General features: G+C 41.5%; 5 protein-coding genes across 7 annotated transcripts; 2 read left to right on the top strand and 3 right to left on the bottom strand.

Moving 5' to 3' along the window:
- Positions 1 to 10,988: 10,988 nt before the first annotated feature.
- ccdc92 (coiled-coil domain containing 92) lies at positions 10,989 to 13,775 on the top strand. Its single transcript, XM_061072402.1, has 3 exons — positions 10,989 to 11,124; positions 11,719 to 11,760; positions 12,967 to 13,775. Exons 1-3 carry the CDS (start codon positions 10,989 to 10,991, stop codon positions 13,773 to 13,775), a joined length of 987 nt encoding a protein of 328 aa, XP_060928385.1.
- Positions 13,776 to 17,905: 4,130 nt separating this feature from the next.
- Positions 17,906 to 22,711, bottom strand: chmp7 (charged multivesicular body protein 7). The gene is made up of 10 exons (XM_061071023.1): positions 22,157 to 22,711; positions 21,899 to 22,076; positions 20,201 to 20,386; positions 19,966 to 20,099; positions 19,579 to 19,627; positions 19,368 to 19,487; positions 19,182 to 19,280; positions 19,026 to 19,083; positions 18,701 to 18,931; positions 17,906 to 18,627 (listed from the first exon to the last, which is right to left on the bottom strand). Exons 1-10 carry the CDS (start codon positions 22,417 to 22,419, stop codon positions 18,587 to 18,589), a joined length of 1,359 nt encoding a protein of 452 aa, XP_060927006.1. The 5' UTR covers positions 22,420 to 22,711; the 3' UTR covers positions 17,906 to 18,586.
- Positions 22,712 to 26,351: 3,640 nt separating this feature from the next.
- LOC133002334 (bone morphogenetic protein 6-like) lies at positions 26,352 to 28,115 on the top strand. The gene is made up of 5 exons (XM_061072125.1): positions 26,352 to 26,455; positions 26,837 to 26,985; positions 27,080 to 27,157; positions 27,243 to 27,373; positions 27,978 to 28,115. Exons 1-5 carry the CDS (start codon positions 26,352 to 26,354, stop codon positions 28,113 to 28,115), a joined length of 600 nt encoding a protein of 199 aa, XP_060928108.1.
- A 5,152-nt stretch (positions 28,116 to 33,267) lies between these two features.
- lgi3 (leucine-rich repeat LGI family, member 3) lies at positions 33,268 to 38,732 on the bottom strand. The gene is made up of 9 exons (XM_061072082.1): positions 38,530 to 38,732; positions 37,674 to 37,745; positions 37,014 to 37,085; positions 35,818 to 35,889; positions 35,656 to 35,727; positions 34,823 to 34,992; positions 34,560 to 34,724; positions 34,377 to 34,467; positions 33,268 to 33,997 (listed from the first exon to the last, which is right to left on the bottom strand). The coding sequence occupies exons 1-9, from the start codon at positions 38,730 to 38,732 to the stop codon at positions 33,268 to 33,270; spliced, it is 1,647 nt and encodes a 548-aa protein (XP_060928065.1).
- A 9,683-nt stretch (positions 38,733 to 48,415) lies between these two features.
- On the bottom strand, positions 48,416 to 68,950 carry fgfr1a (fibroblast growth factor receptor 1a). Of its 3 annotated transcripts, none has more exons than XM_061072103.1 (17): positions 68,863 to 68,950; positions 63,633 to 63,875; positions 63,008 to 63,094; positions 61,942 to 62,114; positions 59,830 to 59,953; positions 58,806 to 58,996; positions 57,956 to 58,106; positions 53,931 to 54,121; positions 53,423 to 53,568; positions 53,040 to 53,161; positions 52,473 to 52,583; positions 51,185 to 51,375; positions 50,885 to 51,007; positions 50,728 to 50,798; positions 50,505 to 50,642; positions 49,821 to 49,926; positions 48,416 to 49,726 (listed from the first exon to the last, which is right to left on the bottom strand). In XM_061072103.1, the coding sequence occupies exons 1-17, from the start codon at positions 68,948 to 68,950 to the stop codon at positions 49,550 to 49,552; spliced, it is 2,433 nt and encodes an 810-aa protein (XP_060928086.1). In that variant the 3' UTR covers positions 48,416 to 49,549. The 3 variants fall into 3 exon arrangements, with proteins under 3 accessions (XP_060928086.1, XP_060928085.1, XP_060928087.1); XM_061072102.1 differs by lacking the exon at positions 57,956 to 58,106 and adding an exon at positions 57,010 to 57,160; XM_061072104.1 differs by lacking the exon at positions 57,956 to 58,106 and adding an exon at positions 57,016 to 57,160.
- Between the last annotated feature and the right edge of the window lie 1,347 nt (positions 68,951 to 70,297).

The raw sequence follows: 70,297 nt of genomic DNA, 5'->3' as shown, positions 1-70,297 counted from the left end.
TTTGTTTAATTATTAAACATGCACAAAGAAGTCAGAATGAAATGGTTACATTGTGAAAGGCCCTTTTCACCCATTCAACTTGTTGATTGTTTTCTGAGTAATATAAAATGTAAGGGCTTTTGGCAAGGTGTCATTCATAGTAATGAATTTGAGTGATAGGCAGATAAAGGTTCTTTTCATTACACTCTCTGGGGCACTGGAGTAAGTCTGTCAAGTCAGAGCAGTGCCCCTGCCTGAGTGAAAATACTGCATGGAAAGAATTTCCTCAAACGAAACTCAATCGCGTTTGCCACTGAACAGCAGAGTATGCACTGGAAGAATCATCAGCAAAGTCTTGGGTTTGAATGGGTGGCTAAAGCAGTTCTTGAAAATTACAGAATCGTCCACAAACTTTTAAAGATTACCGTGGATGAGAGGTAAACATCTGAGGCTGGAACAATAACAACATTTTATCTGATTCCAAAATGCACAGAATTTGGGTTTCTTTTGAACAGTAATTCAGTTTTTTCTATTGGACTATTGAAATGTTCTGTCTTGTGCTGTGGAGGTTCCTTCCTCGGAGTAGAGGTGGACCGGTAGCCAAGGACAACAGTGTACTGAAGATGGTGTTGCACTGGAGGCCGTAATCTGTGGCTTTCCTGTGTTGACTGGTCTCACAGAGCCCAGCTGGTGTTGGGTTTCCATCCAAGCAGCTGGACGAGGGTTTTGTGTTGTCCTCTTCAGTCCTCTTTGAAAGAGGATAATCAAATTGAGTCCCTCCATGAGGCCCTGAGGACCCTGCCACTGAGGAGAGGCGTCCCTGTTGCAGACTTCTAAAAAGACAAGAAGCCTACAGAGAGCAGCTGGAAGACTCCCGGAGACTTTGGCAACAGGTGAACACAGCACCAATGTGAAGGAGAATATCTGGCAAGTGACTTGGAAGGTCTTGAACCAACGTGGGAAGTCAGGATGTTGTCAGTATGGGCGAGATGTGTCAAACGGTGGGAAGAAATAAAAGACACTTGTTAAAAAGCAAATGCTTTCAGTTCAGGGAGGTTTCTCAGACAGGGTGGGACATGTGGAGCCTGTGAAGCAGTTCTCCTGCTGGGAGAGGTACAAGGTTTGCTGAAGCTTTTCACTTAGCCCCACAGAGGAAGTGGACAACTTTAGGAAGGGCCTTGACAGTGTGTTGATTGGGCCTTTTCATCAATCTCACTGATCTAGTGTTACTCGATGTGGGAAGGCCTCGGGGTTCAGCTGGTTTCCTTGTATTTTGCCTGGCCACACAGATGGTGGAAAATAGCTCTGTAGTGGGTTTTGCTTGGCTAAGCAGCTCTGTTTTATTTGGAGCCTGGGCTAAAGGATGAGTAGCCCAGCTTGACTGGAGCAGGCCCAAAGCCTTTGGAGATCACACAGGCACTAAAATCCATATGTGAGATGTATAAACAGCAGCCCGTGTTTATTTACAGCATGTGATGCTTCAGCATGCCCCCCCCCAACCCCCTCCACTCTCTGGAAAGACGAGCTTAAAGGGATAGTTCACTGAAAAATAAAAATGCACTCATTATTTACTGACCAGTATGCCAATGGAGGGGTGGGTAAAGTGTTTTAGTCCAAAAAACCCTTTGGGAGTCTCAGAGGTAAACGGGATTGCAGCCAAAGTGACCCCATCTTCAGACGTTATAAAACAACAGGAAATAAAAACATAACATGCCTCCATAATGCTCATGACAGCACTGTCATGCAAGTGTCCTTGCAATTACCATGCATAGGGTGGAGTAAGGGCAACAAATACACAGAATGAACCACAAACTGACCCAGTCACTGCAATGTCATTTTTGTAACGCTGAATAACAACTTTTTAACAACTTATTATTATTATTATGCTGAGATTGTTGCAACTAAGTAATTTAAGAGACTTTAATCAGTGCCAATAAAATAAAATGGACAGTTTGACATTCTTGAAATAAACTATTTTCGTATTGCCATTTTTGCTTTGGGCTACATTAGATTTATTCAAGATTTATACAACTGTTATGTTATGTCTGTCAAATGAGTATGAATCTAACAGAGAATTAGGTTAGTTTTAACTTAGTTTAAGACAAAGGGAACCAGCTGGCTGCTTCTGTCCAATGGTAACAAAAGCCACAAAACCATAAAAGGACAAAATATTGTTACACTTTTAAGTTTTTTCTGTAAAGTAAACAAATGAGTTATACTACATGTTGATTAATAAGCGGGTAGGCAGATTTTTGTATCTCCAGACAGAGGGTTGTTGCTGCTTGTAGTCTCATATTTACAGAGAGAGGTGTCAATTTCTCGATGAAAACTACTGCATAAACAATGTTTTTTAGGTTTGTTTCTTTGGTACCAAGTAAACATTTTGACTTCCACTTTTTCAAACAGTATTTAGCCATTTTTTTGTTGTACAATAGGGCTGGGTTAATGGAAGGTGAGGTGAGAGGTGACTGCTCAGACCCCCTGCTGAAAAAAAACCTTGAGAATTTCCAGTACTCTCTGTACCGTTCTCAAGACGCAGCTGGGTTTCAGGCATTACTCTGCAAAGCCACAGCACTACTTCTCACAAGGGTCACCACAACAATATGACACAGACCTCATGTGTATGTATAGGTTCCTCTCTGCAAAACCACAAATGGCCACAACACTAATGTTATGACAGTTTTCTGTAACCGCTTCATGAAGTGTATACACCTGAAAGTTATGTAGCCTACATCTGCATCTTGTTACAATGTTGGTGGCTAAGGTTTTGTGCATTAAATTTCAGAAACATGATGATCCTCAAATTTTCCTTATTACATTCTCCAGCAGCAGTGGTTGGAGGAAGGATAAACGTGGGGACATGAAATGAAGATGTCAGCAGAAGTCTCATCCTTATCAAGGCCTGACACCAGGATTAAGCATTATATTGGAACCAGGGAAAAAACCTACAACTATTCTCTTGTGTTTTCGGAAAATCTTAGAAATTTGGAGCAGTGATGGTGGTGGTGCAGAGTTGATGGCTGAGGTGGTTGAAATAGGAGCCCAGAGGATTTCATTCCTGCCCTGCATCCAGGACAGGCATGTCTGCTTCTACTTCTTTCTTGGTTGTCAACCAAACTGGGATAATCAGAGACGAGTGTGTCCACCACAAACAATGGCTTGCAGATAACAATACCACACAAATTAGCCTCAGATTTATTCTGTGAGTGAGGCTGTACATATATTCTATGTACCTGAACAGACACCAAAATAGCTACTTCAAATCTTATCAAATCTAAGTTTGGGAAACATAGTTTATATAATTCATATTTTTGTGATGTGATATGAAATGTATAATTGGTGTACCACAAGGCTAAATGTTAGGCCCTCTATTATTTTGTTTGCATATTGTATTAATGACACAACAGTTCCAAGGTAAGCAATTGCGGAATAATTGTTCGATTGATCAATCATGTCTATGTTTGAGTGTCTTCATTTTAAGAAGCATAACAAACGGTCCAACAATTTTTTGGGTTTATACTCTCCTGTTTGTTTAGGGATGTTTAATTAATGCAGATACAAATAAATTAAAAGCTAACCTCGAGAGAATACTTGAAAAAGTTTAGTTTAGTATTCTGAATGCTCTGATCCAAACAACAGAAATAAATCAATTACTAAAGCACAATACTCAATGCTATTAATTGATTGTTGTATTAATTCAATTTAATTCAATTGACCGTATCTCCTCAAACACCATTTACATTAGCCTGCCAAATGAGAGACGTATCTGATGTATAGAGCAGCTTTACTTTAAATTCTCCTGATCTCTTTAAACAGTTATTTTAGTTGGCAAAAAGCAAGAGTCTAAGACAGAATACTCTTTGATTATTCCCATAGTTGCCATCCTTTGATTTGCCATGTGTATGTTATGTATTTCATTAGCTCATTGGACCTGAGTTATTATTCTAATCACAGCGGGTCGTGTACCAGTATGTGTGAAAGGATTATACCGTGGCACACATTTTTCCTGCTGAGGCTGGCTGCGCTGGCACTTTGAGTTACAGCCACTTCAAAGTCTGGTATTAGTGGTCCATTAACCACTAGTAATTAAAGTGTCACTGCTCTCACTGGACTGTAAAAAAATGTTTTGAAAAAAAGTTACATTGAAATCATGGTTTCCTGCAGTCCACCCAATACCAGAGTTTGGCGCTGGTAGTGCAATGATTCCATAGCAGGGCTTTACATGAGGGTCCTATGTAACATGTTGGCTATAATTTCCTCTCAGTGTTCACCTTTGTTTTGTCAGCTAATAAATTTGTCATTAATTAATTGAAATGTGCAATACGGTGCCAGAGAAGTCGAGTGCAGTTGAAGTAACCTTTTCTTTGAGTGCTCTTTTCACATATTCTGGCCTCTCTATTTTCAAATGGCCTCATATAAAGTCCAGATGCTACCGGCATTCATACTGTAGATACTGTGTAAAGACTTGAAAGGACAAATACTTTCCATACCACACGAGCACAGAGCAAATCAAAATAGAGAAATATCTGGGTCCATTTAGCATTGGACAGAGAGAAGATTCAAAAGCCTGTTATAGACTAGACTCCACATCTGGAGAAAATATGATGAGCTGCCCCATGAGAAGGGCTGTGCTCTGTATGTGGGATATGAGCACACACACGCATTTACACAATGATTTCAAGGTCTCTTATGATGCCAAACTATTAAAATAAAATCAGCAGACGTTCAAATGTTGTCCAAATGAATTTTCATTATGATACTGTGTATCCAGTATTAAATGCACTGTGAAGCTGAAATGAGTTAATACCAATGCACTGTCAGTCTCTTACTTTGAAGCTCTTGTTACTTAAATGACACGTTTAGTTCAACAGTGAAGTGATTATGACTTTCTTTGGACGGACCAATATTAAAAAAAAGGTCCTGGAAAATTAAATTAGGTTTTCAGAGTTGTAGAGGCATTTCGTCTTGCCAACTTCAATATAATAACTGTAAAACTATTACAACCTGAGAAGTGTTAGTATTGGCAGCCGGTCAGAGCAGCGGCAGTAAAATGGAGCCATTTGAGAAAGGCTGCCATGTGCTTACATTTCATCTGTGATTCCATGAATTTGACAAAGCTATCTGTCTGTTGTCCAGTAACTACACCTATGAGAAACATTTGGAAATGGCATAAACTAGTTATTTTTGACACTCCTCTGTGTTTGACTGATGCCCAGGAGTTGTAACAAAAGCTCAATACTTCACTCTTATTATTTTTCCAGCAGTATAACATGTGGCATTGTGGGCCCGTGTCTAGCACCCTCGCCCCTGCCTCTATGGGATCAATTGGAAGATTTCTGTGTGAAAGAATGTATTTCCTCGCCTTCGTCATAAAAATACAGAATATCAACCTACATATACACTCCACAGTAAATCACAGACGAGTTTATGAGGCCAGACTGTGGACACCTCCGCCGGGAGAGGAGCTTTGGTCAGCTTGTATGAAGGACATTTCTCAGCTGGGTTCTACCCCGCACCGGATCACCCGTAGGCAAAGGGCAAAAAAACAAGGGCTATAAACTGGTCAGAGTCACAGAAGGAGTCCAGATTCAATCCAGCTTGTTTTATTTGGTTGGTGTCTCTCATTCAGCTACTTTACTACCTGTTATGATATATGGAGATTTCTAGTAGCGTGTAGGTAAAACAAATCAAAGGTAAGGGTCTCTGTTGGGTAATTCTTTTTCACCCCACTTGTAGGGTTGGTGTAACTTACCTTCTCCTCAAGTGGTAGCTTTCTGCAGGCAGCTGGGACGGGTGCCAGAAACCTTAAAAGTAAAGAAAGGAGAAAAATTCAATCCCCATCACAAACATGCCAAAGCATAGGGGAAGATTAAAAGCTGAATCAGAAAAACAACATTTCTAGGGCTGGACAATAATTCCATTTATTCCACGAAATGTTTTCTTTTGACACGTGAGACTCTTACTTAGGTTAGGAGTGAAAACGAATGCTTTTGTTTTTGGTTTGTATCGTTTTACGCAGTAGCCGTGTCACAGAGGAATTTCTTTTGCCAGGAATAATTTAAGGGGATATTATGGGTGAGAGTGAAAAGGCTTCTGTGTCCCAAGTTTTCATTCCTCAGGCTTGGAAACTCACAGTCAAGGGTGCTGATAATCACTTAAGATTAGACCAAGTTACATCGTTACTGTGGAAAACTGCATGAGGAGAAATAAATACAACAATTCTTTATAACAGATCACAACTAGTTTTCAACAAAACAAATAACATAACATTATTACTTACTTAAATACTAGAATAAATGAGCAAACATATACACTATGAAATGTTTTTTTGAAAATGTAGGATTAATGAGAACATTTTGACAGAAACATTTATCAATTGGACATCATCCACTTTTCTATACATGCTTCCATCACTAAGAATGTGACAAACGCAATTTGTTGCTGATGCAGCCCTGATTAAATAAACTGCCCATAAAGTTTTGTTTGACAATCTTTTTAATTCATCCCCCTTTTGTTCGTCACTGACAGACCATTCTTCTCAAATCATTTCTATAGAATAAGATAAACAACAAATGTCTCTAAAAAATTGATGATTCGTAACATTTGACGGCTGATCATTCCAACCACAAACACTTGTGATCTGCAAACATTTCTACTTTAAACGCCTCATTGAGCATTCATGAACTAACTACATAATTATCTACCAACCCACTTTTTTATAAATTTTTTCTCTCTCTGCAATTACCAAGTATGTGCTCATTTTGGGAGCAATTGGCTTTATCTTTAACATTGTAAGGTGTGATGTAAAGTACTTAAGAATAGAAAGGACAAGAACCGTGTTGCATGTAAATGTGAGAATACAGAATATGATTTTTTTTTCTTAATTAACAAATTGTACAGACTACATCAGGTACAAACCAGTACACAACACAATACAAGAAATATGATAATAACAAGGACAATTATACAAATAAAAAACGAAATACCTAATGGATGTGAATAAAGCAATGTACTGAGAAAAAAAAGATATTCAAAATATGTTCAAAAATTTAAAGAATAATAATTATACAAAAGCAGAAAATCTTACTAAGCCAAATAATACAGCATATGAAGGTGTAGCTCCAGCATGTTGTTGTCTTGTCTCTTCAGTGCCATTACAGGACAACACTGCCCCCTTCTGTCCACCAGCTGTACGGTGTCCAGCAGCTCTGCTCTGCTTTCATTCATTCTCTCCAGTTTGACCTGATTCGACCTGATTTGATCTGATTCGATCTGATTTGATCTGATTTAATCTGATTTGACCTGATTTGACCTGCTTTGGCCTGACGTGATATGATTTAACATGATCTGGCATGATTTAACATGATTTGATCTGGTTTAACATAATTTATCCTGATCTAAACTGGCCTTACCTGGTTTAACATGAGTGTACATGAATTGACCTGATTTACATGGTTTAGCATCTGACATCGGACATCCACAATAACGGCTCCTGACTACAGTGAAGTTAACGTGAAGAAATTATCAGATTCTTCATTTATTTCCTGGACCCCCTATTTCTCAAGGTTTCACTAGATGGCGTAAATGTGTCGCTGCGGGTTCTGACATATTCTGTTGCTATGGTGATGACGCTGGTCAGTGAAAAGTGAACCGGACGTTTCCTTCAACACTTCACGTCACACACGGTTTGAAAAAGAAAGTCCATCTACATTTGACTATTTAAATTTGAAATGTATTCCTGGGCGTGTATTAAACAGGCGACGTTAAAATAATAATAATAGTCCTTAATGGATGAGGCCAGAAATAATTCACCCGGGTTTCCCATGATGCATCGCTTTATTGTGTCTCGTAGCTCAGGGAGATGAGGCGAAAGTGACACAGGCGCCCTCCGCTGTCTTCTCCCCCGACAGGCGCGTCCTCCTCCCAGGCAGCTCCACCGCCATGGCCCGCAGGACGGAGCGCACTTAGCCGCTGCGGCTGCTCGGTTCGCCCACACTCCACAGCCGGGCATCAGACCCACGACCCGCGGCGTTCAGAGCCATTAGGTAAGTCTTCACCACCAGATGATGATACGGACTGGAGCCTCGTTAGCTGTTAGCACAAACCAAGCCTCATACAAACTGCCCCTTGGTGCAGGAACAGGCTGCTTCATCAGGAATACTCAGTCAGCAATGATCAGTAATTGAAATGACTGTAGCCTACGTGTGTTTGCTGACAAGGTGAATATCGTCTTTCAAATTCGGCATCCGTCCAAACAGGTTGACTCCAATGACATTTTAACTGTTACATTAGGTTTGCCTTAAATCATTGAATAGCCTACTAGGGGATATACGCTAATATACAACTCATGATAAACACACCACTTTTATTAGATAAAGAAATCGTCATGGTGCCTTCAATGCATGCCGAATTTGCCAGAACACCTTGACGATTAAAATAAATCATGATTTGTATTTGGCTTTGCTACGATTCATTTTCTGTCCAGCGGGCGATTATTTGTGTATCGGATTGTGAAGGGAGTTTGGCGTGGCGTGATCTCCCCGTTCGATAAAACAGCACGTACCGGGAATTTAGCTCGTTTGCGGTTTCCTGGAGCTCATTAGCTTTTCCCAGCACAACATTAGCTGCAAGGACACGCTTTGTGATGACCGTAGCAAGCAGGCGCAGTGAAGGCATCCTCCAGCACATCAGGTCATTACAATCGGAGGAAGACAAGTGAAATGCTCGTTCACATGCTCGCCAGGCCCCGGGATTTACGATCATAATCGCTTGTTTTGTGTGATGATGATGATGATGATGATGGTGATGATGATGATAAAGAAGGTCGTGTCCTGGGTGGTCGTGTCAGTGATGTCAGTGTGAGGTGTCACAGCCAGGACCAGCAGCGGAGGTCTCTCACAGGAGCCGGGGGTTCCGGGTGCTGTCCGCAATGCAGGTGCTGAAACTGAAAGAGCCGGGGGAAGCATCAAGCGTCGCTGCCGGCTAACACGTAGGGATGGTTACACTCCAGCTATGGTTGATTACATGTTTTAGAGTATGTGTTGTTATTGTTGTGGAGGTGGGGCGTAGATGTTTAAGATTATTAGAACATTAGCTTTAGGGAGGAGTAGGTTGACTATTCCAGAGTGGGCTTTAAATGCATTTTCAATACACAAATTCAACGTGGACTTTATTGTCATTCAGACTATACGCAACACAAGTGAACAGCAGAACGCTGACAAAAAGCTCAGTGAATCTTTTACTAATTAGATACTAGCAAAACAATTGAAAGAAGACATTCAAATAAAAGCCGTAGTCCATACAGCTCAATCCAAAAATGCATTTTGGATATTTGTGCCTAAAGAAACTGAAGCAGTTGGCTGCTATAAGCTCTTGTTTTAGCGGATGATGGAAACTACAAGTTCCTGTATCTTGTTGCTGCAATTCATAGATTATTTATGTTGTCTGTATGAGGAAATGTTGGTTTGTTTATTAGAGAAAGAAAGACATTGTTTGACACCAATCTCTGTCTGATAGATTTACCCTCTGCGTTGTCTCGGAACAAAGGGACATAAACGTTGTCTCTTTGATTCCCTGATGTCACTCTGACCTCCATCATGCTATGCTGGAGTCGGCTGAGGTGATGATGTCTTTGCCACTGGAAAGCTATCTAAGCTATTCTAGGAAAAGCATGGGGATGAGAGATGCGCTTGCAACGCAGGCTTTACCAGAAGGATGCCACATTACTCATCAATAATAGATTATCTCTTCATCCTCTATGACACACTAGCTCTGTTTGTGATTACAAGTCAGTTTTTTTTCTTCTTTTTTAGCACAAGCTTCTTTTCTCCCCTGTATAACCAATGGTGAAAAACACACATGTAGAAAACTTCTCAATCTGGGGAGTGTGTCCAGCCATGTGCCATGGGACGCATTGTATTATTAATGCAAGTAAGCTGATGATGTAAGAGTGAGAAGCACTGGGATGTTTTATTCAAGCACACTTTACTGTATATGCGGGGAGAGGCTTTCTCTGCACTCAGAGGGGGGGTGTTTCGCAGGGATCAATGTGCTCTTGACTCTCTCAGCCCATTATAGTCATCCGGCTGAGGGGGGGGTATGTTGGCGCTGAGTGATTGTTTCTCTCTCTCTCTCTCTCTCTCTCTCTCTCTCTCTCTCTCTCTCTCTCTCTCTCTCTCTCTCTCTCTCTCTCACTATCTGGCTCCTGAGACAAGGGCGTGCAGTGGAGGGAGGGATCCTGTGGCAAAGGAGAGTCATGCTAAAGACTGGCAGCATCCATGCCACACCCAGTGTCATTGTGATGTCTATCTATGTGTGCGGCTTTGATTCTTTTTTGTTGTATCAGTGATGGTTTGGACACAGACAGGGAATATCTTCCAGCAGATTAAGCTGCCATGTGTTGTGTTTATCTACATGCCAAGTGTAGAAAAGCTGTGATACAATATATGTACATGATACAGTATATTTCATATTTTAGACCTTATTTTCCCGCTTTAATTCCAGTGTTAAAAATAAAACTACCGTCTGTGCTGAGGAGTAATTCCATTTGATGTCTTGGTAAAATAACAGAATACAGCGTAGATTAAATTAGCATATATTAGATTAGTGTTGCTTTTTAAATGTCAGTTTTTTTTTTTAAAGCAATGGCTTAAATCGGTGATTGGTTGCTAATCACAGCAAGCAAAAAGAGAGCTTGTCTACTTACATTCACTTAGCCTCTCTCTGCTCGCAGCCTATATTGTGGATTAATTATATTTGCATTATCCAATAGCTCAGTATGGTGTCTAAAGCAAACTGTGACTGCCAGTTTGGAGTTGGAGTTGGCGCACATCCCAAACCTCTGATGTTTATGGTCGAGAGAGTGAGAATTAACAGCTTCTTTGCCAAATCTGTTTATACTTTTATTTATCGTCTTTTCCCCCTCTCTCTCCTTTCTCCGTCTCTCCTTGTTTTCTGCACATCTCTTTCTGGAGGTTGCGAGCCTGGTGTGTGTCTGAACGTTATCAGCCATGGCAACGGCAAACGTTACCCTGGAAAATCAGCTGCACAGCGCACAGAAGAACCTGCTGTTCCTCCAGCAGGACCATGCCAACACGTTGAAGGGGCTGCACGCAGAGATCCGCAGATTGCAGCAGCAGTGCACAGGTGAGCACCGTCTCATGTTCCCACAATTCTTCTCTTCATGCTGCTGCGGAAAAAAAACAGCACATTTAAGAACGTTGCATGAGATATCTGAAAACAACAGCGTAGACAATAGATGCCATTAATGGCCCTTGTGTTTGGTACCAAATTAAAACTGATGTGCCGTGGTGCCACTATTAAACCTTTTAGTGAAAGGAAAAAGGACTTATGGGAAATGCACTCAAGCCTTAGCGAGCACGCCCTGCACTGAAGTGATGCAACATGGAAAAATGTGCATCGATTGCACCTCGAGTAGTATATATATACTCTGCCCCTAATGAAGGCAGGATGGTCACTCGGTTTAAAGACAGAAAAGACTCTGTGCATTAGTCCTGCTTTTCTGTATCCTTGGCTAACCTGTCACCAAAGCTGATGTGGAACTCTCACTAATCCTGTTAAACGAACATTCCTCCATATGGAAATCCCGGACATGTTTTCCACAAACATGCATCAGCGTTAGTTAGGCTGTCTTAGGAGCATGCTGTTTGTTAGCTGTCCTGTTGCAACTTCTCACGACACAGACATGTGAGTAACCCTCTCGGTTTGTTTTTTTCACAGACCTGACATATGAGCTCACTGTGAGAAGCTCTGATCCCTCAGGTAAGCAAACATCATTCTGTATAGTACACAAACACATTCGTTTTCACCAGTGACATTTGATTCCTTGTGCCGTAAGCGACAATAATCTGATAGTTTAGTTTTACTTTTACACAAGTGGAAGTGCTTCATATTGTGGAAGTGCACAGCAGCAGCCGGCAAACTCTACAACAGACCGACTTATAAATCTGGGTGTTTCTGTAGAAACAAAGCTCTGTGTCAGTGGCCCGGCCCGGGAGCAGAGGGCTCTGTGTGTTTCCTGGTAACAAGGTCCCACCCAGGAAGCAGTGCATTGTGGGACTCCCCCCCCCACTTTCATTAATGCTCCCACTACTCATTGCCAACTGCCCCTCCCCCGTTGTTACCATGGCCATGACATAGAGTCACAACACTGATCTGATTCAGACCCGGCTCCACTGTCTCCTTGCTGGCTTAATGTACTGCACAGCACAGCAGAGTTCAGCACCCCCCCCCCCCCCCCCCCCCCTAACATGCAGTTCAGTATATGTGCAGGCTCATGTGTGTAAGTGAAGAGGAAGCATGTTGCACCTCAACGGGAGTCACAGCATTTTACGAGCTTTCTAACGTGGCCCAGATCTGAGTGATGCTGCCAGGGCCTGCAGTCCGAGGCACTATCATGTTAGTGTGGCGCATCTCAGAGATTGGAGTGCAGGAAATGAGATTATCTGTCACTGCGCTAATGCACAGCCTGCAACCTACTTAGTGCTGCAGGGCTCAGCTGCTCCAGCTGGGGTAAAAAATTGAGCAGCTTCCTTTTCAAAAATGAAGGGGAAACAATAATCAGAGTAAAGCAACCCTCCCTCTGCTTGAAATAAGTTTAGGGAATGTAAACCACCCATCATATTGAATTACATTTTTGCGTATATGCAGACATGGCTGTAGCCGGGTGGGGCAGGGTGGGGGCAGCGGTAACGAAGGTCAGAGCAGGGCAGTGCCGTTGTGTCCATAGAGCTGTAATATGAGAGTTCTCCGTCCACTGCAGATGAGTCTCCATAGGATCATAATGCGTGTCGGCTGACTTTCTCAGTGTCTGCACTTAATGCAGCTGTGGTTAGCTCAGTCTGAGGAGAATGTGTGTCTCTGGGTGTGTATTTCTGATGTGCACTCATTTATGTGTTTACTCCAAGTATTCATCTGTGCATACACATACAAGAGCTGCTCTTTGATCGCCCTTTCCTGTGTGTGCAGACAGCAGCGAAGTCCGTTGCAAGGAGCTGCAAAGGAGGTGTGAGGAGCTCGAAGTTGAGCTCAAGAAGAAGGAGGAGGAGAACACGGAGCTGCTCAGGGATCTGGAGCAGAAGAACGCCATGATCTCCGTCCTGGAAAACACCATCAAGGAGAGGGAGAAGAAGTATTTGGAGGAGCTTAAGATGAAGAGCCACAAGCTGGCCATCTTGTCCGGGGAGCTCGAGCAGAGAGCGAGCACCATCGCTTACCTCACCTCACAACTTCACGCCACTAAGAAGAAGCTGTTGGCCGGCAGCTCCTCAGAGGCCAGCCCCAATGTCAGTCCGGTCACATCATACAAGCCCACGCCGCCTCCGTCCAAGGACAGACAGCCTGAAACCCCACGTCGCCGTATGAAGAAGAGCCTCTCGCAGCCTCTTCACCCAGAGTTGACAGAGGTGTACAAGCTCGGCCAGGATGGCAGGCGGCTAATTTTGCGGGAGACGGTTGACGCCATGCCTGACCCCACTCCCTTCCTCCAGGCCGGCAGAGAGTCTCCAGAACCTCAGGTTGTGCGTGAACGGCCTGCTGTCATCCCTCCCATTGCATCTGAGCGCTCTCCCATCCCTCCCCTGGGTGCCATGGCCAGCCCTCGCCACAGCCCCGCTCGAGACCGCCAGTACAGGGCTCACGTGGGCGTGGCGCACCGCATCCCACATGGCACCCCCCCCCTGGCCCCGCCACAGGCAGAGCTGGAGACACTGGCCGTGGACCAGGTCAATGACGAGAAGGTTGTGCGGAAGCGTTCAGGAGCCGACAGGACAGTTTGAAACTGCAACGCTAAAATGCACATTAACATACACACATCTACTGTACATGCACTACACTGCAATAGCAGGAATGAGTCTGACCCACTGTGTAGCCTGCTTTTTACACTACATTGCAATGTAAAAGAAAATCACAAGATGATGATTTTGTTTATGGTACTCCATAAAGAGTTTTTCTTAATATATAGTAGAAAAGGACTACTTTAAAGCATGCCAAATGTTTCTTAATACAACCCATTGAGATCTTGTGTTACACACAGGTTGTTTTCTTTTGCTTTCACTCCCATGTGGTGCACACAACAAACTCTCGGCCAAATATCTGCATCAGTGCCTGCTTGACCGGTTCATACATGAGCTGTGTAGTGTAGTCATGGCTATAGCATATCTCTGTCCTATACATCTTCTCAGCAACTGTCTGGATGCATCAACAAACTATATAACAAGATGTCTGCAGCTGCGTAGGAATAGAATTGAAACGATGAAACGTAAATGCTTCCAACATCTTCTTGTGATATCAGTATAATAATGTTACTGTAGGTACAAGCTGCATAATGTGCAATTGAAATCTGCTGGTTGTCAAGGTGAAAGAGCTGTAATTTCACCCTGCATTTGTTGACTGGTGAAAAACAGCAGCAGCGAACATGTTTCGATGCAGTATGTCACGAGATGAACAGGGAGTCTGTTTGTGTGTGTGTGTGTGTGTGTGTGTGTGTGTGTGTGTGTGTGTGTGTGTGTGTGTGTGTGTGTGTGTGTGTGTGTGTGTGTGTGTGTGTGTGTGTGTATGACATTGAGAGAAAGTGAGTGTGTGTGTGTGTTTCAGAGAGAGACAATGAAGGCCAGTGTGAGAATTAAGTTTGGGCTTAAACAATATCCATTGATGTTATTTGTGATACAAGGGCATTTTTGAAAACACTGCTGTAGTAGGAATTTGTGATATATTATTATTATTCATAATAATCTGTACTTCATAAAGGCTGTACATTTGTATTGAATTCTTTTTTTTAATCAATTGTTTAATGGAGAACACAAAAGCACCTCAGTAGTTGCTGCACCACCAACTCGATGGTAATTATAATCACTCAATAATCTGCTTTTCACATTAACACCACTTGTCCTTGAAGTATATGAATCAATACAATAAAGCAGTGCTTTTTTGGTTTGGTTACTTGTTTTCTGTGCATAATGGTGATACGAATTTTAAGGAGAAGACAACATGAAGCTTAAAGTTTGGGGCAATTGCAACATGGCGACTGAACAACTCTTGATCCTAATGAAGAGATGAACAGAAATCTTCTGCCAGGTATTTCTCATTTAGTGTTTTGACGATGGTTGACCAAAGATCCTGACTCTGAAGAGTTTGTCCCTAAAAAGACAGTAAAAAAGTGAATTTCAGCTGTTTATACAGCTGTGTGTGTAGTTCAACCAGTTGGCCACTCGGTGTCACTCAAACAGTAAAAGCTGTGTGATAGAGTTGCATTGAAAATAGGACATATCACCAGTATCCATGCAAACACTATGCAGCTATTTTGTGTGACATGTCATTAAAAGTGTAGGTTTGTTCCCCTTAACTGAAAACAAATGGCTTAGATGCTGAGATACTGCCTGATAACAAAATGTTTGTAGAAGGTTGGTCTCCTCAATAAACTATATAAGAAACACACAAAGGGCTCTCCTGTTAACTGACCAGAAGCAGGATATATCTACTGCAGTCAAGCCAGCCGACACTCGCATCTCTGTGGTCAAATCAGCCGACACAGAAATTCTACTGCACTCATATACTGCATGTATGGTAAACGCATCCAAACCGCCCAGAAAGTTGTTGTTGAAAGCAGGACAAAGTGGCATCGATGACACAAACATTGTGGAGCAAGACTTTGTGGTAGGTGATCATTGTCTCAATTGCCACCCGTTTTATAGCAAAAATGTATTAATAGTTGACTATTCACATCCATATTTATTGCAAAATGCAAATTGATTACAATCCTTAAGCAATGACGGTTTACATTTGTTTACAAGATCCAACTCAAGAAAAAAATTGTAATTTCTTATTATTTTTTCTAGAATGATGTGGGACCAACACCGTTCCAACATAATTTTGAGGAAGTAATTCAGAGGGCAGAGCTTGAGGAGGATGGGGATCCAAATATCTATTTCAGCCCAACATTCATCCCAACAGTGCTGAGATACTTCCTTCCTCAGGCTGCTCTTTGGTCTGGCTTACTCCTGGGTTAGTCCTATTCTATGGCATGTGCTTTGATACATGTTTGTTTTAAAAGATTATTCAGTTAACAAATTAAAATGGCATTATCTTTTGGAAGATGACCTTGGACGCCACGGAACGGGTCCTGTGTATGACAGGCTTACTAAGAGGTTCAAAAGAACTGCCTGTAAACCCACACAGGTACTATAACACAAAATATCTGCTAGTAAAATTGAAAAACATTGCGTTATTCAATCCTACAAATAAGGTGAATGCAATTTTTATAACTTACTGTACATGTTGAACTCCAGAATTACACCGAAGACAATAAGACACAAGGGATAATGGAGAAAAGCCAGTGGGACCTCAAAAAGATCAGTTTTCAACAGAGACGGCTGTACGATTTTGTATACACCTACAAGATCACACTGAATGCCCTTCTAAGGGAATACAGTGACTCCATGAAGAGGAAAAAGAAGGTAAAAAATTGAAGCTATGATATGTAAACTCTACATGAAACTCCTGTGATTGTTGACTTTTTTTCTTATAAAATAAGTCAAGTGAAATGTGCTTCAGCAGTGCAGGAGCTGAACTATTAATTTTGATTTAATCTGTTTGATTAACTTTAGACACACCGTGTGGATTTGGAGCGGTGGAAACAGAGACATCACAAGAGGCGAGGAGTTTATGGGTCTGCTTTAACCAAGCCTTTTGTTTTCAAAGCAGTTTGTGTTTTTATAGAACTTTTAAATAGCCAGAAATGATATATTCCACAGTGAAAATGTTGGACCTTACTTTGAAAAATCTCTTAATCTATACAGTAAAAATATTTGATATTCAGTATGTAGGTAGTCAGAGAGGTCCTGAACACAGGCATATCAGTTGCACTCTGAACTTATTGATCAAAGTGTTTTGACAGTACTTTGAAGTATCCTGAAATGATCTATTCCACAGTGAAAATGTTGGACTTTACTTTGAAAAATCTCTTAATCTATACAGTAAAAATGTTTAATATTGAGTATGTAGGTACTCAGAGAGGTCCTGAACACAGGCATATCAGTCTATCTCTGAACTTATTGAGCAAAGTGTTTTTATAGTACTTTGAAATATCCAGGGGGAACTGATTTGATTGTACACATTTTGGACTTTACTTTGAAAAATCTCTTAATCTATACAGTAAAAAAGTTTAATATTCAGTTTGTAGGTAGTCAGAGAGGTCCTGAACACAGGTATATCAGTCTCTCTCTGAACTTATTGAGGAAAGTGTTTTATAGTTCTTTGAAATATCCAGAAATTAGCTACTTGAAGCTAAAAATGTGTGACTTATTTTGTAAAATCTATAAATTGATAGTCAAAATGCTTTTCGTAAAAATGACACGTGATACGATATACACTTCCTGTGAATATCAAAAATTGGTTGGGTGTTAAACTATCAGTAAAGTTATAAGAGTTAATTTTGTTTTAGTCAGAAATATCTGAATGATAGTGACCCCTGTTGGCAGAGGACTGTAAATACTCAGACAATATTGTTTTGACAAAAAGAAAATACTCATTGTATCCTATCTTTATAAGTATGTATACATAGTCATGTTAAAAATATTACATTCATCAACGATTGATTATTGAAAAATATGTGCATATTATGATCTGAATCCATTTAGTACAATCATCTCTGACAGTTGAATATGCACATTTCATGTATCATAAGGCTGTGAAGCTCAAAACCAAGGATTAGTTGTACATGTTACAGGTTGTCTGTTAAGAATAAAGACACGTTTGCCATTGTTCTCATTACCCTACAGTGACTGCTGCGTCTGCTGCTGGTAAATACGACTTATTTGCAGCCCTGGAACAACCAAAGTAAGGATATAAGTGGAGTGTAGCTCCTCTTCCTCAGCTCCATATCTGCTCACGACAAATACAACAACAGACAATTGTTTAAAATAAACTTTATTCTGACCAATATATTTGGTTTGACTCAATTAAAAGAGATGTCTTAGTTCACAAAAATACAGTATGTTGTGTTGCAGTGGGGTCAATTATACATATGATTGTTAAAAATTATTTGGCAGAATATTCTGTTCATATTTACAGTTCAGAAGGCCACTTAATACACTTTACAGGACTGTCAATGAGGACATTTACAACAGACACATTAAACCAGAAGCACTGTTCTCCTCCTATTGTTGTCAAAAATACCACAATGCATTCCTGGTGGTGATGTCATAGTGTATATATATTTTTATATTTTAAAATGCTTTGACATGAGAGCCTCCAGATATTGATAATGGTGCAGATCTCAGAACTGTCAAGTTACATTTTAATTAAAGTTGCTTTATGAAAGATTTATAAGTTATTTTTGGCATGTCACCAGAATAAGTGGATTTCTTTATTTTCATTAAATGAAAAGAAGTCTCTCATTTTCAATCTGAAATTTATTTTTCAACTATCATTTCAAATCAAATTATGATTTAGCAAATTGCTTATGTTGTACTTAAGTGCTTTAGTTTAAAACTTCCATGAATTGTGTCTCACAGAATATTTTAAAGAGACACTTAAATATATTTTTGAAATGTTAATGCAGAGAGATGTGATGTCATCACTGTTCAGGCTCTTATCTCTTGGCAGGCGATGTCATTTTCTGCAGCTGAAAACCTGGACAGAGAAGTGACAATGTGTTACTTAAAAACATTTATATGACATTTAGAGATTTAAAAAAAGTGCAAACCTGAATCTGTAAGTGTTAACTGATTCAACTCCTCCTCCAGCTGCTCAGTGGTAATATCCAAGAGTCCTTGAGGTACGTCGGGGAGGGAACTGAGCAGGTCACCAGAGAGAACGGACTCCCCGGAGGGTCGCAGGCGTTTTTTTGGCACGTCAGGTAAATCTGCGATTAATTCTGGCTTTGACTCGTCCAACAGAGCCTTCAGTTCTTCCTCCAACTCATCCATGTCTTCATCTACAGAAAAAGAACATGACAAATTTAGCTCTCAGTGATATTCATATAGACAATCCACAGTATAAAACATATGGCAGTAACATAAAAGGCATACCTGCGCTGGTCACACCACTGGATAGAGTTTGATTCACCTCATCTTGGGTGTCACATAACTGGTAAAATGAAAGAGAAGATCTATTAAGGTGCTTAAAACAAAAATTCAATCAAAATGGTCAAATACAATAATAATTGTCCTAAAATCTACCAATACCTCCTGGATTTGATCCACAAGGTTCTCTGCACGTTCCACAGTCACGTCCTTAAGAGAGACTCTGAGGGCTGACACTCCAGCCTGATATGCTTGAATAACCTACAGACATCAGCACACACAGCACACACTGTAAGTACTGACAATAACCTTTACAGAAAGAGTGTCGATGACGGGACGTTTTTTTACCATCTTATCAGTCTGTGATTGGGCGATTCTGTCCAGGATTCCTCGGATTGTCTCTAGTTTGGCAAATAAGTTGTCTGCCCTCTTCTCTACCCTCTTGCGGCCTCTCAAACACCTCAGGGCCTGTGGAACAGATGATGAACATAACCAACTGCACTGACTGGATCGGATACTAAGTGAAAATTGGTTTTACGCAAGTTAAATTGGTAGCGACCTGTGATTTTTTCCCTTCCGACAGCAGAAGCTTGGCCTCCTCTCTGCACCTGCACGTAGATAATGTAAAGCAATTAGAGTCTTACTGAATGCAGTGAAATCCATCTTGCCTGACTCAAACTCCAATGCCTGGAGGTGGATGACTCAGGAATCAAGTTGCACACAAGGCACAGGTTGTTTCAGAAGATGAGCCATTTTTAACTCTGAATATATAATATACCATCTTTAATGTGATTCTCTAAATAAATAACAATATAATACAATGAATCCACACTCTTACAGGTTCAATACCACTGACTTTGCTGAAACTGACAGTCTTGGTTGCAAATCCTTACAAGTTTACAACTAAACATTATATTTGAAGTTCATATCCAGGTTGACGACTTACTTGTCAGCCTCCAGGCCTAGTTTCTCCACCCGCTCCCCCAGCATCTTCTCACTGTGCTGCAGCTGGTAGATTCCGATATCCACATCACTGACTGGAGAGACGCGGTCCTGCCCTGGCAGACAAAACTTTACAATCTGTGGCGAAACACAGAAAGAAAGAGGGAGATTACTAACCAAAGACGCCTCTAAATACTACAAATGAACAGTTTGTGGACTGACGTGGTCCCACTTCATACCTTCTCGCCTTCGAGCAGTGAGACAAGCACTTGTTTGTCCCTCTGCAGCTGCAGGAGAGCCATGCACAGGGTGCTCTCGTCAGCACAGACTCCAGAGGAGAGGGTACAGAGCTCTTGAAACGACAGAACGGAGCGGCTTGCAAACTCACTGCCCCTGTAGACCCTGAGAAGCTCTGCAGCTTTCTCCTGGAAAACATTGGATCGATTAGAATATTATAGCAGCTGCCGTCTTTATGGTCTCATTGAGTTAAAAGGAAAACAGAAAAGGGAAGACATATCAATGTTGTTTTTGAAAATCAGAGACTGCACTGACACACACCTTCATAAACATCATTAAAACCCACCTCTTCAGAGATGTTTACAATTTGTGATTAATGATGTGTTATTGAAATGTGTGTCTTTAAATACTTTATGAAACATTGAATAGCTGACAAACATGAATAAGAATAAAAACGTTAGGCATCACAAGAAACATGATGTAAAGAAAACACAACAGTATGACTAAATAATAAAAACAGATTGTTATTATTACATTGTTAAAATAACAAAATACATAAGAAATTTAATTATTATAAAGGTGCATTTTAATTATTAATTCATTGAATAGGATGTTTTTGTCTGATTTTATCTGTTTTACCAATGCAAAGTCTCTTAGAGAATTGTTTAAAGCACTAAATATAAAACATATCATTATTAATAATACAGTTTTCCACAGAGGGTTTGCATATCTAATATATAACGTATAATGTGCTGCTGCAATATAAATCTAAGCAGACGATAACAAAAGGAACAATCAGATACTTTGAATGTACACTAGCTTACTGCAATAACAGAGAGCAATATGATATAGATAGATAGATAGATAGATAGATAGATAGATAGATAGATAGATAGATAGATAGATAGATAGATAGATAGATAGATAGATAGATAGATAGAGTACTTTATTCATCCCCGAAGGGAAATTAAGTCGTCATAGCAGCCGGTATATTTGAATACAATAAAATACAATACAATAGAATAAAATAAAAAATATTGAGGTAGAAAGAATAAAAAACAGAAACACAAGATAAATAGGTAGATAAGGCGCAGTGGCAAGATGATGGTAATAGTACTGATGATATGATGGTAATGTTATTGTTAGACAGTATATAAAAATAGTACAGTATATATAGTTTATAATATAACATAATATATATTTATATATGATAGTAATTATACCAATATAATAGCAGTATATAGTAATAATGGCAACAAAAGTATATATAATAATGATAGTAATATAATAATAATAACTATAATTATAACATGTACACATGTATAAATATGTGTATATAGACACAAAGAATATACAGAGAGTATGATATAATATATGATATATAGTAGAGGTATAAATATAAGTATTTGACTATACAATAGATATTATAATATACTATGAGTGTAAGAATATGAAGACAGAGTGTGCAAAAGACAATATTATTGTATAAAATGATATATAATATCAATATGGTTTTACATTAACACATATCACATATGATGTGAAGTGAGTGTATATGTAGCGGAGTGTTGTACAGGGTTCACAGTGAAAGGAGACAGGTATATTTAGTGCAAAAACAAATTATATCATGGAGGCTCAAGTTCTATGACACTGCTGCTGCATGTGAAACACATTGTTTACAGAGAGTGGGTTGGACAAACCTTCACCAGTTCCATGACGACAAAGGACTCCTCCAGGTGGACCCTGCTGCTGCTGCTGCCCAGCAGGGTGGAGAAGGTCCACTTCAGGGGCTTCACCAGCAGCAGGCCCACCCCCCAGGACACCCAGCCACAGTCCACGTTAGCTGCGAACTCCGACTCCCTCTGGATCTTCCCACACCTGCCGGGAGAAAGCACGCATACAGTGGGATAAACACATTGACTGAGCCTGAGTGGTGTGGAGCAAGGAGCTGTGTCTACCTGGACATGGACTGGAGCACCGTGGCCAAGCCCAGCGGGGACTTCTCCTTCCTCCTGAGGCGGTGGTTCAGCTCCTGCAGGCGGACACACACGGAGCCCTGGTGCCTGCAGCTGCTCAGAACCAGAGCCGTCCAGAAGTCCGTCTTACTGTCCCAGTCCGTCGGGTCCACGTCCCGGTTCTCCTTGAAGTCGGAGAACATGAAGTTCATCCGCTCGTCGTCGTCCCAGTCCGGTGGCAGCGGCATGTCGGCGGAGTCAGACATTTGTAGGAAGCTAAACTTTAGCTATAGACGTAGCAACAGCCAGCAGACAGGTGTGGTACCTAATGTTAGCTGGCTCAGAACCAGGGGAGTGTTGTGTTAGCTTAGCTTAGCTTAGCTGTCCTCACCGGGAAACAGAAACCTACCAGTGACCGTCACTGAGCTCAGGGTGTGGAGGTGGAGGTTCACTCACATGTCGCTGCCACAGGAAGCTCACCTCAGCCCGGGGAATCACAATGTGGCTAACAGCTAGCGACTCACATGTCAACAACAACACACCGCGGAGCCAGAGAGCTTCAACCATAGATATATATAAAGACTAGATGTCTCGTTCGACGGAGCCGGACGTCAACCAATAGCGGCCATCTTGCCAGAGGTTGCTCGCTCACCCATAACATTGTGTTGGTAGTGGTAAATAACCATAAAATGCTCAATTTTCAACCGATTTTGAAACGGTCTGGTTTGTTATAAACGTCAGAGATTTAGTTATGACACTGCATAAATTATTCATAATTTTTCATAAGTATGCAGTGTCATATCTACAGTGGTAAATAACCATAAAATGCTCAATTTTCAACCGATTTTGAAACGGTCTGGTTTGTTATAAACGTCAGAGATTTAGTTATGACACTGCATAAATTATTCATAATTTTTCATAAGTATGCAGTGTCATATCTACATCTCTGACGTGTATAACAAACCAGACCGTTTCAAAATCGGTTGAAAATTGAGCAAGTTATGGTTATTTACCACTAGTCTTTATATATAAATCTATGGCTTCAGCTGTCAGTCCAGGACCGTGCGGGAGGGCGGTGTGTATTCATGTACGTGCCATGTTGTTTCTTCCGCCCACGCAGAAGTAGTGAATCAAAATCAAGCGCACCCATGACTCTGCTCGAGAGCAAGAGGATCGATGAGTTTTTCTCTTCCACTTTACGTTTTAATAATTTGTTTTCTGCACGTTTTCTTTATTTATTCAACATTATATATGATAGTATAAGATATTCTATATTATAATTGTATTTGTGTTATGTATTTATAAGTGTTTTGTAAAGACATTTGGGAATAAAACTGATGTTTACCTGAAAAAGGGAACGACAGACAATTATTTCAATGTTCAGGACATTTCAAGGTAAACTTTGTTTGACTTTTCAACAACATGTTTGTGTTTAAAGGGAGCACCTCTGTCACATTTCTTCATGCCACATCCCATGACCCTTGTTTTCACTGAAGGAAACAAAGATACCCTGTGAGATATCTGACCTTGAGTTTTGCAACCTGTGAATAATGCAATAATAGAACAGTACAACCAATTTTCCCGTCATTTTATCAATTTCATTTCAGATTCTGCAGTTGTAAAGAATGTCTATTTTGAATAATTATAATAAATCTAATTGATATTACTTTTGTTTCTTATAGCATCATTGCAAAAGTACGAAAATAATATTAGTTTTGTCAAAAAATGAATGTTGCCAAATCAGAATAATCCTTACCTGCCCTCGCTACTCCATCCCTTCCTCCCACTTCCTCAGACACATTGTTTATTTTCTCCTGCAGATTTTCCAGCCACAAATCATCTGTGGGACTTTTCCACTTCCCACACACACACCCGCACCTGTCCCAGTGTCTGTAAATCTATCGCATGTCACGTCCCTGCGGCCACACACTCACAAAACTCACAAACACACACACACACACACGCTAATGAAAATGCTCATGGGCTGCTGGGAGAGGTTTCTCGGACAAAACCTGTGATCACTTAAAGTACAAGATGCAAAGTGGATTAGGATTAAAACCTTACTACGCCTGGTGCTGAATAAACAGATGAGCACTCTGATAAAGGGCAGCAGCTGCTTTGAAAGCAGGTTGTCTTGGCCTGTGCCATCAATGTGAATAATATGACAGCTGCTACTGCCACTCTACTTTCCCTATCTCCATGACCAGTAAACACTGGTTGGACTGATACTTCTTTTACCAATAAATGCATTCATATAGGTAACAGAATAAATATTATTTGAAAACATATCATGTGCAATCATTGTTTATTTCACTCGTCCATTCTGAACACAGCAGAATATCTAGCTTCAGATGCTTCAGCTGCAGATGCTGATGGCCGTATTCTGGTTCTGCTTGACCTTGATGGTTAACTGGGAGTTTTTGAGGGTTGTCGACATGTCTAAACAGATGGTGGGCATAAGTGTCTGTCCACAAAAACAGCCGGGGGAACAAGTGGATCAGGGATGATGCTCAGAAAAAAGAAGGGAAGCAGTTGACCACAAAAACTAAGAGAATTCATAGAAACGAATGCAGATAAGTTTTAGGTTCACCAAGCTTGAATAAACAAAGTATCACTGTTTACCTTTTTAACAATACATGGCTGATTCATATGGGAATAAAAAAATCCGGAACTAGAGCAAGATTTTGCAACAAAAACTTGGTGGAGGGACAGGGCCCGGGCCTGGAAAGAATCCTCTAAATTTGAATGCAGATCTGGTCCGAGGAGTGGAGCCAAGATTTGTTTTTGTTTCTTTACTACTAGTATTCTTTAGCTGTTTTTAATGACAAATAAATAATTGAGGTTATCAGAACACTTCCTTTTTTTCTTCTATCTGTCTATTATAAGAACTAGAGGATTGTTCCGTCCTGGCGGAAGCATGCACTCTGACATCAGGGTATGATAGAGAGAGAGCTTGGACAATAAAGTGAAGACACTGCCTGGATCTTCATGTGCTACAAAATACAGTTTTGCAAGTGTTGTATCAGCTCGAACCAAGCATTCCTTTGGCACTGGTAGCTATAATAGCTGAATATCCAGTGCAGCATTCAAACTGCGTTTTATGGGCTGCATGGAAAAGTTTCAGTCTAACCCATTTTTAGGCCTCTCTGAGGAGAAGAGAGGGCATCTCAGGACATGGTCCACACTGGCTTATATAACTGTCAATGCTGCCAGGCCTTTTTCTTTTTTCCTTGAATAACAACTGTAGAGGAATAATATTGTTAATATATTTATCAAGGGAGATTTCTGCCTTTAATATCAGGCCATAAAAAGGGAGTTCTGATAGCAACTGATAACTGCCCATGTGCAGATATGAATGGACAGCTTGTGTTTCATTGTTTTGAGACCTTCTCGTGGCAACATGTGTAAAAATAGGCTGTCTTTGTTGACTTAGTGGGGTTCTCTGGATTTCTCTCCCATCTTTCAGCCAAGATTTCAGATGTGTTTGTGGCCTGTGCTCTCTCTAAATGTAGATTTGGGTCCATTTGAAGGGTCGGACATTGATCAAACCCACACAGCTTTATTAAAAAATTCAAAGATAACAAATATGTCAGAATGACAAGACATCTAGAATTATCTTGAAATGCAGCAGCTTAGCATATTTAGCATGTTTTGGTTTTGAACACATACTGCTTAAATGCAGAGCATTTAACTCAAATAGAGATAATATATTTATTAAACTGATATTGATGAATTAGATGATTTTAACAACCTTAAAGCCTCAGTGCGTAAAGGAAATCAGAATTGTACAACTGTGTGTTACAAGGAATAGGGTAAACCAGTGGAACACAAGCTTTATAATATTCTCATTTGTGGATCTCTTGTCATAATATGACAAGTGTATTGTGGTTTGAAATATCCTCATGTGGCTTGTCACCCCTCATTGCTGAGTGTATTAACGTCTCTTTCTCTCCTGGGTCGTCCTCCTCTTCTCTTTCACACAGAACGGGGGACAAGAAGACAACAATGTTAAGTATCTCAAGGCCAAGCTGGGCTACAGGAAGATACAAACCCAGGTTCCCAGGCCTTGACAAACAATATGTTGCGCAGCATCCTCATCTTGTCACTCCTATCTCCAGCCTCCGACCAGACGGACAGAACCAACAGCAAGCAACCTCTTTTGCCTGACTCGAAAAACTGTTCCACCCATCTCGTCACCATGTCCTTTGCATTCACCGTCTTGATAATGCTTCTGGGCTCTTCGGCCGTGGTTGCATTTGTCTTGCAGCCATCCAATGAAGAACCAGCAACCTCTGCCATTAGGTCAGTATCACACTTGTTTACAAACATACCTGTATGCAATGATTTATTTTATATTGTACGATTTTTTATTTTATGCAGGGAACAATGAAAACATTCTTACTGAATATGATCCCCAAAAAAATTAGGAAACATTTTGTCAGGTCAGAGAAGTAATTTCAAAAAGCTGCAGTGCTCTAGACTTGCCTATCAGATGACATTGATCTGTGCTGATGCACTATGATGAGGCGTTCACATGCATTCTGTAAAATACAATATTCTTTGTTTCAAGGCCACCAAGACTGCCTGGTTGTCTGAGGACAATATTAAATGTTTGATATTATTTGTACTTCTATGTCTTTCTGTGTAATCCATTTTAATATTGTTTTTAAATGTGATGTTCAGTTGCCATGGCGAGTCATTGGAGTCCATCAGGAAGAATCTCCTGAGAGCTCTCAACCTGGAGGCCGAGCCTCGGCTTCCTGCTGGCGGGCTGCACGCTATCAGAGAGCAATGGCAGCGCACCACTTCTCACAGAGCCAAAGTTGCTGCAGGTGAGTGGAATCCTGCACCTGTGATGGTCACAAACAATATCGTACTTTTCCATCTTGAGCCTCATTCCTTGTGGCTTTTTTCAAGTTGTTGCAGCTGCAGCAGCCCCTGACTCACGTGATGGAGAAAACCGTCTGAGGTGCTGCTCCGCGGCCTCTGAGATCTTCATGAAAGGTACCAATTCAATGTGTGTGGATGTAACTGACATATAACTTAAATATGAAAAATATAATAATATCAATTCTTGTGTTTGGTATAGATCTGGGCTGGGACAACTGGGTGATCCATCCCTCCAGCCTCACCATTGTTCAGTGTGCACTCTGCAACCCTGAGATGAACACCGTGCAATGTCCATCATCCCACACCAATGGCCAGGAGGCCGACTCACAGGTATATTTCTCTCAGGTGTTAAAATAGTGAAATAAATGTATTTATTATGTGAAATAAGTAAATAACTGCAAACCCTGGTTATTTCATTTTGCAGTGCTGTGCATGTGTGTATAAGAAGTAAACATTTATTGTAAACATTGAACTATATTTATCAATTTAAATCACATCATATGTTATTACAAGGCATTTTGCAGCATTAGGTTTACCTAACAATGTTTCTACAAAGAGCAAGCACCTGACCCGTCAGGTTGGATGGGGGAAATGGGGGATGAGGAGAAAGAAAGAAACAATTGTGTGACTGTTTAAGGCTAGCTGCAGAGTTTTTCTGTTAGTGTTGCCATTAGTTATGCCTGGTTTTACTCTGCATCATTTGAACTAAGGTTTTTGAAATACCACATTTGTAATTGTACTATTTGCCTAAATATTGGTTTTATTTATTCATCTTTAAAATATTTTTTGGCATGTAATACACTTAATTATTCTCTTAAGTAACTTTAAGTAAATGTCTATTATTTCATTTATTGTCTTGGACAGTTTCTTCACTCTGAATATTAAACCGTGTCACAATGCCTGACTCCTCCACCTCTCCTTGTTTGTTCTGCAGGTCCAGGTGCCATGTTGTCAGCCCAGCTCCCAGGAATTGGTGCCCGTCGTGTACATGGACGAGTCCAGCACTGTCGTCATTTCCTCTGTGCAGCTGACCCGCAGCTGCGGGTGTGGACCTGGAGCCAACAGAGAGTAAAGTTGGTTTCCTGTGACATCTGTTAGCCACTTGGAAAGTAAACAAAAAATACAAACGTTTAGAAGTAGATTATACCTCTAGGTGCAGGCCTATATTCTCTTACAACACTTATGTTGCTTTTTCAACTCTGAGCGTGGAAACCTAAGTTTTGAATTCCTGTTTCTCTACTGCAGCCAGAAAAAAGAGATACAAGGGGGTAGCAGAGATTTGTCCAGTCACTCGACCACAAAACTGATTTACAATTATATGCTCTTTTAATAGCTGTGGTGAGAGAAGGGGATCGCTGAGCTCGATCGCACATGACTGTTCTCAATTTACAATCTATTTACAATTCCATTTCATCACAACAGGCCAAATTGCATCATATTAAAAACCGACTTAAAAGCAGTAAATTAAATACAGGCTCGTATTTATGATGCTTAGACATTTTGCAGAGAGATTAACAAGAGCATATTATCTTCAGATCAAACTCCCTGCACCTAAAAGTCTGGGTTAATTAATAACATCTGTTTTTTACTTTTCCACAAACCTCCATTTGCAATGTTCCATCTTCATGTTTCTCCAAGCAGAACTTTTAAAAAGAGGACAATGCTGCCCCCCTCTCCAAAAAAACTGTGACAATTAAACAATTATTGTTAGTTATATGAAATATAAACATTTTGCAACAAAACAAAGTAGCTTCGTATCATTTTGTGGGCAAAGAAACATCTGAATTTAATCCTGATAAATACAACAAAGTGTTAAAATTTCTACATTTCACATTGTGTTGCATTGTATTCACATGGTAGTGATCTGTAATTTTGGCAAAAACAAAGAGTCAATAATAATTCATCATAAACATTGAATTCTGTCACACAAAGTGGAATTCAAATTAAATAGGGTTTAATTGGGATTTAAATTCATTTGAAAAAATAATTATTGAGCTTTTTTTGTGTCAGTGCTATTATTGCTTCATTCATCTTGTGTATTAATCAAAAGCATATTTTCCCATGTACACAATTTTAACAGCTCACTTCTCATGATATTTTATAGTTTTCAGTTGTTTGCTTGTATTCTCCCACTCACTTCACCAAGTTACCTCACCATTCACTTTTCAAGTATTGTTTTTCTTTTTCTTTTTTATTTGTGAGCTGCTACGTCACCTGAAATGAATAGATTCTTAGATCGCATGCAAAATGTTTTATTGTGCATATACCGATGATTTAGCATCTTAATCATTTGTACAAAGTCAGTGATTTCTCTGTGGCATTTTTTGAATAAAGATAATTGAAATCAACAAACTTTCTTTGCTTGGTTTTTGCCTTTTTATTTTATCTTTTGTGAAATAATTTCCTTGTGACAGTAATTGGCAGTCCAGAGGGAGGGAAAGAGCAGAGGAGAAAATGTTGGCACAGAAAACCAGGCGTTGATCAGGGGAAGAGAACAAGCCTTCAATATATTCAGTTGCTGGGTGTGTTTGCACTCTGAGCTTTTATAAATCTCCCCCTGGCTGCAGCAGAGACCTGACTTATGATTCTCAAGTCTTGCAAGCAAAAAATTGATCCCAGATTACGGACAAACAACTGATCCGACTGTGTGATGGCCTTTATTTATTATCTCTTCCTAGGAGACCTCGGGGAATACTGCTGGTCTAAGAAGATCAAGTGTTACTTTGGGGAGAGCTTTCTGCGTGCCTATGTGGTGTTGCCTGTGGATTTATCTGCTGCTGGACACAAGCAGAAGTCAAAGCCACTGCCCCCGTTGCCACCAAACTGCACCTACATGCCAGCTCCACCACAGTCCCAGAGAGATGCGGGCTGCGTTACGATGTCACAGAGCACTTCAGCACAGGGGAGTCAGAGACGTCGTTCTGCGTCAAGCTCAGCACCCAGGAAGACGTCCTGGGCGACAGCGTTCTCAGATGTCCTCCCTATCTGGTCACCTTCTGGCAGAGAGGTCCAAACCAGTCCAACCAACAAGGTGATGGATAGACCTCAGCGATGGAATAAGTTCGCAGAGCTTTTACTTTAGAAAAAAAGCACTACTGCATTAAATTGTTACTTTAGTACACGTATGTAAGTACAATCTATAGCCCAAAAGTAACTAGTAATACTTTTATATGATGTATTTTTTAAGATTAATCTTATTAATGAATTAAGGTGTAAGCAGCTTTTTACAGTTGTAATTTGTTGAGGTTAAGTTGATTTATAATAATTGGATATAAGGTTGCAACTAATAATGATAGTCATTATCTATTAATCTCCTTGTTTTTTCCTAATTGATTAATTGTCTTTCCAAGTTAGAAAACATCACAAATACCACAATACCGTTTTCCAAATCTAAAAATTATTTTCGATTTAGAAAGCAGCAAATTCTCACATCTGCAACTATGACAAAACTGGCATTACAGAATGAAAAATTACATAAAAAATGGTTGCCATTTAATTTTCTGCCAAACATCTGAACAAATTTGACATAATGTAACTTATTTAATCTATAATAAAGCATCGTATTATAAAAAGCTATGCTTACATGCAAAACTCTACATTTGTTAAACATCTATATCAATTAGATACAATCAAAACAAATAAAGTATTATTAAGACGAAATACAGTATTTAAGCACAAATACTTTAAATTTGTACTTGAGCACAGTGCTTGAGTAAAAGAGATTATAGTTATATTCCACAGCTGTTAAGTGCAAGGTTAACTGAATACTGGCTGGTGGTGGGGTTGATTTAACATGGTTTATTTAAGCTATTAACCTTTTAATTTAATAAGAACTGCATCTAAATATGTTAAAATTCGACCTATATTATAATCACGACAAACAACACACACAGTTATTGGTAAATCGATGCAGGATCAGAATGTAATTTATTGAAATGCTACTAAGGTATTGATTATGGGCCCTTTGGAGGTTTGTTTTTGTTTGGGTTCAATTTTAACTTTTCCTCTTTAAATTGTTCTGTGTGACGAATTGTATTGACAAAGGATGTTTTTTTTATATTTACTTTATGTACATGATTCAGTAATTTACATGATTTTGCTTTTTTTTATTGTCAACATTAACTTTCTTTGGATGTGGTTCTCTGACCCAGATGTTTTGGACGCAGAGTAAATGATGTTTCCTTTATGTGATGTTTAAACAATGTTCTTGTTGTGAAAGTCCTTTTTGGAGCACAGAGAGTAGATGTGGATCACTTTGCATAAGTGACTCAATGTTACAGACAAATAGATGTTTACCAGAAAAGCTGCAAGGAATGGTCAGTGCTGTGTTAGATGGTTTCACTGGCAATAAGAGTAGTGCAAAAGGTCCCTGTTACATGAAGAATAAACAATGTAAGTCTGAGTTGTTAATTGTTGAAGGTGTGCATGGAAACTTTATTTTCCTTTTACACCAAATGTTTATTGTGTGTCAGTGTTATAATTATTAAAAGAATACATCACCACTAATTCAAACCCGATTCCTATTACAATTAATTGCAAAACAGATTAAGCAAAACAAATTAACTAATACTTTTGGACAAATTTTGTGGGAATCTTCTGAGATACAAAGTACTATCATATTTGGAATACTACCAGTACAAACTATCTGTGTGTATCCTGTATGTCTTTGTCTTATTACTGTTCAAATGTATATTAGCCTGTGTCACTGTGTGTTAGCGTGGTTGTGATATTATGTGAAGTCTCCATCATCCTGCCACTGATCATGTGGTCAAAATGGAAGCATGGAGTACCACCTACTGGCTTTTATGTAAAATAACAGAAACACAGAAATATTGTACTCGACACTCTCCAACCACTGGATGGCAAACTAGTCATAGGGCAATATTGTGTATGTGTGTGTGCAACCAGTATTGTGTATCAAACACTAGAAGGGTCCAGTTTTCTTAAGGTTTTATGCAGTGGATAATCACAACTTATGATGTCATCCTTAATGCCCAATTTGATCTCTAATATAACTTTATCTCCAGGATATGAGCAAAACGATAATAAGAATAAAAACCAGGATATGAATGTGCATATAAAAATACTCCCTTTTACATATATTTGACTCTATAACAACTATTTAACGGTCACAGAAATCATGTAACAAGTCATCGTGTTTTACTTGAGCTTTTTCTTTGTGAAGCAATATCTGTCTGTTTGTCTGTCTGTCTATCGTGTTGTGTTTGCTGGTGTTCTTTACGCTGTCTTAAAAGCAGTTAGAACCACATACGACTAATAACAAGAGCTATAAAGAGGATTTAATCATACACAGATCCCACCCTCCCTTTCATGTGCAAATGTACACAGCAACAATTAGATACAGCTTGTGACTGTGCATTGAAAAAGAAGATTACATTAGAGGGTTTAATATACATTCTCTGATCTGGTTATAGTTCCCAAAAATGTCATTTTTTTAAAGAATGCCTCTTGAATTGATTAACTGGTCTAATTGCTATAAGTTAAATAGTCTCTGTCCTAAACTGAAAGAATATTTGGGGATTTGGCACTATAACAAAATCAAGGAATGTCTCATTCAGGGAATAAATGATAAAAATAAACAGAGCAAAATTTAAGTCAGTTCACATATATGGGGGCCTTTGTTTAGTCTGCTCAGGCCATGATCCCATCTTATTACTGCAGAACAAACATTTAATCCAAAACAGATTAAAACTATCTTTTATACAAAGATGAACACAATGATTTAAATTATTGCAGTTGTAAATATTGCTTGTTTACATAGTTATATCATGTGAACAGCATCATGCAAAAGGCTACACAGTTAAACTACACCGTGTTATTTACAAAACCGCAATAGTTTTACAGTTAGATATAATTTCCAGTGTCATTCAGTGAATAATTCAGATGATGCACATGCACATCATTTTCACATTAGTAAAGTACAATATAAAACATAGTACTTTCAAAAATACATGGCTTAGACATGTGTTTGGCAGAACAGAAGCAGTGATATGATGACACTTATGTCGGCATGTTAAATGTTCACATCATTTCATTCATATTTTAAGGGACAGTGCATAAAAAGAGATTAATCATTCACCAGTTTCCTCTCTTAAAACAACAACTATAACAGCAGGTCTTTAGTTACATGGCATAAACAATTTTGCAGTCTTTAATTTATTTGGCACATTATATACTCAGCGACTGACTGTACTGTAACACGTCTACTTGGCACTGAGATCCACCAACAGGTGCTGGTAGGCCAGGGTGCTGCCTTTAAAGCTGGCGGTCAGCAGAATGTCCTTGTTGTCAACGGTGACCAAACTGAACGCCCGCGGTGCTCTCATGTTGAGCTCCTGGAAGGGCTGAAAGCGCTGTGTGAGGTCATCCCACAGGTAAACTCTGGAGAAGGAGAAATCACTTCCAAGAATGAGGTACTGGCGGAGACCCACAGTGAAAGGATACACAGACATTGAGCCCCGAGATGGCAGAGTCTGGACCTCAATGAAACGCTGGCCTTCCCAGCGGAGGACCTTGGAGTCACCAATGAAGCGTGTGAGGCAAAGGTAGAGAACTTTCCTCACCCAGAAGTGTTTGACCATCTGCACGTCGGCCAGCTCTGTGATTAGAGAGTGGAAGGCAAACTGCTTCTGGCTTCGGTTCCACTGGTAAACCACCGGGGGTTGAGAGGCGCTGGAGAGGATGAGGTGAGGCTTTCCCGCCACATCGAGGAACTCCACGTGGGTGTCCCTATGCCAGGGATGGAGGGACTGGTGGGAGTAGAAGCCGTTGCTGTTCCAGCGGTAGATGCTGGTGGAGCCTGCCTTGGAGCTGTCTGCTACAATGAAGTACCACTCTTCATCCAGCTGGAAGGTGTCCACAAAGTTGGGCTTCCTCACACGAGTGGTGTCTATGTCTTGGATCTTCACGAAGCGCAGCGGACCCTCTTCCCACCTGTGATAACATCAAAAGTTTTCAAAGTGTTTCTGAAGTTCACAACATAATGAAGTTTGGCATTTCGCTTCCTTGTTTAAAGTTAGATGAGAGGATTGATACCACTCTCACGTTAAAACTTCTTAACTGTTATCTAAGCATAAAGTGAAATGGGACAACTGCACCTGAATTAGTCTAGAACACAACGTCCTGTAAAAAAAGACAATTTTCATTTTAACACTTGTTTTGCTTTTGTTATCTTTGGACCAAACCAATCTTTCCCTCTGTCTTGTAGTAATAATAATAATAAAAAAAATTATTAAACCTTTCAAAAAAGCCATTGCACAGGGCTTCACAAATAGGACAAATAAAGACTTAAAGCCAAATGATCAAGTCTCACTTGTAGATATGAGATCCGCCAAAAAGCTGAGCCACCACCATGTAAAGTGTGTTGTTTATCACCACAGGTTTGCAGTACACAGCAGAGCGAGCTGCAACACACAACAGGAAAAAGACAAATTATAATTGTTAAAATTGTTTTTTTTTTAAACATGGCCATTGTTATTCTTTCCTAATAACTTACAGGTGATGTTGTGAAAGCTCCTGAAGACCAGCTCCACATGATCCCACACAAACAGAGTACAGAAGCCGGACTCAGGCTGAGCGAAGGCCACAAAGTGATCTCCTGCAAACCCATACGTCTCCACCGACACAGAGTGGAAAGGGAAGGTTTCATACACTGCAAAATCTATGGGGAAGGAAAACCAGCGTGAGAGAAGTTAGAAACCAGGAAGTCATGTTGTGGCTTCAGATCAATCACAATGTTCAGCAGAGACCAAGTAAAACCTGCACTGATGCAGCTGAAGTCTCGTGGTAAGAGGTCCTGGATTCTGCGTCCCTGGAATTCAAAGGGGCTGGCACAGTAGATGGCAGGAACAGAGGTGTTGGTCCTCTCCATCCAGTCAACCAGCCACTTGACTTTACAGTCACAGCGGAAAGAGTTCCCCCTCAGGTCTCTGAGGAACACACAGACAAAAGAGAGTGTATCAGATAACAACTAAATCAAAATAGATAAATATTATTCTCATTCTCTTTCTTTTTCTCACTCCTATTCTTCTTCTTCTCATTTTTCTTCTTCTTAATGTCATAAGTGTTCCAAAGTATTACTATTGTTATTTTCATTCGAGTAACAAGTCTGACGGAGCTTTCATATGACAGTTACACAAATGTTCTGTACCTGTTGTCTGCCCCACTCTCTTTCTTCTCTCTCCCCTATTTTCTCCGCTCACCCCAACTGGTCGAGGTTTCTCCCTGTTAAAGGGAGATTTTTTTCCCTCCACCATCGCCAAGCATTTTCTGGTTGTGGGAACTCCTGGGTTCCTATGTAAGGTCTCAACATTAATATGTTAAAGGCCTTGAGATTATGTTTGTTGGGTCAATACAAATAAAATTGAAATTGAAATTAACCATCAAAATCGTACAGGACCTCAAAACAAGTAAATCCGCATAGTTTAAATTAGAAGCAAGCCACACTCTTGAGCGAGACAGTTTTTCAGACGAGTGCAGCGTTCCAATAAAGCCTCTGGGAGCCCAAGTGAACCAGTGTTTTGCCGGGACACACTGTCGGGGCAAAGCTCTCGAGACGTCACTGTTTTAGATTTCAGCGTGGGCTCACTTACAAATCTGTGAGGATGTCTAGATGTTTGAAGAGATCTCTGGGCAGTTGCTGCAGGTTGTTATTTGAGAGAGATCTGAAAGGAAAAGAGGAAACAGTCATGTCTGGCTTGTAGAGTCTGTAATTGCCAAAGAATCTCAGCGTCTTCGCCCGCGAAAATACTCACAGATGAGTCAAGGATTTGAGTCCTCTGAGGGTGTACTTTGACAGAGCCTGGATGTCATTATTCTCAATGAACCTGGAAAGAGAAGGAATTGCTCATATATGACAGAGTGATAGCAGAACATTTTATAAAGTTGTTTCTGTTTGTATTGTAATGATGAGAATACATTAAGAATGGGATTGTGAGTCATTATTTCACTGAAGGCCTCTGGGGGATGTCGAACACTATATGAAGGAATACAAAGATCTGAGTTGGCAACAAATGAAGATAATGAAGATAAATATTCAACTTTTTTTCATTTGTATTTGATAACTCAGAGTCACTCATATAATTTGTGTATTGGCCAAAGAAAAGTAGGTAAAACTCTTAATGGTAAAAGCTCACGTTCTGTCTTTGAGTAATATAATAAATCGAAAAGCTCTGCATGCTGCACTATCGGATCCTGCCCTGTCTTTGTATTATTATCTATTGATAGTTGAGGACATACAGCCTGCGCAGATGTTCTGGAGGTGGCTGGATTTGAAAATATGACTTTATTAGCATTCACAGCGGGTAGCGCCGAAGTGGCTGCGTTTCAAAGACACAGTGCCAAGCCTGAAGTATGGCCATCACAGAGAGCTGCACTCTCCAGGCAATCAGCTAACTACTCTGTAAAGCTCATCAATTCCACAGGAGGGAATATGCAGCTTCATCACACTACAGCTGCAGTGTACTCACTGTTGTAGGAGGATTTATTTTCAGGTTTACTCTTGGCATTCTTTGCTCTACTGCAGAGTCTGAATCTTAAATCTTACTGACTCACATTCCTTCAATTCACCCTATGCCGAGACTTACTGTGAGTCATCATTGACAAGAGAAAACAATACAACAACAACAAAAAAGATAAAAGAGCTAAAAAAATCCACATAACCTACTTAGGTGCAACTGTAGTATACTAGAAATTGTTAAAATATAACGTAGGCACAAGAAGATGAGAGTCATAAAACTGACTCACTGTCATATTCAATAACATCTGTTCAAACTTTTCCAACATATGAGGTCATGTAAGACCAAATTAGGCCGTAGCACCAACACGCCTCAGTGTCTTGACCTCAGCAACGGTCATATTACAGCTAACAAATGTAACCTTTAATTTGTCAGTGTAAATTTGCAACCACAGTGAGGATCTTGGATTCAGTGCCACAAGGTGAGACACTCACAGGTACTGCAGGTGAGACAGACCAGCGAAGGCATCATCAGCGACTGTGGTGAATGTGTTGGAGTTCAAGAGCCTGTAGAAAAGAAGGAATAATGACACGAATCATCAAATCATACTGATGGTCTTGTATGTGTCCAACTAAAAAGTGAGATATATAAGAAACTGATTGTAATTTCAAATTACAAAAAAAAAGATTAGAATTTGTTTTAGGCAAATTTAGAGATGTTTAAGAAGAAGAATAAAAAGACAAATTGTGGTCTCGATAAACATTCACAGCATATAAAGAAAACTATACAGCTGAACTATAAGATAAATACAGTTTACAAAGACACACAAGCACACTCTCGTGATTCCATCTGAGGAGACAAACAGGCCTTTGTCTTTTGAGCACAATTGAAGGGAGTCAGTGACTCTGATACAGAGCCACTTTACACTTATTACTGCTATGTCACCAGTACGTTCAATAACCATTCATTTCCAGCAGCTCAAGTCCTGTTGTTGTTACTGCGAAACAAGAGACGTCTGAGTGTTCGACAGTATCAGCCGTGTGGAGAAATACCTGAGATATCAAGTTGTGTGACTGTATTTACAGATAAGGGCAAACTAGCTGGTTATGAGACAGATACTGAGTTAAAACTTTAGGTCGGCTGGAGGAACTCACAGGAACTGTAGCAGGTGAAGGTGGGAGAAAGCTCCCTCTGGGATTGTAGTGAAGGCCGCGTTCACCATGGTCCTGTTCAGACAACATCAGTTATGTGTGACGTCATGTGTTTCATAGTGGAACATTTCTTTTCTCAACATTAATCATGCCATTTTTACATTCCTTCTTGTCTCAGGACACTTCTAGCTTTACAGTTCACATATGAAGGAGAGAATCTTTTCAAAACTAGGACACATAACTTCCTTCTCCCCTTCTTTACTTCTTCTCTACTGTAGAATGAGGGCACCTCCATCAGCCCGTGCTCCTGTATTCCCTCGACTCTTTAAAGCCAGTGTTCAATCCAGGGGCAATGGAAGTCAATATGAGATGAAAGGGGTGGTCCTGACCTCCCCTTCCCCTCCCATCAAGTGTTAATCCATCCATTTCATTAAACACACTCCATTTATCGAGCGCACTCTCTTCAAGATGAAATCTCTCAGAGGAGAAGCACGTCTCCAGCAGAGAGATACTGAGTCTATTGTTAGTATCCCTCCCTGGAGCTCGGCAGGATTTTATTGCTGTGCTCCCTCAACTAAGTTCAGCATCAAGCAGAGGGGATGCTATTTTTTATGATCATTATGTCATTCTGGCTGCTCAGCATCTCTCTGTGAATTCAAATTCACTGCATCAAGGAACAAGAAACATAGAAACATATATATTCAGTCCTGGATAAGACAAGTAGGGTTTTTATGCATCATGACATAATGGAGGGTGACATCAGGGATGTGGCCATCTGTACCAGCCTACATGCTGCTGAGACAGGTTATCGTGCTTTCAGTGAGTGAAAAGCACACACAATATTTTTGTTTCTACTCACAGAGAGATGATCCCAGGGGGGAAGCTCTTGGGGATGGCCTTGGTGTCCACACAGAAGGCACTGTCTTTGGTGCAAGAGCAGGTCGCAGGACAGCGTGGTATCTTGGGGGCTCTCTTGGCGTTCGATTCCCTCGGCAGGCAGAGATACAGGCACAGGAGGGACAAGCAGATCATCCTCATCCATCTAGGTCCCGGCTCCATCATCCTTAGGCAGGAATGGAAAAAGGGAAGCTGTGAGAAGTGAGGTTCTTGAAGTTTCTCCTTAAGTGGCAACGACGGTCAGGCTGCCCACAACCCCAGCAGCTCTGATGAGGCTGAGCACAGAGTTGAGAGAGACAGCAAGAGAGAGAGAGGGAGGGTATGGAGTAAAGGTATGGTGTATCCTGGGTGGGTGTGGGTGCTCTGCAGCCTCCCTTGGATCTGTGCAGCCTCTGTAGTGCACACTGCAGGAATGACGAGCAGGGCAGCTCTCTCCGCACTACGACCTGTGGGCAGCGTCGCTGACAATGAATTATTTACTGTGAAAAACCTTAAAACAGCTGCAGCAGGCGGAGGATGAGATGAGGGGATGTGTGGAGATGGGAGGGTCGGTGGATGGGGGGTTGGGCCACACATAAGTGCTGATGTGAAGATTGTACCATCAGCAGTCTGTGTGTTCTGCTCTTATCGGGTGTCAAACTGCTGCAGTCATGAGAGAACACAGGGGAACGTGTGTTAATGTGTGTGTGTGTGTGTGTGTGTGTGTGTGTGTGTGTGTGTGTGTGTGTGTGTGTGTGTGTGTGTGTGTGTGTGTGTGTGTGTGTGTGTGTGTGTGTGTGTGTGTATGGTAGGGAGGCTTATTATTTTCTGGCTGTTCCCGAGTAGCAGCCAGTGCTGAGATTTTTGTAGGTACAACACACACATTAGCGCACACATGCAAGCACACACACACACACACACATACACACACGCACACGCACACCCACACACACACACACACACACACACACACACACACACAAACCCAATCAAAATACAAAGATGATCAGTTCACTGGACGATATTCACACATGATTTTTATGATTACAGTCTTGTGATTATTACGATGAATAGTAATTACAAACTACGATGGAAAAACAATCTTCTCAGGCATCAGATAAAGTTAAATTAATATTTTGTCATCATAACAGCACTAGGTCGGCATGAAACAGAAACAGGGTTCCCAATCTGAATCCCAGCAAAACTCAGGCCTTTCTGTGTGAGGTTTACATGTTTGTGTCTGCAGGAATTTTTCTTGGATACTCTGGCTTCCTGTTCGTTGGCCCCTTGTGATACGCTTGTAACCTTTCAAGAGTGTACCCCCATTTCTCGGCCAATGATTGGCTCCAGCCCCCCAGTGACCTAGTCATTTACACTAAAATGATTTATCAGACAGTGAATATTTCACTGATATGCCTCAGTGGCTGCTGAACATTCGTAAATCATAACAATTTATGTATTGATTGATATTTCAACTACTGTGCCATGTGTCAGGATACATCAGTCAGCTACAATAATTTCATAATATGAACAAGGTTGCATTTTTTAGATGATCCAATATGCATTTTTTATAATTATATCGTGAAAAGTAAAAACATCCCTAAATCAGGCAAATGTATTTAATCTGGAGAGCAGCAAAGGTTTCCTGTTTAAGATAAGACATCTGAAAAGAAGAATATGGCTGGTGGTTCTCAGTACTAGAATATGACAGGAGGTGGCGCTGTTGGCCATAGAATAAAGTGGTCGGCGAGTGGCTGAATGTCAGAGCTGTGGCCTCAGTGCCAGGCATCACCAGCCTCCTACACAACCACTGTGTTGTCACAGACTGACCCTGCTACACACTGTCTGTCACCTCTCACTGTTACAACACAGCACACAGCACAGGGACATTTGTACATATATGTAATCTCTTTCTTTTCTTCTTTTCTGTTTTCCTTCTTTCTTCTTTTCTTCTTTTCTTCTTTTCTTCTTTCCTTCCTTCTTTCTTTCCTTCTTTCTTTCTTGATGGATGAAAGGTGACAAAGTGTCTTCAAGGCCTTTGTTAGATGTTTTCTTTGCCTGGAGACAGTTTGATGTTTGTCCAAAGACTCTTGTGTTTGCAAAGTGAAAAAGCGTCTGAGCTTTAAATCTGTGAATTCAAAAGTGAATCAGTCACAAGATTCTGGGTGGTGTCTCCTTTTGGCTTATCCAGTTAAGGAATGCCGTTTCCTGTGCAGCACCTACTTAAAAAAAAAAGAAGGTTTTATCTTCTTTTATTCTTTGCCCCAGTGTGTTTGCGTGCCGCTCAGCTCCTCTGTTCTAACTGTGTTTGTGGTTTTATGTAAGTCATGCTCAGTGAGGAGCAGTTAATGCTGGAGCTTATTCCTTTGCAGAGCTCCACCCAATCCAAATCTCCGGTGGGAACCAGTGTAATTGCATGGCACAGAGAAGGGAGCATGAAACAGCAGCTGGAGACCCGGAACATGCCCTGTGTGTGAGGCCCAGGCGTCTGAAATGCTGCTGAGATTAACCCTCTCAATGCTTCATATCAGAGTCAACTTAACTTAATCACAGGTTTCATTGCTTTTTTTTGTTTTTGAAGAATGTGCTGTGTGGAATGAATCCGGGGTCGCAATAAAGCAGGATTATGTCTTCAGAAAGTTAATCTTCGTATTGAATGGCTGAACAATATTCAGCTACTGATAAGTTTCTGTGCTAAAAACTTGCAGATCCACTAGCTTGTGTAAATATTGCAGGAGGACGCTGCAGTTTGGGAAAAACCTGCGGCAGGAGATCCAGCAGGTCTCAGCTTGTTTCTCTTGGTGTGGTGAAAACACAGATAATTACAACCAGCTCTGACTTGTCAGTGCTCCTTAAATGTCTTTATTGAACCCGATTAAATTCACTTAATATAATATGGTTAATTATCTCAACCATAGACTGTAAACAAATGGAGGACATGATAGCTCCTCAAAAGTGAAGCCGAAGTATCTTGATCCCACCTGGTGGCTGGCTGCAGAACAGGTCGGAAATCCGGCCTCCTCCATGTTGATGGATGGGACATGGGGCAAACTAAGAAGTTGATGTCGAACACATGTATTTTTCTCCCTGGGCGCCATCCCCTGATTGTTATTGTGCTGACCGGGATATCAAATTTATTTGTATAGCCCACATTCACAAATAACAATTCGTCTCATAGGGCTTTAACATGGTGTGACATCCTCTGTCCTTAACCCTCAACAAGAGTAAGGAAAAACTACTAAAACCCCTTTTAACAGGTAAAAATATGTAGAAACCTCAGAGAGCCACATGTGAGGGATTCCTCTCCCAGGACGGACAGAAGTGCAATAGATGTTAAGTGTAGGAAAACATCATCGGGATTAAAGTTTTTTAGCAGCATCGATGAGGGTAAACATTTTTGAAGGATAACTTCAATACTATATGTCAAGTAGTCCTGCTGCAATCATAGTCTCTGGTCAGCAGCCAGCAAGATCACGATCCAGCATCAAGATGGGATCCACTATAGTCCACAGTCATTGTCCACTGAATATATATAAGCTTAATTTCTGGATAGTAGGAGGAAGTGGTGACGTGTTGTCCAATCTTTTTATACAGTCTATGATTTGTCCCTAGTGCAGCTGCAGATCAAACCTGGAAAGGCCACTGACCATTGCCGACATATTTCTATAAATAATATACAAATTTTCACTGTAAAAAACTGAGATGTGGTTAATTGATACCAAGTACATTGTAGCTTTCCACTTTTACTCAATAACTAATTACTTTATGTAATGATTTTAGTTTTGTCCGTGTCCCATCTTCTAACAGAGGAGTTGGGCTTTATGACATGTACCACAGCCAGCCACCAGGTGGTGATCGAGATGCGTTGGCTTCACTTTTGGGTCGCAGTGACGTTGTCCATCTTTATATACAGTAATTCATTGTGCTTCTATGAGCAGTGCGGCCTCAACACATTTCTCCTTCAGGTCCTGTATAACGTTAACAGCTGTGCCTCTGGAGCTGCACTGTTTCATATCAACTCTTCAGGTCATAACGACAAGTTCAGCCAAGTCACCACTCACTCTGAGAGCTCAACAGTACAAGGAGCTACTTGGCCACGCTGAGTCTGGCCAAAAAAAATGTCATCAAACATCACAAAGTGTTCCTGTCTCCTGTGCCAGATGCTCATTACATCCTCCGCTGTCTGGCACGTATGATTTCTAAAATCAGAGCTTTTCACCTCTGTGTGTGCTGTTTGGACAGCTTTAAGTCTACGTCACAGCCGCTTTTAACACCGACTTTGTTCGCCTCGGTTTCAAACCCACATCCCACTTCGATTATGGGCCAAGGATCCTGAAAAGGCCTCTCTGTCTGTCTGTTTCCATTTCTGTTTAGCTTTCACAGTTTGGCCTCCTGGCTGCACAGGAAGCCGGAAAAGCAAAACACGGTGAAAAGCAAAAATCTTGTTTCACCTCAGTTCTTTTCAGGGAAAATCCCAACAGCTCCAGGCAGCGTGTCTCACACAGGACCCACAAAGGTGTTGACGCTTCAGTGAGACATGTACGCACACGTTTGTGGTTTGCTATACTGTAGGTACTGTACGGCTGGAGATATGGAGGCAACACATCCGCCACACCTCCACATTCTTTACACAAAGTGATCAACAGAGGTGGACAAGGGTACAGATAAACCAGTGACTAAATCATTAACTTCTGAGTTAATTGAGGCCACTGGCAGATGGACGCTAGTGAGTCGGTGAAGTTTCAGGACAGCTTGACGTCACATGTCCTACCTAGTGAGTCAGGAGCAAATAATGCATTCACACGTGAGCCAGAAATTCAATAAGGTAAGTGTTTGTCACAACAATCTGTCATACCTGACGAGTCCGTCTTTAATGAGAAATAGCATGGCTTCAAAAACCCACCAATAAAATTCACAATTATTTAATATTAGACAATAAATGTTGCGGCGTTGGATAAGTCAGGGGGCCAAGGCAGGCTGGAGGATGCCTTCAGGACTTTGTGCCTCTCTGTGCCAAGAGAACAACCATCACAGAGCCTCGCTCCGTAAGTCACCGGAAGGTATGTCAGCCAATCTCATCCCGCGCTCAATTCAATTAAAGAGAGTACAAAGACATATGGCTCAGGGGGGGGGTGATATGATTAGAGTTCTGCGTACGATGACGTGCTGCTTTGATTCATACCCACTCTTCTTCTCTGGTCACTCACAGCGACCATCCTGCCCTCCAGCAGAAACAACCGATGGTGGGCTGTCCTGTCCTTGAGGGGCTTTAAAAGGCCTCCTGAACTAATCCCTCACAATCAACAGGTCATATTGTCACCAGCTTCGCAGTTGAAATTGACAAAAGCCATGAAACCCACAAGAAAACACACAATCTGTTTGTTTTGTTGCTCAGCACGCTGACATTTTGAGACTCGGGGGATCAGGAGAATCCTCCAAACCGAAGGCAACGCTGCTATCTTAGTTTTCAATCGGGACAATGCAGAGGAGCAACTGTACCCCGGCCCTCCATGCACCCTCCTGCCTCGAGCCAGGCTGCCATAATGGACAGGCGATACGCCTCTTGGGACGGGGATGTGTCAAAGGAATGCGTGTGTAGGTATCCGGCCGCCTGTGGGGACCGCGGAGAAAGGCCCAGCGCACCAGTTGATCCTGTTTGATAAAGGCCCTGACAGACCCCGATTATATGTCTCAGCCTGGAGGAGGTGTCTGTGTCTCATTCCTGCGCTGAAGAAAGTTGATCTGGTGGGAAAGAGGCGGGGCCGTGCCTGCGGGGCGTCCGTTTTTGTACGGACGCCAACGCACACCTTGTCGGGCAGACACCCCCACCGCCTGCCACCCCCCCTTCCCCACCCGCCCCTGCTAGCTCGACACCAAACAAACACCCTCACCCATCTCATTTACCTGACCACACCCGGGCCTACAGACACCATAAATACCAACTCCACGAAGCGTGTCAGATATATATTTTTTTCTATGAGAGAAAGAGCAGAAACATCTCTGATTAATCTTGTCTGTTTGAAATTGTAATCTGCAATGCAACAACTATTTAAGTGCTCCTCGGCTATTGTGATGAGGAGAAAAGACGAAAAAGGGGACTGCGGCTCCAAAACAGTAGTGAGACATGCAGTGAGTGACAGGCCATGCCCCACGCTCACCCCTTCTATCCATGTTTGTTCCACAGAGCAGCCGGGGGACCGGGGAGCTGTCACCGAGACAGCCATCCCATAAGAAGGGGTCTGGTTCCTCTGAGGAGACACGGACATCAACAAGCGGAGAGCACAAACAAAGAGAGAACGCCGAGCGCCCTCATCTGTCATTTCTTTTTCGGGAGGCCAACAGAGGATTCCGCACCGAGATGTCGACAAGTACTGACAGAATTTTGATATCATTAAAAAGATTGCATATTTAGTTCTGCTGCAAAACAAGTCCTGAGTGAGTGAGCTGCACCCAAAACCTCAGGGGCCACATGTGGACAATAAACAGCTCTTCATCATCTGGGTGGGGAATCTGTCACAGTGAGCAAACAACAGAAAATTAACAATCCTCCTGTTTTGAAATCAGCAGCGGAGCTAAATCTGTCTGCGGTTATCAACTCACTTAACTGTCTGTGGTCTCTTGAGGTTTTTTTTTTTACAAATGCAGCTCAGGAAGGAATACCAGGACAAGAGACAAGTCTCCTTCACCTTGCACATGGATACTGGCCAGAATGATATTCATGAGTTCCAGCGTAGTGCTGCTGTAACCCTCTTCTCTCTGTCCCTTCATGTGCTCTGACACCTCCCTGTTCCACTAAACCCTCCTCCAGCTTCCCATAAATAATCTGTTCATTTGTCAGGAGACAGAGGTGCACAGCAGCAGGCTGTTGATCCTGTTTCCTGGACGGACACACACACACGCAGACAAACACCGAGCCGTGTCTCCATGACTTCGGAGGACATTGACATACAGTACATTGATATCCCCAACACTTATTCTAGCCCTGTTACTACTTATCCATCCCTAACTTACACCTAAGGTTTCCTAACCTTAACCTAAACCTTACCATAACCTAACCCTAACCTTAAGCTAAGCCTTATCTAAACCTTAACCTAAACCTAAGCATAACCATAACCATAACCTCAAACTAAAGTTAAACCTAAATCTAAATTAAACATAGCCCTTCAACTAAATCTAACCTGAAAATTTGTCTTCACTTTTTGAAGCTTTACGTTATGAGGACTTGCTTTTTGTCCACATAATGTGAATGTGTAAACAGATGTAGGTCCTCATAACACAAGTAATACCTGAATTACATACACACACATGCAGACACACATGTGCCATCATCACGTCGTCTCCCTCCCTGGACCCTCTCTCCTCTGAGTGCGTGAAGCTGAGAAATGAAACCTGATTGACGACGTGTCTCCTGCAGGGTGGCAGGGAGTTGAAGGGCAGGTCATCTGTCAGCTTGTGTCAGGTTGGAGATTAATGCAGCGGCCCGGGCTTCTCTCTCGACCTGGAGATGATGATCCCCGAAACGGAATAAATCAAACCCTTCCTGGTAAACAAGATGCAGGCCACCAAGGAGAGATCCGTGCTTCCCCATCTTGCTTATATTACTGACTTTCGGGAAAGTTACTCAGTTTTGCAGATGACGCACTCGTTTTTTGTTTTTTCAAGATGCAGAAATGCGTCACAGATAAATTGTGACAGTCTGCTTAAAAATAGCAACTACGAAATGAATTATGTTTCCTCTTGGAAGGTTTCAGTCCCGCCATTTTGTGTCACACATCATGTCGAGTCACAAGAGGCAGATTTAAAGCTGTGTGCAGTCATTAGATGGATTGTTACACATACTCAGCCTGTCAGACACAATCAATCAGTCTGATCTGACAAACAATATGGTGGGGAAGAATTTACAGCTGTTTTTGTCATTAGTTCTTCCAGCATTCATGTGAGCATGTTCATTAAATCTGTCATCACCGTTAATACCAGTGGTAAAACCAACTATAATAACGTGAAATAAACAGCATTACAATGACTATTGTGTAATTATACTTAAGGTTCTATAGGACCCAGTGTTTATGATAATCACCTCACTGATCCATCCTCATATTAAGATAAAGAAATCGACACAGTTCTATATAACAGCAGTTTTTTGATACTTTTCAGATTTGAAGATAATGTTTTAATAATCCCAACCTTAGTTTTTTGATTTAGACTGACAATGCCTTCATAGCCCAACTTTTAGACAACTTCTCTCTAACCTGTTCTAAACCATTTTTGTGAGGTTGAGCAGAAAATGTCTTGCACTTTTCTAGACATTTTTTAATCTTTATCATAGGGAAACGACAGATGTAGCTAAGTGACAGGTTTATGATGAATACCCCCCAAAAAACTGCTTCCTTGTTTCAGACTGCCATGAGCCACCAAACAGGAAATCTTTGGTCCCAAGTGCTACTTAATATGTTAAATATGTTAAGTATGAGGTACTGTAATTTATGTTTTTTTTTTAATGGGTTTGTTGAACTGTATCCAACTGTGATTGAACTCAGAGCACTGCAGATTTACTGTTATTTGTTTTTATGTGCGATTTATGTTGTCTCCCGATGCAAGCAAAGATGCCTTAGTCATTTCATTCATCGGCGATTTCCAGCAATCCTGGTAAGAACCATGTGTTAGGCTGACAGTTTCTGCTGGTCTAACACACCACTTTTAGGCTCAACTTCCAGAATTCCAAAATTTCACATTTCCTCCAAATCAGTCAGCAGATGGTGATTTCCCTCACACAACAAAAAAAGGACATACCAGCCTGTTTATATTTCATCTCAGTGATAAGAAGCTGCTAATTAGACGCTGTCAAAGCCCACAATCATAACAGCTAATAATATGATGCATCACCACCAGAGCCAAACAAAGACTAACAGTGACTGAGCCGTCATCAGAGCACCGTCTCTGCAGCGACACTGGACGATGAACTTTGCTCCACCAAACTCTTTCTGTGCCATCTGTCAGAAGTGATAATACCCTCCACCCATCACCACCTCTGCTCGCTGCTCCGCACCATTAGCAGGTTATAAAGCAAGGCCTCTCCTGTCCTTTCTATTCTTAAATAAGAGCTCTTCATCATCACCTGAACCACGGCGCACACACAATACTTTTTTATTACTCCCCGTTTCCAGGAGTGGATGATATTTCTCCTAAAAACAAGGTTGTGTGTTTGTCTGAATCCTTGGCAGTGTGGCCTGGGAATCTGGAGGTGACAGACGTGACCTTGTATCCCTGAAGGCCATGACATGTGCCGTCGGTGTTCACTTACAAATCCCAACAGCGGGATTCTGTGACTGCTGGGATACAAATGACACGATCTGTTCTTCGACTTACTTAATAAGCTGCTCTCAGTCCCTGCTGTAATATAGTACATGCAGACTGCTGACTGGATTGACCTGAGCTGCAAAGGCTGGTTTTAAAAAGGGTCGAGAGCCGGTCGCACCGCTGATTTCAGCCTGTTGCGTGGAGACTGCAATCCAGGTGATGCGTCAGCCAATGGCAGGAAGCCAGGGCCACACACGGGCATCAAGGTTGGTGCGACTGATTGATGGAAGCGTTGCACCAGCACTTGCCAAGCCATTCACACGGACATAAATTACATGTTTACTGCCGGCTGTGGCTCTCCAAGCTCGCCAACATTTCTTATGATGTCAGCAGCGCATTATCATATTTAATCAGCCCCCGGCAACCCGTGTTAAATGGGAGGGGGGATGGAAGTGGCCATTGCCGTAAAGATGATTTACATCACAAACATGAAAATCAGGATATTTATAGACCCGTTTATGGAGTGGAGTTCAAGATCTGAAAGCTCTGTCGGTTTGTTTTTCGATAGCATTTTATTTAATTGTAATCCTTTTTTACAATGACATACGTGTTCTGCAACCCCTCATCAGAAGCTGTATGGCAGCAAACGCAACTCCTGTTTAAGCATTTACAGTAAAAGTTTATCACATGGAAGGCATGCACAGTGGAAGTGCATGACGTTGACGGAAGCAAATTACTCAGGTTTTTTTTTTTTTTTTAAACAAGCATGGCGTTCAACCAGGAATATTTACAGTTGTGACCATCCTTGAAGTAAATTAACTTGATTGAGAAAAAAAAAATTCATCATGTACCCAGCATACAGACACACACACAGTCGCAAACTCACACACACACAACAATTCTCATTAAATCCATCTCTTTTCATTGAGAGATCCCCCAAACACTGACTAACACTGTATTGCAGGTTGTGTCGTGAGAAGCACTTACAGTAAAAAAAAAAAAAAAAATAGAAAACCCAATACATATCATTTTATTCCATTGATGACTGGCCATGTAATCCTCAGCAATTTTAAGATTCTCATGTAACAACTGCCCCAACTGATGACTACATTCAAAAATGGATCAAAAGGAAAGCCACCTTGTACAAAAGGAAAATAAATCAATTATGGTATTAAAAATAAGAGTACAGTGTAAATATATATTCATATTTATAATTTTCTAACTGTATTTACAAGAATAGAGTGAATGATGCAATGAACCGTGGTGCTCTATGTCCCTTGGTAGTGTTTTCTCTGGATTTTGTCTGAAAAGCAGAATAGTCCTTCACTACTGATGAAGACATAGAGGGGAAAAAAAACAAACAAAAGTGTGATATGATCACAGTGGGTCCTTTCCATTTCTTCTGAACCACGGAAGGGTCCACGTGGAGAGAAGAGTGCGTGTCTGATCCTGTTTTTCTGACACCAACAAGCTGCCACTCCCCATTAATACAGAGTGCCCCATAAACACTGTCACCGCTGAGAGCTGGAAAACCGCTGCACACTTCAGTCCGTGTGATCCAACAAGTTCTACAAGGTGACTCAGAGCTCCTTTCTCACAGAGCACCAGTGTTTTTTTAGCTTCATCTCTGGGAATATGGGGAAGAGTCCTACCCCACGAGGCAGGGAGCGGAGAAAATGTCAATGTTTAGATGGAGAGATGAGGTATCAGCGTTTCTTAATGGCTGCCCCGTTGGAGTGGGGAGGGAGCTTTGGCAGGCACGGCTCCTCGGCTGCAGCGTCGTGGGAGAAGACCGAGTCCTCGCCGGAGGAGCAAGTGGAGCTGCGGGTGTCGGGGTAGCTGGGGGAGTATTGGTCCAGAGGCACTGAGAGCTCCAAATATTCCTGTAGGCACAAAAGGAGAAGCGAATATCAATATTTTGCTTCCAGAAACAGACCTTTCTACTTAATCTCTGCATGTGAGGAGAGGAGAACCGACCTGATTGGCCGTCATGGCCAGGCAGCGATCTAGATCCTCTACCAGCTGTTTGAATGTGGGTCTGTGAGAGGGCACAGCGTGCCAGCAGTCCCGCATCATCATGTACCTGCAGAGATTCACAACATCAAAGTCAACCTTCTCTGCTTTTAATTATCTTAAATTTCTAAGAAAAAAAAAACTTGTAAAAAAGTTTAATTCATGTGAGGAGCAGACAAATCCATGTCAGCTATTTTCCATTCGTAGCTCACTCAGCTTTCACACAAACAGTCTGGTTAAGCCCTAGGTTGCTAAGTAACCGGAATTTGTCTGATATACAAGAACAAGGGTAATATAAATAATGCCAACTGTCTCGGGACAAGCATGAGACACGGCAGTGACTGTGCTTTGTCTTCACTTTCAAGTCTTGCACATTGTCTGGTGCTATTAAAAGCTGAATATGACTCCTTCAAATGCCGTCTCTTTTCAGATTTGTGTGAACTAAATGTTTATATATGCAACTTTTATTCAAGTTAAAATCTCAAGGTATGGCCTTGAAAGTTATTTCACAACAAGTTATAACTAGTGAACTGAAAGATCGTTTTCAAAATGGCAGATTTAAGTTGAAGTTGAAATCCAAGAGAAAGGGATAAACAGAGAAACAGTGATGGAAACGTGTTTGATTGTAGGTGTGCAATGTTGCCTTACAGCTCGTGCGTGCATGTTGAGGGCTTGTCCATGCGGTGACCTTCCTTCAGCAGCTTGAACAGCTCTTCCACTGGGACGCCGGGATATGGAGAGCCTCCCAGGGTGAAGATCTCCCATAGCAGCACCCCAAATGACCAGCTGCAGACAGAACCAGACACCATTAAATGTCTTCCTCAAGTTGCAACAAGACTGAATTGGAAATGGAATGGCTCGTAATACTCACACATCACTTTGGTGTGTGTATATCCGGTCAAACAGAGCCTCGGGAGCCATCCACTTGACTGGTAGACGACCCTGTGGGAGAGGTCTGCATGTTACAACCAGCCACAGCACATTTTCACATTTATAAATGACATTACTGGAATGACAGGAGGACTCACGTTGGTTGTCTTCTTATAGTAATCAATGTGGTGGATATCTCTTGCCAGGCCGAAGTCAGCTATTTTCATCACGTTGTCCTCTGTTACCAAAACATTGCGGGCGGCAAGATCTCGGTGGATGCACTGTGCAAAAAAAGACTGACATTTACTACAATTAAACCATGTGTCTCAAATACAAACAGATATTTATATATCTAAATAATGAGTCCAAAATCTTTTTCAAGACAATTTCAGAGAGAGTTGCTGACTGTTTTAGTCATGGACTGGCTGAGAATGTCTTTAGCTGTACGTTGTGGTTACCTTCTTAGAGGCCAAATACTCCATGCCTCGAGCCACTTGGTAAGCACAGGACACCAGGTCTTTGATGGCCATGTTCTCCACAGGAACCACGTCTGGGTTGTAACAGTACTCCATGCCTGGGGGGCGTCGTTCCCTCAAGTACTCCCTCAAGTTCCCCTTGGATGCGAACTCTACTACCACATACAGAGGACCTGGAAACAAGTAAAACAATGTTAGAACAGGTCACTTTAAAACAATGCCACGTGACTAAACTGATAGATCTGTATGTCAGAACAGCGCTGATATAAGTACGGAGCAAAAGTAACAGTAGCAGCAAAGATCTGAATATCACTTGCTGCTGGCAGGACAATTATGTAGTAAAAGCAATGTGCTCTTTATGAAATATTATTTTAAAAACTGAAAACATGTCTGATGGAAGCCAAAACGGTCACAAAGTCGTGACAATCGACATTACGTAATGTGAAAATTTGATACAGCTCCAGCTAACAGTTTAAAATCTGGGGTTACAGCCAAGCAAATGGAAATGAGCTGTACTCACTGGTAGAGCTAATAAATACTTCAACAGATAAGTGCATTTCAAAGTTGGTAAAGGTGGAACGAAAAACGTTACTTGTCAGTGTGAAGGCCAAAGATTGTTCAACACAAGGTCATTAGCTTTCCTTAATGTACCGCCTCAGTGCAAATCTACTTTTTAAACTTGTTATCATGCCCATTTTAAGCTTTATGTATGAAAAAAACAATTTAAGAGCCAAATAAGTAGTCAACTTATTCAAACTGAGTTTGAATAGGAAAAAAAAACTGATCCAGACAGTCAGGGTTTGTGATGACACACACCTAAGACACCAATCCCTTCCAGCTCAATGGCTGGAAAAGGCTTGTTAACTACAGGTGGGGCTGTGAGGGAGGGGGGGCGAGCAGACAGGGAGCAGGGGTGGGGCCATCTAAGCACAATGATAGATCCCAGTCACAAAACAGTAAAGTGTAGAGTTAGATTTAAGCCATTTAAAGCTCATCAGGGGGATTTTTCCTGACATAACTTTGGCATCAGTGATTTTGAGGAACAAAGGAGAGTTTTAACCAAATAAGCTGCTGAAGGGGGACTTTAAGGTTTTGCATCAGGGATGACTGGTGAGAAATGGTGGCAGCTGTGGGTGATTCAAACTATGAGCTCAGACCCTGGCATCATCATGGAGTCATTTCTCATGCTTTCTCAAGCTCATTGTGCCGCTGTGGGTCAGAAGTGTGTGTTGGTAGGGTCAGCAGCAGGCCCCCCCCTGTCTGGTCTTACCGTCTTGTGTACAGGCTCCCAGCAGATTAATGATGTTCTTGTGCTTGCCAATGATCTTCATCATCTCCATCTCTGATATCAGGTCCGACAGGTCTTTCTCTGTGGCATCAGCTGGAGGAAGAGGGAAATAAATCATGAGTAATTAGCTGATTTACTGTTGCAACAAGGACACACAGACATCACAGTGAAGAGGATGTACGCTCTTGCAGAGTCTGGCTCCCGCTTGTCTTGAAGAATGCTCCCTTGGGGAAAGCACTTCAACTACTTCCTCTGCAACCTCACTCCTCTGTCCATTTGGATAAACACTTCTTTAATATGGGATGTCAAGGGTCCTCGTACATTTTTTACTCTGCTCTCATTTGCATGGTTGGCTGGGATCCAAGGTCTCTTAGTGTTCTACTCATCAGTGTGGGAGACGTTTTCCTAGAGCCTGGACTTAAGGCTACTGTTAAATTCTTTACTCTGAAGACTTTTCCACTCTGAAAACTTAATCCAGCAGATCTAATTGCTCTCAGTATCCGTCAATCCATAACGACTGCACACTCACATGACTGAGATCCAACTTACATTTCAACATTTTCACTGCAACCTGGGACACCCGGTTGGGCTTCTCTTTGTCGAGACCCAGCACCTCTCCCATCACCACCTGACCAAAGCAGCCTTCACCCAGGGCCTTCCCGAGAACAAGTCTGTGAGGGTAAGAAAACACAAGAGACAACAGTTGACAATCAGTGGAGTCTGTATTATGTGAGTAATAAAGTTAAATCAATTTTTTAATTAAATTTTTGAAGCTCTACTTCCTAAGTTATGTTTGATTGGCAAGATAGGACTAGCCGGGTGCATGTGATGAGTGAAATAATCTTTGAACTTCTGTCCCAAGCAGAATAACAATTTTGTTCCTTTCAGAAGATCCTTTTCCAGCCACTAAGCTGTTGTTGTCCAGCACGTACCTGGTCCGGGACAGCTCCCAGCGGGGATCTTGGGGCAGTTCATACTCTGACACCCCTGACAGCATTGGAGATCCACTGGAAGAGAGGCGGCAGGGGCGAACCAGCATCACTCCAGAGTGGATGGAGGAGCTGGAGTCCACAGACACCTGAGGTAAAGAAGACTGAAATTACTCCCCTCGTAATGAAACAGACACCAGCTGCTTATTAAGTCTACAGAGTTCAGAAGATGAATGAAATCTAAATATGTATAAGACCCTGTAAAGCCCACCCACAGCACTCTGATGTGTCCTGCCCATGGAGTCTAACCATTCCTTGAAAACTTACCTTCTGCACAAGATCTCAAGTCTCTACAATCAACCTGAAAGCTTTATGAACTCGGGGGAGTTTGTAGGGGAGTCAAACAAGTCAAATACATAGTAAACTTTGAATTCATAAAAATCTGAGAGGTGGCATTAAGAAGAGGTGAAAAGGTATATGTTTTCCAAACCCCCTATCTACTTTCTGTTACCTGTCTGCGCAGAGGGATGCTTTTGGCCAGCTTGTGGACGGCAAGCTGACTGTTGAAGTCACTCTTCTTCGAGGAGGTGCGAATCTTGACGATAACTGCGATGGCAATCATGACGGCGATGAAGAAGAAACCCACGCAGTAGATGACCACCTCCAGGTAGGTGTGGTTGGCCGGTGGGTAGTGTGTAACAGCTAGGTGGGGGGGGAACGCAAGGTGAAAGGAGGCAGGGACGGGTGGGGTCAGCTGTCAGTCATGAACTCACTTTTATATCCACAAACACACCAAACAAACCCATGCTTTCACACACATAGAAACTCAAAAACAAAACTGGTCCACACAACACACACAGCTGCCACAGTTAAAAAACCAGAGCCTTTGACACAGACACTTATTGGAAGTGAAGTCCTTGTGCATTGTTTAGCTCTACATTTGTTGTCTGAGTTAGAAGTGGTCATAGGCTACATTACCATTATTACATATTAATATTAACGCATCCCTGTTCTTACATTTATTCCTTCCATCCAAACTAATCCAGTTTTCGAGCACCTACAATAAAAAGTGTGGAAATACTGCTTTGACTTGCTCATTGGTTCTTACCCCTCATCTTACTTATCACCATTGCTCATTCGTTGTATTTTTTCAACAGAGCAACATGGTTAACTATCTGCTTCCTGTTTAAACCTATACGCACAACCCCAGGGTATGTGAATGATAATGTACTTATCAGGTGTATTAGTATGGACGGAGAAAAGCCTTTGTAATACTGAAACGTATTAGGATGGCTGCAGACCTATTCTCTTTGAATCACTACTAAACCCAGATTCTGAAGTGCAGTAGAACAATGTTTATATTACAAACATATATATTTGGTTTGCTTATGTTCGTAAGTAATGGTTAAATTTAAGTGTGCATCATCGGCAAAGGATCTGACTTTTAAACAATCAACACTTTACACAGAATGTTTCAAACACTGAAAATCATTTTCTTCAACAATCCACCTCACAGTTCATGTCTAAATGTAGGTCTAACTTCAAAGCATGAGCTCATACAGTAGTTTAAAGTCCCCATATTATGCTTTTACGTTTTTTTTTTGTTCTATAGTACGTCATAGCTTTTTGTGAATGTAATGTCCACAGCAAAGCTGTCGCACAGAAAACACTGCTCCTGAAGAGCCTCAAACATCTGTATACTTTGCTTTTTTAACATTAAGCGTCAAAACCACTCAATGTAACATGTCTGCCAATCAGCTAGCTTGACATTAAATGGTACAGCGCCATTGTAACTATAAATAAATGTATTCTGGTTCACTCCCATGTTAAAATAATAAACCTGTAAATTGACAAAATATGGGTACTTCAAATCACTGTTTGATATGTCAAATTTATAATTTACTTCTAATTGTATTTTTAAAAGAGTTGTGTGTTGGTGCTGGTAATGTAAAAAAACATATTTATGACAAATTTTATCATAAAACTGCTAGCATGTAAAAAATACACAATTCAATTCAGATCTTGTTTTTTTCCTCCCTTTCAGTGAAAACACCAACGTTTATTCATACCAACACTGGGGGGGTAACGGACTCAGTATTTAAGTGAAATAGATAGTTCGGGACATAGCTTGGCTTGGGATGTAGTTTTGAGAACAGGAACTAACAATGAATCTGTTTTTTTTCGTTTTTACATAAATCTACCTATCTAAATGGCCTTAGATCCTATTTGTGTCATTATGTTTTAGTTACATTAATACATTTTTAAATCACATCTAGTATAATGTTTAACAATAGTTTTTAATTCCTGCTGTAAACTGCTGTCATCCCTGCCTGGTGCATTGTTATAAACAGTTCTCAATTAATAAACCTGACTTATTAACCCCTTGCTATTTGGAATTTTTTTCAATACACATTTTTATTTATGAAACACAAACTTTTGTTCAGTAGTAGATATAAATTCTGGAGTTATTCTAACTGCTCATTTGATTTTACAGTGCTTGAAATTATTCCTTGGTTTTTCTATTTTTTACTTATATTTATTTATATATATTACATAATAAATCGGCACTGAAAAATACTACATATTGAATAGTGTTGTCTTATTTTAGTGGGATATTATACCATGCAACTAATTGTGTTGAAAGCAACTACATGTAGAACAATTCATCCCAAACCAAGGGTCCCCGAACTTACTGAAGTGTGCCGTTCCACCCCAAACCAACACCAGCAACACAAGTGAGCTGCACTTGTGTGAGGAGGCTGACTGACAAGCAGCATGATAATTGGACAAATGCCCATTCCAACCCTCAGGAATGAGAGACATCCACTACAGCAAGCCAATTATCAAAGCCAGCCGCTGTGCTCACAGCAGGAAATGACATCAGTAATACATGTCATTTGTAGCGCTTGTCAAAGGAAATCAGCTTCACACCGAATCAAATGCAAACACCAATTATAGAGCAGAATAGTGGAGAAAGTTCAAAGTGAAATCTGATCAGAGCTGCCAAACAACACTTTTACATAGCACTTCACACACAGTTCAGTGTCTTGCCCACTGAAACGCAGACTGGAGGAGCCTGGGTTCGAACCACACACGTCCAATTGGTGGACGTCCCGCTCTTCCTCCTGACAATCTACTTGGCTTAAACAATTAGGTACACATCTATATGAGCTTGTTTTTAAAATAATGCTTGTTTTTATATGTAGATTTATTTTTTATTGATTAGATAGATAGATAGATGGATACTTTATTAATCCCGTGGGAAATTTAGGAATCCCATGGAAAATTTAGGATTAACGAGATAGGAGAAGCCTAATGTGTTGTTTGGCATTCTGAGATTTCATTTAAGAAACAGCAGAGCATGGCCTCGTACACATCCATCTAGAGAGATGGAGCAGGAGCCATGCTGAGCACAGGGAGAGGGGAGAGAGGGGGGGGTTTAGGAATTATAACCTGCCCTGGCTTCCGTTCACAATTTCTTTACAGAAATAAAGTCAGAAAAGACCTCATTCTGGCAAATGTGAAGAGGGACAGCCAGGCTGGAGTTGGAAAATGAAATGGTAGGAAATATAGAAAAGAGATAGAACTACTGATACCTTCAAAAACGGTCAACCATGCAGAATGATGAGAGAACCCGATAGAATTGCCCGCCAAGCAGGTATACTCCCCAGCGTCATCAAAAGACACATTTCTCAGTTGGAGGACTTCCATTTCCTTGTCCGTGGTGTTAAGGCCAGCGGTCTAGAAAATAACAAAGGAAGCAGACCCAACAAGAGGCCCAAGAGGGAAAAAAGAACCATGAGTAAAGGATTCTGAAAGAGAGAAAAGGGTGACAGAGGAGCGTTCTCCTCCACGATCCAAAACCATCTGCCAAGAAGGTACCACAGAGAGCCCCCAGGAGAGGACTCTGTCAGGAAGAGCCCTCCAGTATCCGTTAGTGGAGGAGCTGGTTAGGTTAAGTCACATTGGTCCACCCCATCACCACATCAAATACCTCAGTCTCATCTCTACATGCAAGAGATGGGCAACATGGAAAACTCCACAGCAGAACAGGCCACACTCAAAACTCTCACTCACACTTGTGCCAACTATGTGAGCATCAGACAAACAACAGGAGGTCTGTGAAACATAGGTAAGTAGAGGACAGCTGGAAAAAAACAAAAAAGGAGAGAGAGAATCTGTGAGCCGCACACTGACGACTTTGAAGGGCAAGGGAGCGAGAGTAATAGAAGAGGATGGCAAGAGAGGCCCTTATTAGGAGGGCACAGCACAGGCATGGGGCAGGAATGAGAGCGGGTCCAAACATAAACCTGAGAGCGAACACTTTCAACTGTTCTGCTGGGAATTTTCCATAGCGTCATTTACAGTCAGGAGCACTGAGGCAGGAGAGAGGGAGGGAGAAACGAAGGGAGGGAGGAGAGAAACAGCTGAGGTTGTCTCGAGTTATATGGCCCTAGTTTTTTTTCCAGGTGGTCCCAGTAGTGCCTCCACTGTGTCATCCCTGTGCTGCTGCCTGGTGGTGGTGGTGGTGGTTACCTGTGGGCTCATATCTGGTGACAGTCAGCCAGGCCGACTGATTGGCCTCTCCTATATAATTGGACACTTTACATATATATTCTCCGCCCTCCTCCTCAGTCACATTGTAGAGGGTCAGCACCTGAGCATCCGAGCTATTGACCCCAGAATGCTGGAAATAAGAACAAGTCACGTACAGCACAGACAAAAGGAAGCAGACAAAGTAAGAGCCCCGACCAATACGGCTGTTTGGAGCCTGATGTCGATATTAGAGAGTAAAAACATAGCTTTTTTAAAAATCACTGATATACATACAAATAAAATGTTAATGAATCATAATCATAATAAATGATACCTTAACATGAAAGCGTATCTTTTCTACATAGTTTATTCTGTAAAAAAAGTTTTTATTTTAGTGCATCTATCAGCAAACATTGACACTGATATGTCTGAAAGGCTCATATCTGCCAAATGATAAATCAGCCGGGCTCTGGAGACAATATCTTTGGTTTGTGTAGGTTATTTCAGTTACCCTAGCAATGTTAATTACAAATTATCAAATACGGTTGTGCAAAAAGTACTGAACTGAACTGTTTGCCAAACTTGGTGGCGGGAAGAGGAAGAGATAAGAGAAGATCCCATTACATTAGTGTGGGGTTAATGAGAGAATTTTTTACCAATTCTTCAGGAAATAATGTGGAAATCTGTTTATAAAAATTCCTTTCAAATCATATCTTTGGCCTTCGCAGAAGTGTGCACATTGCGGAGTCATTTACAGCATTGGTTATGATAACGTTTAATTCCGAAGGTGTTACTTTTGTAGAAATACATGCAGAAGTTGGGCGTGGGACCGGTCAGAGTGAGCTCCTACCTTGAGGACGCGGACATACGGTAAACCATCGGGACCAACACGGCTGCCGTTCACCTCGATGTGCTTCAGCCACTGGATGTGAGGCTGAGGGTCACTGAACACTTTGCACTCGAACTCCACATCGCTGCCCACTGCGACGGTGCGATTAGCTGGTAGACCAGCCTGCAGGATCGGCCTGTGGGGAGACCGCTCTGCAACACAAAACAAAAAGGTGTACAAATGTTAGTTTGGTGTAGAGACGCCAACGTGTAATATTAATAACAAACACATACAATGTATCATATGTAAACACAGCTGACCTATTTTCAAAAATAAAACAAATAAAACCTGTCACGTCAGGGCTTTTACTGGAAACTACCAGAGCTGATGGTAAATAAAGAGGGCTGTATAATTCGTTCTGACAATTTGACATGTTACAGATTATAATTTCTCATTTTAAATGTAGAGACTTAAAATGAGCTTCTACTTCAGCTTATGTAATGACTTAGTCACAATAAATGGCAGAGGAAGGTAAGTGTCTCATTTGGAACCTTTCCTAAGAAATTAAATGTTCCTTAGTGATGACTGATAACTCTCCAATGTAAACTTATGAGCCAAGAACCTGGCCGAGTCTCAACTCAGTCAGTCCCAGCGGACCTTTGTAAGCACTTGTGACTTAAACTCTGCTGTCACTGCTGCGACCTCACAGTTCATCAGGCTCTCGACTTCTGAGGTCATGGCAGAGCTCAGGGGAATAACAGTGACAGAGGAAGTAGGATCGCGATTTCTAAGATCAGTGGTTAGACTGAGTCCGAGTCAGCTCCTTGAGGAGTAATCACCTCTCTCCTCAATATAACCCCATTATAAAGCCACAATACAGGATTCATTTATCAAAAAAAGTTCACCTAACATGAGAGCAAAAAAACTGTCACATTTGATTGGTTAGGAAGGTATACTGGTGCAAGACATCTGTCATGAAATCAGGTGATTGAACCATAATCAATATTTGACTGGCAAATTATAAAACAAATAAGTTAACACTCACCGACTACATCAAGCTGGTAGGTGTGATTGATGCTGCCATAGTTGTTTTCCACCACACAGGTATAGTTTCCCTTGTCAGAGGGAACTACAGACTCCATGATGATGGTCCACACGTGGTCACGGACCTAAACATTTGGGGGAAACGACAAAAAGGTTTCAGTGGCTGGAACAACACTTAATAACCAAAAATCACACAGTTCAGAGTTCAGACAGAACTCAGTGATTTTAGTGCAATTTATATTTTAAATAGGTAATTATAGTTGGACTTGTCAGGCTGAGGGACTTTATAAAAATTGGTTATTGTACAAACTGCAGCTGCACGAACAGATGATTTGTTGGTGGCTGTGGATTTCTTCACCAAAACACCTAATCTGTCTGTGCCGACCGTTTTACTTCCTGTCCATAACTGAAGTGAGAGTGAGCAAAGCAAAACTGAGAAGCTTTTTTTTCTGCACCCCTGTTACAGTTATGAAGTGCAGCGAATTTTTTTTATCTTAAAAGCAACAGCTCAGTTCAATGATGTGTGATGTGATAACAAAATAACACACTACTCCCTCTTCCTGTGACACCACCCAATGTTTTTAACAGTGGATCTTTGTCGTACCCAACAAAGACCAAAGAGAAAACGGGTAGATGTTTAATATACATGTGCCCCAACATGTCTTATTAGCGCCAACTGATGTCTGGCTCTTTTTTTCCCCGAGACACGAGATAATTTTTCTTCCATAAATCTGCCAAGACCAGCAGTGTGTGATTAACCAACCAACCTCTGAGGCAATGGCAACATCAAACATGCATATACAGAGACCGAGCCATACAGTTTGCCTCATTTACTCAAAAACATGATGAGGGAGTCCAGCTGCCTGCTGCCAGATGTGTTGTGCTTGGCTTCATATACATGTGGTCCACATTACTCCCCACCCTCCTGCACGTCTCCATGCAGACGATATGAACAATAGAAGCCCGGCCATAAAAGCAAGAGTGTGGGAGGGATGACAGACGTCCCTGGCCACTGATGCAGACCTTTGCACCTTGACTGAAAAAAAAACAGCAGCCAGATGGTTAAGTGTGCTGCCTGGCTGGGTGGTGGTGGTGGAGGTGGTGGTGGTGGGGGGCTCCGGGAGGGAAGGGAGGCAGGCAGCTGAGAGGAAACTCCTAAATGTGTCCCAGCTGGGGAGGGAGACGGGCTGGGGAAGCACAAGACAAGGCTGGACTGGTCTACACATTGATGGGAAGAGCAGATGCCGGGGAAAGGAAGACGGTTGTTTCCTTGTCTCTGTGAACGTGCGCATGCATCCCACACCTGTGGCGCAACTGCCAGTGAATACAGCCATTCATAGACAAGTCTCAACTAAGGTACATAATTCATCTACACCCTCCTAATACATAATGACCAAATTATGTGTTGGGATGATAAGGTTGTGGATTGATACATTGACTGACATAACCTTCTTGTGCACGAGAGGGAATTATGTTAAAAAAAAACGATTAATTGTTGGTCTCTCAGGGCTCACGGTATCATTTACAGTTAACGATGGTGATACAATAGATCGAGTCCACACCCATCTCTGCCACACCTCTTCTGAGTAAATCTAGAGACTGGTGTAAACTGTCTTATCAACCATTATACCCTCGCACTTTGTCAGCAGTTAACGTCACATCGGAACACTGCCCGGCTGGAAATGGGAAGATGCAGACAAAAAGAGTAATCATGCACATGATTTATAACCGATACACTAAGTATCATGGTTAATTTACTGCTGCGCGGATGTAATTACAAGAAAGCCGACACACTGACAAGCAGAATGAGGACAGCCAAAGCTATCTTTCAGCCAAGCGCGCGGCTAGGATTGCCCACCTGGAGGTATTATGCCTTTTTGTGGCGTAGTGTTTCGTCTTGCATTGTTTCTCAGGTTAAATATGAAACTTGCATCTGCTTTTCATTTGCAGAGAGCGTTTCTTACTCCAGGGAAGAGTGTGTCGTGATATAATGTGAGATCTTCACTTGCAGGTAATGAGTTCAGAGTGATTCAATAAGAAACGCTTAAGAGGGTGTAGCTTCGCTTAGAGGAAAAAGGAGGGCGCACATTTGCGACAAAATATAATTACTGACCTTGAAGCCTCCGATGCGATGGTCTCTCTTGAACTCCCTTCCGTTCTTGTACCATTTCAGAGTAGGCGTAGGGTTGCCGCTGGCCTGGCACCGAAACTTCACCGTCTTACTGGCTGGGACCGCGTGAAGCTTTTTTTCCATTTTTTCTGGATGAGCCCATTGTGGAGCCATTGCTAAAGGATCAAATATGGGATAAAACAATTTACAATTCTGGCTTTGAACTAGATGAAAAATAACAGGCAATCACATCAACAGAGTTACACTATTGAATTTAAAGTACAGTTAGGAAAAATATTTTCTTTATAGACGATGTGGAGTTTTGAGTATTTATCAATTTTGTTTGATAAATGTTGCTAAGGTTGTACTAATATACGTATCGTGTTGTTTTTTTTAGTATGATTTTGGTGTGGTGTTGTCCGCTCCTAAGTGACTTATGTGAAGTCTTCAAGTTATTCAAATGAAGAAAAAAAAACACCAGTGACAAGTACAATTATAGCTTCGACATAGACGGAAACAAAACTGTGTATTTTACACATTGAACACACCTGTATGTTCACAAAAAAATTCTTAATTCGTCACAGTGTGTTGTCTCTTAAAATAATAATCCTTTTGTTTTTCGATGCTGTGGCTTCTAAATTGCCTCAGTTGAGTGATATCATGCTGTGTAAATTTCAGGGGCCGATGAAACTCTGGGAGTCGGAGCAGACTGGAGGTTCCTTGTGGGCAGAGTGGACAGTAGCAACAGGATGATTAAGCCAGAGTGTCTTAATTGCTCTTTGGACAAATTGGAAGACATGTAAGGTTAACCACGGTTAGTCACCACAGGGACATTCTTCGTGTAAAAGCGGTCACTGGGGTAGTGAAAACCGTCTGATTCACAGTGAAATCATTCACCCAAATGTGACACACACACACAGACACACCCATAATTGAGTCATAAAGCGCTCAAATCACTGACTATCCACGACACTTAGTCATAACCTGTGACTTTGGGGCGAACGAGTAATGACCGTTGGTTACAGTAGCATGGGCAAGCATTAGGAATGTGAGAGATCAGCACACTTACGCAGCAGTTTCTGACTGCCCAACAGTTTGGACTCCTCTGATGAAGACTCCTCTTCTTCTTCATCATCCTCAGATGATGCCAAATCAACTAGTGAAGCAGAAAAACAATTGTGAGGTCAAAGACAATTTATTAATTATTTCCTATATTGTGTTTCATGCAGTACTTTGTGATTAATAAAACCTTTTTAAGAAATAAAAAAAGAAGGGTCAGTATGTTCATTAAGAGATATGCACAGACTTCGACTAGTGGAGGTGACTCACACCTTTTTCATATCAACTTTAACTCTTTGTGGTTGCAGATCATGCAAATGTGATCAAAACGTCGTAGCGTGAAAATAATAGTGAAAAGCTAATCGTCTGATCATAGAGGCAATGTGATGTTAAGGACAAAGATACAAAACATTGACATAAACATTATTACCATAAAATTAAAAAGCAAAGTTCAAACTGATCAAAGCATCAATATTTCTCTGTGTTAAGGTGAGAAATCCTGAATTTCCAATGCTTTTACTGCTCAATATTATTTGTGATGGTAAAACGATGCTTGTATATGCATGTATACATCAAGACAGAAATGTGGTTATTCTGTGACAAAATGTAAAAGTCCCAATTTATCTGCTCTTTACCTGTGACGTTGAAGTAGAGGCTGATGTTGCCGAAGGTGGTGCATGCGTACAGACCAGAGTCCGTCAGCTCCACCGCTTTGATTTCCAGCTGGCCGTTGCGGAGGTGCGTGTGTTCTCCATCAGCTACAACCATGTGGTCTTTGGTCCAGTTGACAGCATGGAGTTGCTCCTTGGCTGAGCAACTAAGATCTAGACGCTCACCCAGGTAGAGCGTGAACCGCTCCGATTGTGTTTCCAAAAACACTGCAAAGGAAACATAGCACACGGTTCTGCTTAATTGGCTCAGTCGGCTTTTTAACACCAAATCTAAGCAAATATAATACACGATAACATGCCCCCCTGAACACAAATTAACATCATGGGAAGACATTATAATACATATGACAAGGTATTCACAATAGGATCAATTCCCATTCAAATAAAATGCATCTTATCTCTGGTTAAACAAACAGTAGCTGACGGGATACGGAGAGTCTACGATGTTCAAAGTGCTCTCACATAAACACCGGCTGTATCTTTGTGGTAAAACACATCACAAACTACTTCAATCACGAAACAGCGTCCAGAAGACAGCAGATAAGAGCTTTCCTGATTTCCTATTCAGCACAACGCCTGCTTAACCTCTCCCAAAAATTAAATCGCATCCCAAATTAGTCAAGGCCCCATCGACGGGCAGGCAGGCCAAGAGGTACTTGGGGGAAGGAAGGTGAAATTCAATTAGGGGGATGAAGAGAGGGGAGACGTCACTGAAGGAGACACCTGAGCCCCCCTGTTCAAAATGACTACATAGTCCGAGAGGGGGAGGGGGTAACTCAGTTATTCTGACACGCTGTCCATCACTGTGGTGTTGTTTTTCTCATTACAAAAGGTGAAGATCGCCACTGGACAACCTGCTTGATATTTGGACTCTGGGTTCACGCACGGAAACAAAAAAAACACACATTGTACACTCTCCTGATGAAGTCAACTGACAGCCAGATTTTGTGGAATCTAATAAGTATTCCCAATACGCAAGTTATTAATTCTGCCATTTTAACAAAATCATTAATAGACCATCAAAACAGCTGCTGTTATTATTTTATGTGGACTAACTAAATATTCAACTAATCCCTTCAGCTACGACTTAGTGTTATGGCATCTCTGAAGAAATCCCCTGTTGCAGCAATGGAATAGAAAATGTCTCATTAGTGTCCAAATGACTACACATGAATATTGCTTAGAAAAGAATTCTGGCACATTTCTTCCTTATCCTTGATATTTGTTTTGAATTCTTCCCCTATCGTTTTATTGACCTGGTTTAAGAGCAGTTTCATAGACCGATATAGAGGTGTGACCACCCTCATGTGAGGTCATGTCGTTGATGCATTTGCTTGCCTCTTTTCCCCCTGGGACTATCGGGAATGAAACCCTTTACACAAACGTATTTGCTGATAATGTATGAGCTGCATTGTGCTGCGTTAGGTGACCTGTCTTTTTAGATTTTATTTGTAATTTTGTGTTCTATAAAAACCAATTCACAAAAGTGGAGTATTGAAAAATGTGTCATTTGACTCATCCACCTTTGTTCAGCTTTGTAACAAGAAAACCTGAAGTTGAAAATCTAATTCCATAGTGGTGAGCAATCCCTCAAAATTGGATAAATCTGGACTGTTCTCTGAGCTGTTCTCCCGTGTTTGCAAGTACACTTCCTCACAACAGGAAGCACATCTATATAGCATAATCTCAGGACAACACTAGCAAACCTGACTAATCCCTCCCACCATCACAACAAAGGCATCCACACAATAAAGGGGGAAGAGGGAGCAGGGCGAGCGAGCCAGTGAGCATGTGCACAGGAGCAAGCAGGAGAGGGCCTGCAGCGGCAGGTTCTAGTGCCAGTTGCTATGGTGACCCCACTTGGGCCTAGTAAAGGTATTTCCTGGATCACATATGTCTGACAGGCCCTTAATCCCAGAAGGAAAAGGGGCCGGGGGGTAGGATCAACTTTCTCCTCAAATACAAAACTAAAGGGGGTGAAAGCAGAACAGGCATTTAGTGATGGGCTACAGCTATCCAACCTGGACACGGCCGTAAACACCAGGACTGTGCTGTGTGTGTGTGTGTGTGTGTGTGTGTGTGTGTGTGTGTGTGTGTGTGTGTGTGTATATAAACGTGTGGTTTCTGTCCCTGCCCTCTAAATGGAGATGCCAAAGATAAGACTGTGTCAACATCCCCGCTGTTAATCTGGCTGCAGACATCATAAAACGCCCATAAAAGCCATAAAATGTGCTTGTTGCTTTATTGTTGGCCATTTGTGCTTCTGTGACATCCTACTTAAGAACTCACGCAAAATATAACAAATATTGTCAAACAAACCAAGCCACTGTCTAAAAAAAAAAACAGACAGAGCTAACATTTGCCTGACTCCCTCAGTGTAAAAAATACTTTGTTCACGCACAGTTTATTTATTTTCATCTCTTTATATGGAGCTGGTGGTCAAGTTCCACCATTTCCTTTGGATCTGGGGAGGTTTCATCTCTGCTAATCCTCCAGCTGCTATAACTGGATTAAGAACCATATTTTTTAGAAAGCAATCCATCTGGAATGGTCTTGCATGTGTTCCTCCAACCATTTGGAAAAGTTGATTGACATCGTTTAAAATCAGCCTAATTACGTAAATCGTGAAAAGAATGTTGTTTCAGACATAAGCTTCGAGAGGTTTTTAACCCGGGCCGGGGGGAAAGGTCACTAGTCTGTAAATTCAAGATCAACTAAAAAAGGAAGAGTTGGCGCCAGTCTATGGAACCTTCTTTGGCGAAAAAAGATAGGAAGCAATATGCCGCGTGAATGACTTCTGGGATTTCCTGCTCTCACAGGAGTGATGGTTGAATGCAGTGAAGTCGGACCGGTTGAGGCTCTGCTGTGGCACACAGAGGAAAAGTTTTCTTTGCTGATCTGACTATACCAGAGTGAAAGGATGGGTGACGTGTAGAGGGGATTGATAAGAGACAAAAGGCAGGACTGGCAGGAAGCAAGAGATGAGGACAATGCCTATTAGCAAGCCCCCCTCCAAAAAAAATCCACAGAGCGAGTGTCCCTCCTGAAAGCACTCCAGTGGAGGACCTTTTCATTCCTAAATGAGCCGCTGGCAATCAGCATGGATTAACACTTGGGAGCTACAATGATTACTATGAAAGTGCAAAGCTCTTCCACTGTCATTCAAACAAGTTCAGCTACACTTAGAGTTACATTATGTCTTTAATGGACAAACAAGAATGTTTTAAATGAATGAGGCTGTGCTGCTTCTTCCATTTGCTCTGCCTCAGTTTTCATTCAGTCCTTCGCCAATTTCTAATTTTGAAGTTGCCTTCCAGTTGCCCAGTGTTCATACTGAAAATAACCTTAGGTCTACTGTTAATGAAAATATAAGGGATAATTTTGCCCCATCACAATATAATGTCATTGGCAGATGAGGGTAGTTCCTTCAGTACCTTCAGCTGAGATTACTTCTGACAGGCAGCATGTTATATAGGTCTGGTGTTAACCCTTAAATTTACAGTCTGTTTTCAGAGAGTCAGTGCTCCACTGGGGCTCTGCTTTCCCTCTGAAAAGAGTCTGTCTCAGGACTGTGGCAGCTTCAACTCTCAAGAACCACACACTAAAGGGTCAGTGGCTCTTCTACCCTGAATGACAGCAAAAATCCACTGGGATATATCTGCCTGACATTTCCCTATCACAACAAGAAATATACAGAATCGTGTTTCTGAAAAAGAAAAATGTTTAAAAACAGTTGAATTTCTCCAATCTGTGATCACAGCAAAAAGTTAAACGGGCTGTAATCATTTGAATGGCAGTGCATGTGGCCCCTGGAATTATCCAATGAGCTGAATTTGTTCAGCGAATATTCTTTTCTTATGTGAACAACACACAACAACACCCCCCCAAGACCAACAATGAAGCGCGCATAAAACACCAACGACATTTCCATATAACTATTTTGTTTCCTCACCCAAGACAAAGAGGAATGCAACCAAATGCTTCTGCTGTGATTGTTTGTCGACAGCTGAAGCTATCCGTCACCAAGCAGGGAGGCAGGGGGGGGGGAAAGTGTAGCATTCCCAAGCACAAGCCAGCGGGGGAGCAGGAGGAAAAGCACAGAGGCGCATAGATAGTACCTGGCCATTTGGTGATTAAGAACTGTGGAGTGTAAATGCAGCAGACTTCCCCCACCCCTGTGAAAATGTATGGCTCACCTTAGAAGACAAACATTCTCCTCAGAAACCCTATCCTTGAGGTTAGGAGGGGTGGGGGGGCTCAAAGTAGCATCTTCTTTCATTTTTTTTTTTTTTTTAAAACAGGCTTAATTATAGTTTCCCTGGCAGATAACTCCTCTCTCAGTGACAACAAATACCTTTTCATTACAAAAGGAGGAGAGGAGCAGGGACTGATAGGTAGTGGGGCTGCCCTTGGGCTACACATGGGAGTCATTTTCTCCTCCCTGTCCCACTGTTGGCTTAAACACAGCCTCACCAAGTTTATTTTGGGGCTTACAGCTCAAGAGAGACCCTCTTGCTTAATTACTCTAATTATAATGCTGAGCTTTATCATATTCTTTTGCTGCTCTCCACTTCCGACTGCAGAGTGTAAACATCCAAACCCATCTGCCCACAAGTCCAGGCAGCTATTACACCGCTGGACTGAATCCAAGAAACACATTTTTAAGGATTCGATTTCAGTGCCTCATTCCCCCTTTCAGAAATGAACTTGTGTAGCAGCCAAAACCAGGAAATCTTAGAGTTGTTCTGCCCATGTTAAAAGCAAAAAGGAAATCTTTTGAACAAAGTTTTCTCAGTAACCCGTTTCTAAGAAGTTCAGGGATCTGAATCGGCTCAGTAAGGCAGGAAAGTTTCTTTTTTTTAACCAAAAGTCAGAAACAGAGTTGTGCTACATTCGACAGATTCCAGTTCACTCAAACAACATCAGACTCAAATGGAGTAGGTTTTGGAAACAGTGACGCTACAAAGGAGCGACTTCACCAAAGCCTGGAGTGTGTTAGGATTACATTCCTGCTCCAAGAACAAAGCTTTGATTATCAATGGACTGTTTCTCAAGGCAAGAGTCAAGATAAGTCCGACTTATTAAGGTTATCAGTTCAAAGAGTTGCACCGTATTTAATAATACTACAACCAGAACTAAGAAATACAGTGTACAAACGCAGTGGTAGTAGCTTCAAGTTAAAGAGCCAACTTACCTTCATCAGTGTTGGCTGGTCGACCCTGGGTCCTTACAATTTGGGCAAATAAAGCCAGTAACAGAAGTAAACTTTGCCTCAACAGCATCCTGCTGAGGGAGCTACAACTTTTGGCTTTTCTGCGACTGGAACTCCATTCAGAGCGTTGGGGCATCAGCAGTGGGTCATTCGCAGTGCTCAGCTGAAAAACAAACAAAAAAGAAAATGAAACAAACAATTGCATGACCACGTGAACAAGCCTCATATCTTTGCTTTACAGTCAGAAAAACGATACGCAATAAGTTAAAGAAAAAGATGCTGGAGGAAAATAAACTGATACGAGACAGAAACAGGGACAATTAAAACCTTCAAAGTCTTGCTCAGTGGAATAATTCTCTTTACGGTCATTTTTAACTGATGTGTTACCTGACATAGAAATTTCTTGCTCGTCTAAAAAGAAGAGGATATTCTGTTCGAGGTAGGAACTTCAGGATTTAGGGCTGCTTGTACAAAACCACTGATAAGAAGCCCCTGAGCACCAGCCTCACTCTGATATCTCAAAGAAAATAAAGAGCGCCAAGCTCAGTTCTTTGAAACATTACGTTTTCAAAACTTCAGAGTCGCCATCAAAGTTTGAGCACATAAAGACGGTCACCACACTCACACGCTGCCAAATGAAGTTTCTTTATTTTTATTTTGGAGTTGAAGGATGTACAGTACCCTCCGAAAGGGGGCAGAGAGCAGTGGGTGACCCTCACTTGCACATCTGCTCGCATCATCACCTCTGCAGCATCTGGCCACAGAGATTAACACTTGCCCCTAACCCCCATTACCCCCCCTTGAGGAATTTGTTTAAGGCCAAAAAAACTACAGCCTGCCACATGACACCCTTGTAGAGAGAGACCGCTAGACCCCATCATTTCCACGCTGAGAGATCTATCACCTAACAGTTGGTTTTGGTCCCTAAGCCTAAAATGACCCCCCCTGCAACCATTTGCTCCCATGAGCTGCCAAGAAGTGTCAAACAAATGCTGTTATTAGGGTTTCTTCACTCATCTTAATTAAGACCCGGGAATTCAGAAAAGAAGAAATCTACGATGCCAAGAATGAATCCAAGATATCAATCCAAGTCCATTCTGCTAGACTACCACAACGAGAGTCACATGTGAGTTAAAGCAACACCAACACAGCTTACATTTTCTCACAACACCATGTTCAGATGCAGCTGTGTTTTCTTTTAGGAGGTAATCACTTGTGTGAGCGATCATCACTGAAACCATCATTGTGTTCTGCTCAAAACCAATTCAATTTCTCTTTCCAAGAATGGTCTAGTGTTCTAGCAGCTGAGCTGTGTCAGGGGGGTCAGAGGGGGATAAAGAAGCTTGGTCATTGCAGCTTTGTATGCAGTGACTCAGTGTTTGGGAGGGCTCCAAGAAAAGTTTGCCTTCTGCCAGAC

Source organism: Limanda limanda, chromosome 5, assembly GCF_963576545.1.
Source record: "Limanda limanda chromosome 5, fLimLim1.1, whole genome shotgun sequence".
Lineage (NCBI taxonomy): Eukaryota > Metazoa > Chordata > Actinopteri > Pleuronectiformes > Pleuronectidae > Limanda > Limanda limanda.
This window is presented reverse-complemented; position numbering and strand designations above follow the sequence as displayed.

What these genes read in the sequence shown, in the direction of transcription:
- LOC133002334 (XM_061072125.1), top strand. Translation starts at nt 26,352, where the DNA reads ATGTCCTTTGCATTCACCGTCTTGATAATGCTTCTGGGCTCTTCGGCC. An exon ending in CTCTGAGATCTTCATGAAAG is followed by an intron (nt 27,158 to 27,242) that starts GTACCAATTCAA and finishes TGTTTGGTATAG; the next exon opens with ATCTGGGCTGGGACAACTGG. An exon ending in GCCAGGAGGCCGACTCACAG is followed by an intron (nt 27,374 to 27,977) that starts GTATATTTCTCT and finishes TTTGTTCTGCAG; the next exon opens with GTCCAGGTGCCATGTTGTCA.
- ccdc92 (XM_061072402.1), top strand. Translation starts at nt 10,989, where the DNA reads ATGGCAACGGCAAACGTTACCCTGGAAAATCAGCTGCACAGCGCACAG. An exon ending in ATTGCAGCAGCAGTGCACAG is followed by an intron (nt 11,125 to 11,718) that starts GTGAGCACCGTC and finishes TTTTTTTCACAG; the next exon opens with ACCTGACATATGAGCTCACT. An exon ending in GAGAAGCTCTGATCCCTCAG is followed by an intron (nt 11,761 to 12,966) that starts GTAAGCAAACAT and finishes CTGTGTGTGCAG; the next exon opens with ACAGCAGCGAAGTCCGTTGC.
- chmp7 (XM_061071023.1), bottom strand. Translation starts at nt 22,419, where the DNA reads ATGTCTGACTCCGCCGACATGCCGCTGCCACCGGACTGGGACGACGAC. An exon ending in AATCACAGACTGATAAGATG is followed by an intron (nt 19,281 to 19,367) that starts GTAAAAAAACGT and finishes TGATGTCTGTAG; the next exon opens with GTTATTCAAGCATATCAGGC. An exon ending in GTTAACACTTACAGATTCAG is followed by an intron (nt 18,628 to 18,700) that starts GTTTGCACTTTT and finishes TTCTCTGTCCAG; the next exon opens with GTTTTCAGCTGCAGAAAATG.
- fgfr1a (XM_061072103.1), bottom strand. Translation starts at nt 68,950, where the DNA reads ATGCTGTTGAGGCAAAGTTTACTTCTGTTACTGGCTTTATTTGCCCAA. An exon ending in ACCAGCCAACACTGATGAAG is followed by an intron (nt 63,876 to 68,862) that starts GTAAGTTGGCTC and finishes TTTCCTTTGCAG; the next exon opens with TGTTTTTGGAAACACAATCG. An exon ending in CGTATGTCCGCGTCCTCAAG is followed by an intron (nt 58,107 to 58,805) that starts GTAGGAGCTCAC and finishes TCTTATTTCCAG; the next exon opens with CATTCTGGGGTCAATAGCTC.
- lgi3 (XM_061072082.1), bottom strand. Translation starts at nt 38,732, where the DNA reads ATGATGGAGCCGGGACCTAGATGGATGAGGATGATCTGCTTGTCCCTC. An exon ending in CCCCCTGGGATCATCTCTCT is followed by an intron (nt 37,746 to 38,529) that starts GTGAGTAGAAAC and finishes TTGTCTGAACAG; the next exon opens with GACCATGGTGAACGCGGCCT. An exon ending in CTAGACATCCTCACAGATTT is followed by an intron (nt 34,993 to 35,655) that starts GTAAGTGAGCCC and finishes TGTGTTCCTCAG; the next exon opens with AGACCTGAGGGGGAACTCTT.